Source organism: Larus michahellis, chromosome 5, assembly GCF_964199755.1.
Source record: "Larus michahellis chromosome 5, bLarMic1.1, whole genome shotgun sequence".
NCBI classification, from domain to species: Eukaryota; Metazoa; Chordata; class Aves; order Charadriiformes; family Laridae; genus Larus; species Larus michahellis.
In genome coordinates this window covers 30,778,626-30,838,431 of record NC_133900.1, presented here as the reverse complement: position 1 = coordinate 30,838,431, position 59,806 = coordinate 30,778,626, and the positions used below count along the sequence as shown (strand labels likewise).

The following is a 59,806-nucleotide window of genomic DNA, read 5'->3' as shown; positions in this document are numbered from 1 at the left end:
TTTGCCTCGCTCGGCCCCTCTCGGCAGGAGCTGGGGGCTCGTTCCCCTTACCTGCTGCACCGGCTGTACCGTGGGGCCGGGCCCTGCCAGCGGGGGCCCGACCGCGGGTCCCCCGGTGCCCCTCGGCGGGGAGGCGTCGGGCCGGGCCGCGGGCGCCTCTGCCGGGGACGGGCGGCGTTGCGGCTCCCCGCGCAGCGCCTCCTCCGCCCGGCAGCGCGGCGGGCGGAGAGAGAGCAGGGTCTCGCCGCCCGATCTGTGGCAGCGCAGCCGGTGTCGGCGGCAGCCGGACCCCTCTGCCCCGCGGTCCGCCGTGCAACGAGGCGGGCGGGAGCGCCTCTGCTGCCCAGCCTGAGCCGCCTGGGCGGACCACCCTGCCGGCCATGGAGCTCTCGCTGCGGCTGCTCCTGGCGTCCTGCCTCTCCCTGGGGGCGGCCGGGGAGTTTGACAGAAGGTAGGCACCGGCTCCCGCGGGGCCGGCGGGCGGCCGGGCGGGGAAGTTGGTGTTTCCTCGGGCGAGTCGGAGCCGCCGCGGGGAGAGCGGAGGGAGCCGGGGCTCTCCCCCAGGCGGGCGGGGGGCTCCTAACTGCCACCAGACTCCCGGGGCGCGAAATGGCGGCGGGGGGCTCCTTGCCGGCCCCCGGGGCTGCCTCCCGGCGAGGCGGGGACGGCCGGCAGCCCTCGGCGGGACTCCCGCCCCTCAAGGCGAGAAGGGGTGCCCGCAGGCACGGCCGGCCGGCTGAGGGGACCGGCGGGGCGAGAGACCCGTCCCCGCGGGGGGCCGGCGGGGCCCGGGGTTCCCCAGGACGGGCTCGCTCGGCCGCGGACCCCCGCGCCCATGGCCCGGCCAAAGCGAGAGCCGCCCATCGGCCGGCAACCTGAACGCGGGCTAAGGTATAAAAAAGTTTATGGCTCTGGCAGGGTTGCGTCCTGCAAGAATTAAAAACAAAGCACTTCGCGTGCTTTAAAACTAAAATTAGTTTATTGACGCCTCGAGGCACTTGAAACAGCGTACGGTGAAGACTGCAAGTCAAGTTTTGACACGAAGCGAAGGCCCGGGAGCGTGTGGCTGCTGGGCCGGGCCGGGCCCCGTCAGGTGCAGCCGGGGGCCGCGGGGCAGGTGGGAGAGGGACTGGTGGGTGCTGCCAGGAGCTGCTGCCCGGCGCGGCCGTTCTGCCTGCGAATAGATCAGCCCGCACGGTGTCCCCGCCAAAGACTTCTTTTTAGGATTTGTTCAAATCCGGCGTTCGCTTTATTTCAGCTTGTTATTAAAAAAAAATTAATAATTTACGTCAATACTTTGTAATTGCTTGAGACTGTGGTATCCTTTCCTTGGAACAAGGGAAGACTACAGATCTCCTTTTGCATTTAATTTCTGCTTAACAGTTTAGGAAGCTTTTGTTTGGATTTTTTTTTTTTCCTTTCATGTTTCAGTGAGAAAATTTGGCCATATATTGTGAAACAAACCAACGCCGAAACTTTATTCTGTGGTGGTTTATTCCATGTTATAAATTCTGTTTCAGACTTCGGAAATGATTCAATATCAGCCTGGGAGTGGCAGCAGTGAGCACATTGCAAAGCATGACAGTTTTTCAGGCTTTACAAAGTTACCCTGATTATCCTTTCTCCGCTTTGCCTATAGCCATTTACATTTTCTGAACTAAACACAGTATTAACGATAGAAATATCATAGCTTCAGCTTAGAGCAGTTACTGTTTCACAAAAAAGGATATATATCTCCATGCAGGAGAGGCTTTTGATGGTCTTTGTCTTTTTTTAATCTAGAATGATTTTAGCTACTTCCAAAACGTTTCACAAGACTTCTTTGAATTCTCTTGTTCAGGTGGCCCAGACAAATAGTCTCCTCCCCAGGACTGTGTCGGTTTGGAAGTAGAATTGACTGCTGCTGGGGCTGGGCCCGGTTGTCCTGGGGACAATGCCAACGTGAGTATCATTGCTGCTGGGGCTTCTAGTCACTTGTAGAAAAGGCTTGTACACACCTAGTCACATCTTTCACATGTTCACGCATATTCTTACAACGCAGGGCTTAGGCTTTTGCACGTGTGAGTCTGACTTACTTATAAGGATGTTGTCGGGTTAAAATTTTGTCTGTTATTAACAGTACTAAAAATTATTGCAATCAAGTAAGGTAAACTTTAGTTTGGGCAATGAGAATTTGGGAATTTCTGTTTGGCTTCCGCTTCATTTCATGCTCTGGTCTAATAGCCTGACGTAACGCTACAATGTGTCATGTTACAAGCACTGCACCCAAATTATTGACATTTTACTTAGAAAGTCAGTGAAAACATTCCAGTTGGTATTAAGTTCAAACATTTTTTCAGTAACCCCATAGTAAGGGTATAAAAACACCTGACAGCATCCTTTTACTGGGTCACACGTGAAGAAAAATATCTCTGAGATTCTCACATCTATGTAGAATCTTTGATATAATTGCAGAATAACCAGGTAGATAAGTCTTCATCATTAACTACATCTTCAAAAGTTACTCTGTCATGGTAGCTAGCACTGTGTAGAAGTTAAAATTGTTAGGAGTGTCACAGAGACTTTAGCTTGTTAAAATTACAGCTTTTGATACTGGGAACTCTTGCTCATGTGTTTAACAGTGCATACATGAGTGATATCCCCTAAGTTTTTGCAGGGTTGAACCTATAAATACTGGTTCTCTCTCTTTTTTTTTTTTTTTTTTTTTTAAATTTTGATACAAATGTCTGCAAACTACATTATTTTCTGCCAACCCATTTTTCAAGTAAAACAGGTATTAAATACTCTAAGTTGCTTAGTCTGCAGGGCAGTGACTGTAGGTGGCAAATATTAGGCACAAGATAGAAATAGCATTGGCAATGCAGCTATCGACTCTCAGCAAAGGTTTTGTTCAAATCTGTAAACAGCAAGACTGGCTTCTTCCTTCCCAAGTGTGTTAAAAGCCCACAATGTTTAATAGGTATGTAAGATGACTGACGAAAAAGCTATGTAAAGTACTTCTGGAACATAACATCCTTGATACTGTTTTTTGATGTAAAGTTCTCAGGTTGATATCCCTTGGGCCATACCATGAATCATTTTGATTTTTAGGGCTCTAGTTGGTAACAAGTAGTCCTTTCTCTGGGGTGAATGTTTGTAGAGAAAGAAGGATAATGTGGAGTAGGTTGATTGAGGCTACTCCAGAGATGATAAAATATATGTCCATCTTTCATAACACTTTTTTTTTTTTTTTTTTTAAATTATGGAGTGTTTCAATGTTTGAGGCTACAAAGGCTTAACTGGCAAGTAGCAAAAGTTCACATTGTTTAAAAAAAAAAAAAAAAGAAAAAGAACAAACCTGAAAAAATCCAAAACACTAAAAGGGTCTCACTGTGACCCTTTTCTTAGACAAGTTGTCTCCTGTGTTGTGACTGTAAATTGCAGCTCATGTTTAGGTGTAAGTCAACTTCAGTTATATTTGACCTTTAATTTCTCGCTATTACCAAGTCTGATTTGGGGTTGCATATTTATCATCTTGGGAGACAGCAATAGCATAAAGTGATACTAGCAAAAGATTCATAACTGAAATTGGAAATGAGACAAAAGTAATGATACACAGAAAGTATTTTTTATTTTTTACTGTTTGAATTTTGTCAACAAGGTCATTTGTAGTGCCAACTTTTTCAATTACCCTAAGTGCTCCTTTTTTAAGGCTAAAGCTAGGTGAATTCAAACCTCATTTCAGTGCATTTTAGTCCATTATTCACAGATTTGTTCCCCATGCACATTTCCAAGAAGTGCACAGATACATTTTATGTGGTCATCTCCAGTAGTTGGGACCAGACTTTCGAAAGTATAGTTATCACTTAAGTGTCTAAATGCATTTTTTTCCCACACTGGGTACTGATAATTTTTCTATTGCTGCTTCAGAAGAGTCTCAGACATTTGGGTGAAGACCTTGTTAAAAACTTAACAGCTCCTTCTAGTTTTTAAATCGAGCCAAACTCTTAGAAAAATAAAGCAAGAAAATCTGCCCCAGTTGTGGGTGGTGAAAATTCCAGGCATATCACAGAGCGGGAGATTACAGTAAATGAAAGTGAATCTTGCTCGCAGCCAAATAGAAAATCTGTAGTCAACTCTCCACCTTGAGAATGTGGCATTTGGTATGAAGGATTAACCTGGCACAGAAGGCAGCATTCCTGACCTCAAAGGAAAACTTTAGTGTTCTACTATACAAAGGGATATCACTGAAAAATTTCCAAAAGCCAAGTACACAATTATTTCTCCTACTTTCTCTATGGAGAAAGGCAAGCTTCTTAGTCCTGTCTCTGAAATGAGTGGCATAAATACATCTCAGACTTTCTTTACTAGATGCATGTTTTCTTTGCCGTTTCGAGAATAAATTGTATTTGCACAAGGCCAAACAGTCAGGCTTAAAAACTAGTAGTGAGACCCAATTAACAAATGAGTCCAAAAAAGAAGCTGTAAATATTCAGGCAGTAATGCTGAGCTCTTTATTAGTGAGCTTGAACTGCTTTTCTCAAACTCGTTTGAGCCATCCTTGGCATGCCTGCAAGTGCTACAGCACCTTTGGACTCTCACCTGTTTGCTCATGCATAGTTTACTATGTCACTGTCACCTCTGAATTTATCGTTCTGACAACAAATGTCAGGCAAGAGCCATGCTGGAGCCAGAGTGTAGCAAGAATCTAGGCTCTGATACGTGACAGGGTTGTCCCATTTTACGGAGACCTCTGAATCACGATGAGCCATGGGCAAGCGATCACTAACATACCTGGATAAATTTTCTGCTGTCCAGCTGAGCTGCTCCACCAAACACGCGTGGTCATGCCTTCTGCCCATGGCTACTGAGAAAAAAAAGTGTTAGTTTAAACCAACTGTGGGTTTTAAGGCAATGGTTTATTCGTGGCAGAGGTTTAAGCCTGTATATGTCAGCCCTAACAAAGTAGGATAGTGGCACAGCTGACAAGTGGTAACTGATTAAGCCTTGGTAACTCAGTGCTCCTGATCTTCCATCCATAACCCATCCATACAGTTGCAAATGGAAACTGAACTGTGTTAGCTAAACTTGCTTTTGTGAATGTGGAGTAATTCCTTTTATGTCCCTTTGACTGACAAAGGAGTGCACGTAGGACGTAATTGTGCTTACTGCTGCTTAGTAACGCGAGTCAGCATAACTCCGCTGTCTCTTTCACCCTTATAAACATGTAGGAAGAAGTGAAAATCAGGCCCCTCCTTTAATTTACACTCTTCCTTTAAAACATCCTCTTGTCTCCAGTTAATAAATTACACCTGTCAAGACTTGTACATGTAAGGAAGTGCATGCAGGTCTGATCTGTCTGTAAACTTGCTTCCAAAGCCTGTCAGTGTCAGCTGTGACATCTCAGCTAGTAGAAATATTCTGTCTTCAGTGACATGAAATTGCCTTCCCAAATGCCCTTTCCAATTCCAGCAAATGCACTTAGAAAGCGTCTCTCTAACTGAAATAATTAAGCACTTTGAAACAGGTTGGATTTTTTTCTTCTTCCTTGCAGGTTGTGAACACCAAAGTGAGATCTATGTTTAGGCAACTAGGTCCATTTTGAGATTGATACAAATATAGCCAATTTTCAAAGGGTCTGAATGTAACTCAAATAAGTTCATTGGCATTTCTAAGTCCTTGTAAATTGAAAATCCATCCACAGTTATTTAGCAGCCTAATCTAGATTTAGAACAGTGGATATATTCCATCACCAACGTAAGTAAGTAGCCTTTCTGAGGTTTTGATCTGGTATATAAACCAGGTTTATATCATCGGTAGAGCTGACCCTTTACAATGATGGACTCACAGCATCAGTGCTTTAAAGTCAGATGTTAAATATCCTAGTTGAAATTAGTCCAAAATTCCTATGTTGTTGCCCAGCCTGGGGGATTTACCTGCACCTCAATAAGTAGTAGTGGGAGTAATCACACAGAAGCCTACTTCTGTGAAAAACGCTATGTTGATAAAGTACCTGATGAGATGTGTGTAAAAATAGGGCTGTTTTCTTGCATTTTTGTGTGTTATTGTTGTGCACAGAGCAAAACTATAATCCAGAGCAAAAGTGAGGCTAGAAAGAGTTTCTTCAGGATTTCTTCTTTCAGAGTAGGGTGTTTTGACTTCCTGTGACAGAATGTTTTTGGTAAGAGCAGGTATTAACAGTACATTTTTAATTCAGAACTCTTTTTGCATTGTAAGGCAATTCATCTGTGGTATTGTGTGTGTTGTCCTAACCCAGAACCCATTAAACGGGTTTTAAAGTATACAGGGAAAACCAAGTTGGGGCATGCATCATCACACATATCTTGCACAAACGCACTTTTCTGTGTGCCAGAAGAAAAAATTTGCCTTGGGAAGTTGATTCAACTTTTTTTTCTTTTTTTTAAAATGTGTTATTCAGCATTAATTTTCATGGTTTGAAATACTTGGGGGAAGAGAATTTCCAGCAGTGGTAGAGCTGTGGAGCTCAGTTCTTTGAGCTGGATGGGAAATGTGAACTGCAGAATAGAAAACAGTTGTGTCCATTCCTGTATTATAGCTACTGTGGTCTAGGAAACCTGCTCAAGCCTGTTGTCTCATCCCCGTAATAAGATATCTGTGACAGTATTCTGCAGGGATGGCTGTCTTCCTGAGTGTTTCTCAAGGAAAGGATAATCTGGGCCTTGTTGTCCAAGTTTCTCTGCTAGGTCAGAGCAGCAGGGAAGTCATTGGAACCACTGCTGACTGACCCTTGCTCGTAATCCGGTGTACATATATATATGAATATATACTCACATATATATATATACTGAATATATACTGTGAATATATACTCACATACTGAGCTAGGGAACCTGGTTAGCCTATCAGAAAACTAAAATATGGGATAAGAGATGCACACATTTCATGCAGAGACTTACATGAGAAGTAGCGTCATGCTTTTTATTACCCAGAATGAAAGTGGAAGTTCTTTCCTTCAGTTTCCAACAGGCCATGCTAGGGGTTATTTGAAAAATAGTAGTTCCTTGTGGACGTTTTTGCCACTAATCTGTCTTGGTTCCCTGAAAGTTATTCTTAGAACTAATGGTCTATGTGCCTTGCTTTTAGCTGGCTTACAAATATCTCCGTAGTTCTTTCAAAAGCTATAAAAATGGTTTCCACATGCGTGTGTCTTTCATGAACAAAATACACTTGCTTTGTACTTGGCTGCATGTCTGTTTGTAATTGATCTTTATGCTAGTTATATGTAGTCAAGGTACACAAAAGATGTAGGCTGCCTTTTGCTTCAAAATTCCAGCTTCAGTTTAACACCCAAGAACTGTAGAAAGAGCTACTACTTTAACATAGATTTAAAACGTTAAGCAAGATTTTTTTAAGAAAAACAATATAAACCAGCTTGAATTCTTATTCTGGATTACAGTTTGGACAACTCCTTTGCTAGAGGCAATTGCAAAAACGGTTCCTTTTGCTGTGTTCGCATATGTACAAAATAGAAGGTTGGATCTGCAACTTCTAAACGTGGATGCAGATCGACTGTCGCAGGCTCTGTTGGTATGAGTCTGCATGACTGGTGGAGTCAGCAGAGGGTACTCTGAGATTTTGTCTGGTGGACAGAAAGTTTGACCAGCAGTAGATGCTTAACAGGAATAAAATCCCACCAAACATGGATTTTACAAGTAGTGATGTTATTTGATTACTTCACTCTTTTCAATGTTGAATTCTCCTTAAACAATAACAAAGTCTATAAAGTCTGCCTTGAGAAGGGGTTGTGAAGATGAGCATGCTCTTTCAGAGCATCCATCTGTTGTATCTCCATCTGGTTATATCCCTGTGCTGAGATTTCAGTGTTCTACCTAGAGAGCAAAACCAGAATAGGCCAGCAAACTAGTTTCCCACCACCTTATGCTAAACCCATGACAATTGGCTTAGGAGAGAGCAATCAAGAAGGTAGACAGTAAAACAGCCCGTTAGTAAAAGTGTAAGTCAAGCCATCGGTTTACACCCCCTCGTAGTATTGCATCATTAAGAAATGTTAATTGAAGGATGTCAGGTTAGCATTTAGATTTAGTCAAACCTAGTGGAAAACATACTGTTTCAGGAGGTTCTTAAGGGGGACCTGCAAGAGAGATAGGGGAGCTTGTACAAGCTGAGATAGCAGATGCAGACATAACCAAATGCTTTGCTGGGAACTGTGCATGCTGCTGCCCTCTCACAACAGTTGTGAAGAAATTTACACTGTCTGTGCTGCTGCTTCTGTCCTAACGAGCTTAAAGACTGTATCTGTACTGTGCAATCTACTGCCAGAGATGCGAGGGGGGGGAGGAGGCGGCTGTGCTCTCATTGATGTCTGGAAGGAGACTCTGTATAACCAACGATAATGTTGATGGGAGTTTACCCATATAAATCACCTCATACATCAATGGGAGCTGCTTAGGACTTCTGTTTCTTGCACGCAACAATGCTTTCAGTGGAAGTGGCAATTCTGTATAGTCCACGATGCACAAAAATAAAACCATGATTTTGTCAATAACGAGCCATGAAAGTACTGTCTTTCAAGAGGCTGACCTGCTAGCAGAAACCTCCTTAAAGTTGATAGGAGTTTTGTTACTGAATTTTTGGTTGCAAGAATCCAGTCTATATTGATGCATTGTTTTGGCAATGTTTAATTAGTATTAACGTGCAGCGTGTTTGCTTCTTATAAAATGACTAATATTTTTGTGCATCCGTAGTACTTTTCAAAGAAAAGACATTTTATACAGAATTGCAATACTGCTATGCAAGAAAAAATGAGGTTTTGCTATTTTTATTCATTTTTTTTTTCAGTTTGGAAGCTTTATGCTTTTAAAGCAGTTGTGACTTTACTATGTTAAAGATACAGTATCCTTTCCCACTTCCCCACTGCATCCCTCATGTATTTCATACAAAGAATAATAAATTTTCAGTCCAGTTTTTCCCAAGGAAATCTCAACAGTAACATGATTTGACAATTTACAACTGCATTATACTTGTATTTGGAGCTTCTCTCAAAGCCCAGCAACAACTTGGGGAGCCTCCATCCACTATAGCAAATCCTAAGGGACTATATGGTTAAAACTAATTTAAACCAATATAAGTTGCAATCATAGCAAACCCTTAAGTGTTGGTCACAAACTACTTAAAATACAAAGAGCTGCTGTTGCTTAAATCCCAGTCTTTTATAATAAGGCTATGTAGCCTAACAAGCTATGCTGCTAACATTAATTTTATTGGCAAATAAATTGATTTAAAATAAGCCCAAAACATAAATCTGTGTTTCCATCTTAATTTAACTTTCGTAGCATATCTAGTTTCATATGGTAGTAAGAGCTGAAAAAGCCTATAAGCATTAGTTTTAATTTGGATGACATTCAAAATTTAAACATTATAAAAATGAGCAGTAAATTTATATGCCAGCATGTTTATTGCTTGCAGATGTTCAGATTCTTATAAATGGGTGTAATTTTAATTACTCTCAAATTAGCATCCAGATGCTAACCCTTTATGTTTGCTCTGTGGAGATGCAGCATTAAAAATATATACCTATATTTAAATGAAAGGATACTGTCTCTTTAAGAAAAGCATTTATGTTCTGTTGATGGAAACATTGAACCTAAACCATGAAACATGAGAATTTTTACAACTATGTACCATATGAAACATGACAAAGTGTAGCTCCTTAGTTGATTGAATAAGAATAGCATCACGTCATTATATTTAATTATTGTTATGTATCAGAATGTGTTTGTTAAATCTCATAATTAAATACTGATGTAAGGTATTTCCATTTTTAAATGTGTACTAGAATTTTTTTTATTTCAGAAAAGCTCTGAATGTTGAATGTGTGTAAGTCTCCAGGAATGTAACAAGTTGATAAAAACCCCAGCCAAGTCCATCCTCCTTACAGAAAAAAAAAGCTGGAATTTCTTTTTTTGGACATTTGTTTTGCAGCTTTCTACGTCTTAAGGCAGAGAATAGCCAGCCTAAGGTGCCAGCCCAAAGGTTAGCTGAACATATTTCTTGAAATAATTTTGGCAAGGTTATGACTTGGAGTTACAGCCTCTAAGTCAAAAGTTTACAGAAAACTATAATACGTGACAAGAAGATGTAGATGTTTTTTAATTTTTTTCCTTTTTTAAACATTTGATTTGGGGAAGATGAGGGGGGGAGGAAATTAACAGGCCTGTTTTATCCAAGTCACCTATCCAATGAGATACTTACTTTCTAGACTATTGCACTTTTCCCTTTTCACTCTTTTTCTTTATTTTACCCTCAAGCCCCAGGCAATATTTTTTTCTTCCTGCCAATTGTTTATACTCGCAGCATCATACTTACAAGCTGTCAGACTAAGAGGCCTGGTTTGCTTTCGTGGTATTGAATCATGTGCAGTGGGAGGTTAGTTTGGGATGGCTGAAGCACTTATTGCCCCCTGTTGCCTGCGTTGCACCTCCACTACAAGTTGTCATTCCCACAACAGGGAAACTTAACTGCCCCTGCTCCCCAGCAGCATACAGTCTGGCATGTTAGAGCGAAATGAAATCAGCACTAGTTCGCATTAGTACCCAAGTACCAGTCTTTAGAAAGGGGAACAAAGTAATCAGCTGTTCGTCTGATCAGCTTTGTTACTGTGATACAGAAGTTACTCTGCTGAAGCCAGTGGGTGTTATATTCTAATAAATAAAATAGCAATAAGGCCCCGTTTGTTTTCTGCCGCCACACATGGAGACAGTCATATGCTAGCCTGCTTCTGCCTCCTGGAATTCAGTAGATGCACAGAAAGGTTCAGGTAACAGCCATTTGAGATGATAGAGCACCATTCTTTAAGCAATTATCATGAGCCATTTGAAATGCAAACATGAAAAGATTGACAAAGCACGAAATATTTCTTGCTTTTCTAATTTTGCATTGTGTTAGATCAAATTTTCACTGGTATTTAAAAAGACTATTTAAGTGCATGACCATTAGTTTAACTTTCACTGACTTCATTAAATCCTATTGATTTCAGCGTTAACCGTGCTAAAGTTACACGTGCTTTTAAGTGCTGTTCTGAATAGCAAGGCATTAATGAACCAGGGTCTGGATTTGTGTACGCAGTTTAGAAACACATTTGGCAGCGTAGGCAAGCAAAGAATTCAGTGCGATGAATAGCCCTCACTGGTTGCAGTTTGTCATATTAATGTGCTGTTGTTGGGATCATATGTGCAAACTGAGTTACTGATTTACCCAGGCAAATAGTTGTGCATGAAAAATTAGGAGCTGCTTACTTAATGGAACTGTATGTTTTAGATGGAAGCTTAAGCATGCATTTTGACAACATTTGTTATCGTGAATGTTTCAAATAAGTGCAAGTAATTTGTGAAAAAATATTCAGGCATTAGATACTACCATTTTATCTGATGATATTATCAGTCTCTAGTTACAGAATCTGGCCAAGGACATTTATTATCTCTCAAAAAATAGAGTAAGGAATGTTTTGCATATGAAATTATCTGAAAATTAATACCCTAGTTGCCCTAGTCAGGTTTATTAAGCTCTGCAGAGATATATGTTGTGACGGCTAGTACACTTATTTGGGAAGCAAAGTTATTTTTTCAGAAGTAATTCTGTAATGTGAACTATGGGTATGACATGTTTTTACCACCTGATGGTAACTGTGTGGCAGCTTAAGCTTTATGCATTCTCCTGCATTTGTATGTAGTTGAACAAAAAAGAAATATCTAGCTCTGAAAGAGCTGCAGTGATTTATTGTACAAGTTAGCTCATATCTTTGGGATCCTAGACCGAAATTACTGTGAATAAGGCAGATCTGTTTTCCTGAGCGTGTGTTTATGAAATTGCATAATTTGCAAAGAATTGCAAAAAGTAAACAGAAGTAGACAGACGTGAGCTGAAGCTGGCTCTGAGGAAGAGAAGTGTAGAACTTGAGGTTGTGGTCTGTTAGCATCACAGGAAAAAGGGAGCCAGATTCAGGTGGAGGAGGAGGCATAGAGGAAAGCTTGTTTCACCAATATACAAGTCTTGGTATAAAGTCGGCACTGGGGGAATGCAAGTAGCTATCTTAAGATTGGAAGCCTGTTGTGCATTCAGCAGTATAAGAGGATCCAATAAAGGTTTGTGAGGCTGAATAGTATGTAATCATCTCTGGGCTGATGCGCAAATTACTTCCTGTGTTTGAGCAAACTGAATTTTAAGGAGCTGGGATTTAGAGTCAAAATAAACGTTACTTGAGAAGAGAGGGCAGAAGCAAGGCCATTCAGGCAGGTGGTCAGCATAATTTGGTTTAGATGCAGGTATTCTTATGCATATTTTTAGACTTCAGAGAGGTGAAAATAGAAGTTCAAGGACAGTTTGGACATCTGCAGTCTGGCATTTTGAGGCAGATTTGAGTGGAGGGATGCAGAAAAGCATTTAAAGCAATTAAAAGCAATAAAAGAATTTGAGGGCAACTTCTGTCATGAAACCCTCTTAAGGGCATTGTGCAAGAAAGAAAATGCAAGGAATAAGAAATAATTATTAAGGAACAGAAATTAAGAGATAAAGCAGAGAAAAAGAATGTAAGAATTATACACAGAATTATACTCAAGGCTGTTTTGATGAAAAACTTAGCTAGGAGCACTGGAAAACCAAAGAAGGGTTGAATTGGTAGAGATACTCCACTAAGAAAGTTCAGCGATTTCCATTGTTGGCCACAAGTAAAGAGCAGGAGTTAGGCAGGTAGGGATCAAGCAGTGCAACTGACTGGTTATGACTCCACCAAACAGTGTTAGGTAATCAAGAAAATAAATCATTAACGTTAAAATTCTAGATGAGAAGAAATAGAGGGAACAGCATGTGGGAGCCAACCGTTGCCCTTAAAAGATGGGCAGCTTAGTGCAGAGGGACTGACAAAACCTGAGGGGGACTTCCAAAGCAGTTTTGAGGGAGCTGTGTGCAGGGAGAAAATATAGATCAAATTTTAAAACCCCAGCGTTATAGACCCATAATGAATTGATTGAATGTGCTTTTTATTTATTGTATTTATGCAACAATTAAAAAATAATAATTCAGAATGATAGAGTCATGCTCAGACATCACCAGCAGCTAGTCGTGGCTGGGAAGTTTGGTGGTTTCTGGCTTTTACACAAGCATAGCAGCTACTAGCAGCACGTGCATTTCACTAGAAATTCTTTCTCCCTCCCTCCCACACTTGAAAAAAACCACCAACCTTAAACCCAAACCACTCATTCATGTTTCAATTCCTTGTGTTATTTTTACAGGAAGTTTAATTTGGCCTGAAGTTTAAGTGAGACTTAAAATGTGGTATTTATCATCTTATTTTGGAGGAAAAGGTACTTCTTGCCAACCTTTAAAATAGGTACTCTGTTAGATTTATGGCCAAGTAAAAGGCCGCTGTCTACATTTCCTTCTTGCGTAGTAGGAAAATGAGTGTTACGTAGCAGACTGAAGTCCATGGACATGGCTTACTTCGGTCATTGTAAATGTGAAATGATCAGAGGGAAATGATAGTCTGTTGGTTGTTGGGGTCGGTTGTGGGGAAATTTTTTTTTGTCAAGATGCAACAAGTATTAGTTGGGAGATTGTTTTCCCCACTACTTACGAGTCTAATTGTGTTTAAAAAAAAATGGATAAATGCCACGTGTTTGTGTGTGAGCAGAGCAACTGAAATATCCTACCCTATCCTATCCTATCCTATCCTATCCTATCCTAAATTTTGCAAGAAAGTAAGTGGAGTGGAAAATTCAAAGAAAAAAAACAGTTGCATCGGCACACATAGTGTATGCCTAGACTCATACTAAACAGCTGAAATATTCGCCTGCTATTGAAAGAAGTGCTGAAAATCAGGCTCAAGCTTATTTTTATACCTGGATCTCATTGTTGACCGTGTTCAACCCTTTGGGAGTCAGGGAGTGCATCTCTGCTGCCGTGCAGGGGCAGTTCCTCTGTTGGAGAAGGGAGTATTTGCAGGCTGCAGATGGCAGAGCCTGAGCCATCCGGCCTCTCTGGGACTGAGGACTCCAGTAGAGGCCAGTGGGAAGGGCACGTAGATGTTGCCTGTGGAGCCCCAACCCAGTGTGCAGACTTGGCTGAACGCCCTCTGCTTCTTAAGTCCTGAGCACCACGCGAAGCCCCACTCACAGCAGTGGGAGGATATACAAACTGCTTGGTGAGGGTGGCTTGATTCCTGATAGGAAATGCTGTGGGATGTGTATCTGTGGTGTTGGCTGAGCTACAGATGTTGCTAAGCTCACTGCAAAGCGCCTTTCTCTTGTGTATATAAATTCTTCGATTATAACATTGTATTGAATTTCTGCAGCTGTGTATAAATAAGATGCATAATACTGAAGTAGCCAAAGTGCATAGAATGTACCCTAATAAACAGGATTTCTTCAAGTACAGGGTTTGGCAACAAACATAGGTTTCCAAATACCTGTTTAATGTGCAAAAAAAGCATTTTATGATGACTGTGGCTTTATGGATAGTGGTTTGCTAATCATTAGGAAACTTTCCGTGTGGTAATAGAGATTCTTGAGCTGTAGACAGCTGAGGGCCTGAGATCTCCTTTAACTAAGATTTTTAAAAACAGAAGAGAGAGATCTGTCACGAGATTTAAGTGCATTTCTTAATTGTATCTTGAGACTAGGAGGTAGATGTAGACCAGGAGTTACCCACCTGTATGTCATACAAGACATTAAATACTGCATAGCATGGAGCTAAGTTTGTTGACATGTATTGGGCTAGATGATCTCTTGAAGATCCCATAGATCCGATTGCTTGATTTAATAACAAGCCCTATGTTACATGTTTTGTATCTGTAGACAGTTATATATTATTTGTTTTAAACCAATGCTAATACAGAGTTTTTGTTCTAGTACAATGTCTGACCTACTTGGTTAACAGAGTTATGCAAAATATCTGATTCCTAATACAAACATATTTGACCTTCTGAATTAGAGAAACATTTTCATTTCTAAATGAGATTAAAATCTTATTTATTTCATTACTGAATTTTATAAGGCTTTTCATCTTCAAGTAGGAGATCTTTTTTCCTCTGAGCTGCTGCTAATTTACAATCTATGCAATTGAAGGAAGATCCGAGATTTTTAATGAAGTCAGCTAAACTAAAGTTTCCACAGGTTCAGCTACTGAACACTAACACTTCACACCAAGCTGATTCCATGGCGCTTTGTGTTTTTTAAAGAGTAATTATTACCTAATTGTATCCTATTCCACAATAGGGATTTTCACTGAAGTGCAGTTGAAATTTCATGAAAGCTTTCAAAAACATATTTATAGTCATTTCTGTTTCTCTGCTGTAGTTTAGATAGCATCTTTTTCTTTTCCCCAGTGACTTCAAAATCATGAAGTTGATTTTCACAGTCTTCGTTTTGCCACCATCACCTCTAATTAGGCTTGGGTCTATGATGTCAGGAAGATAAGAGCCTCAGTGTCTAAATGGGCTCTTACACAAAGATGGTCTTTTTTTCTGCTTATGACCATAATGATTAAAAAAGCAGTAATTGTTTCCAAGTACAACGTTCTAGAAGTTTGGGCATTCTTTTTGAAACATACCTTTTAGTAGTCTAAGCATCCCCTTTCTCAATGCTTTAATTGAGAGGCATTTCCGAATCTGAATCCTATTTCTTCGTTTCTGGACAGTGTTTATTGCAAAAAAAACCAAACCAAAACAAAACAAAAATCTTGCGTTAACTAGAAACATCCCTCTCTGTAGCTTTTTAAGATATTCCTTATGACAGTTTTTGGAAAGAGACTGCATCATCGTGTCAGGGAGACGCGTCAAGAGTAGTGCTGTAGTTTTAGAATAAGGTTTTAAGTTCTGAGGCAATATCCTGGGCCATATATATAATGTTTAAATGAAAAAATGCCCTGATAATAAAGGGCAAATGCAGTCCTAAAACTGGAGCAAACTCCCTCTAGGCTAACAGTTGCTTCTGTGGATGCATTTGTGGGAATTGCTGATTCTGGATGTTTGGAATCTTATGGAAAAAATTTTAGAACATCAGAGATGTATTTGCATATTTTTTCCACAACCAAAACGAATCTCTTGTTTCTGTTTTAATTTTTTTTTTATTCAACCCCGTTGAACAGCTTGGCTAGAATGCAAGCTATGTTTTTGAGTGCCTTCTGACAGACTTCTGTTAAATTAAATCCTTAATACATCCAGTTTTATGATACAGCATGTTGTCAGATTAATTAATATTACAGCTGGATCTAGTTAGTTACTTTGCAAATTCCAAATGATACTGTTAGTTTAGAAAATGAATTTAAAGCCAAGGTAAATAGTAAATCCTGATTACAGGGTATTCAGTTTGTGCCACCCTTCAATTTCTGTCAAATTTGTGTCCATATTGCTTAAACAGTAAGCTCACCATAATTTTGCATCTGCGTTTTGTCATATAATGATAAACAGCATTTTAAAGTATAGTAAATACTTTAGTTTTCCAGTATGTTGAAAAAGTATGTTTAGTAATAGAAAGACATTTCTAATGAAAAAGACTTTGAAATGTTGTTTAAAATTTTCAGCTGTAAAATTGTTTCCAGAGTTATGCAGGACTCATTGCACTCTGAAAATATTCCTGTTAGCTAATCCTACATCAGTAGAAATACATTTGTGCATGAATTCATATATTTCTTCAAAAGCAACGCTTGTTTTATTATTGAAGTTTTAGAAGTTTGTTTTATGAAATTTTTTTTGTGTTATATTGAGAGAGGTACCAAAAAATGGCTTCCTAATTATTATTTCTTGGGGTCTGGTGTTTATGCTCCATTTGGGGAATTAGAAATTACCTGGCAAATTTGACTCTGGAAGCAGACTAGACCATAACTTCACATTTTGAGACTGTATCTGTACAGCAGGTTGGGTAGTAAATGCTTGAAATGTTCCTAGTCAAAGTGACTTGGATGGGTGCAGTGATAAGGCAGCATATTACAGTGTTGCTTTTGCTTTTACCCACTCCCTTTTTCCTCCAAAAGAAAAAAAATAAAAGTAATTCCCATGCCAGAATCCAAACAGCTGAAAGGGAGAGATTCAGGCAAAACATTGCTTAATAATGGGTGTAAAGAGTGTTTCCTTATGGTTATAGAGGAAAATGGTGAATGCTGGGATCTGTGCTACTGCCTATCGGTGACTGAACTATGGCTTTGTTTGTGTGTCACCTAGGACATCGATGAACGCATTTTCTGCATTGCGGGAGCATGTTCTGGTTTTACCAAAAATAATGGCACGAATCATAGTATATACATAGAGAGAGAGCGAGTGAAGGCACGATGCCTGCTTGCTGATTAGGTATTGAGAGAGTCTAATATCCCAGAAACAGCACAATGTAGTGTTGTACAAAAGCAGACTACTAACGAGTATCTCACTCTTCCCATGTGTATTGGGGTGGTGGTTATTTTTGAAAGTGCACCTGATGTTTGAACAGTGGTATTTGAAGCACATAATGATGCTGAACTGAGGAGCATAAAAGGTACTATTTGTTAGGTCGTTGCCATTTGTTTCAAAGTGAAGTGCTGTCAGCCTTGACTGGGGTGGAAGAATAATGAATATTCCTCTATTTGCAGCTATATGCCAGCCAGGATGCAAACATGGTGAATGCGTTGGGCCAAACAAGTGTAAGTGCCATCCGGGATACACTGGAAAAACCTGCAACCAAGGTAAGAAAGTGAAGTCCAAGGAAGAGAATTTCTTATTGAAATCACAGAAGTATTGTTGATCCCTCTCCCCCAAATGCTGTGTGTGTCGCCTGAAGTTATAGGGTAATGAACTCATATATTAGGTCTGTTGCTGGTGTAGCTATTATGATACTGGGACTGACATGTGTAGAGGGAATGGCATCTGCAGTGGGATAACGCAGGGGAAAACATTGCTCTCATTTAGATGAAATCGATGAGATTAAGGTAAAGTGTGTATTTACATGCTCTCCTGAATCGGAATCAAATTATTTAAATCTTATGGTAGCAATTGTTATTTCATAAAGTCACAATTTTCAGGTTTGGATAGTGAAATAGTATTTGTTTAATTAAAAACAATTTATTCTATACATTCTCATTTTCGTGTTTCTAATTGTGAACTAGCTAGATAGCAATAAACTGTACTGCGTACTTAAGAGTTGGAAAGATGAAGTGTTCTCTTGCTAAATTATCAATATAGTTTCACTGTGTTTTTTTTGCTAAAAGTTGATCTCCAAAACATGTAATGGTATAAAGATCATAGAGTATAAATAGAGTTGTGAGGCATGATTTATTATATTTTGATGCCTAGGTCATGTTCATGTACAAAGATATCTCAATAAGAATTTCCCTTTTCCAGTTGTCTAAGCCTACAGAAAAAGTTCATACATTTTGTGAGAGTGCTGAGGAAGTGTGGTAGAAAAGTGTGACATTTAGAAATATGTTGTTCAAAAATGTACACTGATGTTTGCTAACCTTCTTTTGACATGTTGATTTTAGATTGAATTATTTCCTTTAAAATTAGATAAATACTTATTTCCAGATTTACTAAACCTTCTTGAACAGATATGGACACGAATGTTGTATTTTTCAGTTTTGATTTGTGTCTCCTTTATTCTGTTATCTTTCAAAGTATCCTGTCTTCTTTTTCCCTTTACTCTGGGTTGTTATGATTTTATTATTCTACATTATTATTCTGTTTTGGTCAGTCTGGAACTTTTGTTGAAAACTGTGCAGTGAACTAAGAGTTGTTATATGTATATGTAACAGTTTTTATATACGTGCTAATTACTTTAACAATATCAACAGAATGCTGTGCAAATTGCTGGAGGCTTCAGTCTTGAACTAAACTATTCACTTTCCACTAAATGCTAAGGAAGGGAAAAAATGTGGTGATAAATGACTAAAGGAAGCCTTTTAGGCAGTATTGATCAAATATTCTTGCACAGTATTGGTGACAAAGTTGCCATGGCAGATGTGCATGAGGTTTCTGAGATGCCTGCTGACAGTGGTGTCCCAAATGTACCTTGTTTCAGGGGACTACAGCCTGTATCTATTCTATTCTATGGTGAGAGCTTTGAGCTGTTCCTGGGGTTGGGGTACACGTTCTTGCCGTGTGCTGATTCCCTGTTAGGATGAGACCTGAATGTCCATAGTGGATGCAGAGTCTGCTTTTGCCGTGAGGAAATGCAAATTGCATAGGATAACTGTGACCTATGTTATTATACCTTAATGTAGCACCTGTCCTGCTCAGTCCATGGGCCATCTTTCTTCTTTCTGTTCTAGAATAACAGTTGGTGATAACAGAAAGTAATGGTGTTGGTGTTGTGGTTTGGGCTGGGCTGGCCACTAAAATGAATAACAGACGCTCTCTCTAACTTCTCTCCCGAGAGAGAAGAATAAAAGGGAGAGAGACTTATGGATTGAAAAAGAAAGGCAACTATTTTAATGAAATATTAATAATAAAATAAGAAGAAAAGATAAGAAAATAATGAAATATATACAATATATAAAACCTGTATCAAGCTCCCAGGATGATGATAATGTCACCGCCAGGCACTGGGGAAGTCCAGACTTCCAGCGGCAGATGGGAACCGGATTCTGGATCTGGATTTGGAAACGCACAGATTGAGATCAAAGGCAGACAAACAGACAGAGTCCTCCTCACACACTGGCCATTGAAGAAGGGTCTGACCCCTTTGATCCCTCAACTTTATACTGAGTGTGATGCAGATGGGATGGAATACCCAGTTGGTCAGTTTTGGGTCACCTGTCCTGTCCGCTCCTCCCTGCAGGTGGGACCCCTCTACACTCTTCTGCTTCCAACCTTCCAACGTGGCACACAACAAAGTTAGCTGACCTTGGTTGTTATAGCAGTTAAGTCTAAGCAAGAGCCTCTCTGCATAGCATCCCTTGGCATTAACCATAAACATCAGGCCTTATCACTGTGGTAGCAGACAGTGTCTGCAGAATATGCCATTAATTTCAGAGTTAAAGGAGGCTTAACTGAAAAGTAAAATTACTGAAAAGAAAATTGGTTCTGTATTACCTCAAACCAGGACAGCGGGCAAAAGAAATGTTGGAGTTCCTCTGCAGAGATGGATGTCTTTCCAGTATGTGTGAATGGTGCTGGACTGTAAAATATGCTTAGGTTCTTAGTGGAAGGCATTCTTTGGGTACGAGGGCTGATAAACAGGCTTTACATCTCATACTTGTGGATCAAGCCATATTCCAGGGACTGATCCAAGAGAAGAACTGAGCCTCACAGCAAAACTGTTGAACCTCAACTGTTTGATAATGCCTGGATGCTTGTCTTTTTCCAGCGGCGCTGGCAATGCCAGTGGCAATCCAGTGGCAATCTAGACCACGTTTTAGGTCACTTAGAAGTTAAGATGAGCTGATAACCATCTCTTTTATTATGTTGTGACATTCAGCAACTAAATCGCAGTGACTTTGCAAGAGCTAACCATGTGCTCTCCCCACAGCATTCAAATCTCCTGAGCGGCTTCAGTGTTTGCCTTCTAGCTTTTTGATCCCAGGTTCACAGCTGTAACCAGTTAAGAAAAAAGCTGAGCAACTTGAAAGAAAATACCCTGTGCCAGCTCTCTAATTTATAGTGATAATAACAGAACTAATACTTCTTTCAAAATGTGTTCATCAGAAAGTTGATATTTGCGCTTCAGTAAGATCTATGTTCACAGACAAATATGAATTGTTGAAATGCAGGGTAACTTTGTGTGGCTGCAAAAGGCTGCTTTTAAGCAAAGAACGTAAGGCAGTTTTTCTGTAACTTACTGTCCTCTTATCCTGTTTGTTCCAGGAACATGATGCAAAAGTTTGCTACTTTCTCTTTTTGTAATGCAGTTCTTGTCAGCACTTTATTTATTTATTTATTTTTAATGATGAAGTAATGTATATTACAACAATCTGGTCATTTTTATTATGCCTCCTTCCCATCCTGTGAAGATAAGCAGCTAAATACAAGTCCACCTGGTCAGAGCAGTGAAGCACTTCTATTCCGCCCCCTGGATCATCATGCAAAAAATATAGCATCAAGGGGTGAGATGGTCCTGTATTTCAGATGGCGTGCTCTTTCTAGCTGCACGGCTTGAAACAGTAATACAAGTTCTTGCCAAGGGGTTGGAAGCTAATAGACTGATGGCTGTATGCAAAAGCTGAACCCGCAGTGTCATTAGCATGCGGAGCAAATAACTGATTGTATTTCCTTGATGCTTTGTGCCTGTATTCAGGAAAAAGCTTGACTCTCCACCATATTCATGGTTGTAACTTGTTTTTTTTTTCCTTTCCTCTGCTCTTCTTTCAGGGCCTGCGCTTTTTATTTGTTTCCGAGTTGCTTTGTAAAGTGAGAGTGATGGAAATTGTTTATCAGGTTACGTAAAGACAAAACTGTGATTTACATAAAGCTGGAAGTTGAAGAAAATGAGGATTGCTAACTTCTGCGTTTGGCAGTTGTCGATTAATCAGACTAAGTGATGTGAACAAAACTCTCTTAGGGTGATACAAATCTCTCATACATTTGACATGGTAGTGTGATAGTTGCGGGAAATGAAAACTGATCTACTGTTTATAGTGTGGTGATAACAGTTTGGGTTTTTTACCTGGTTTCTGGTCCCTGTTTTTCTGTTTTCAAAGTCTGAGTAAATTTGGTGTTAAATATTTGACCTTTGTGTTGCCTGATCCAAGTCAGCTAATAGGCAGAAAAAGGCAGGAAGGGTCTGAGTGCTGGAGTCTTCTGCAAAAGCTAATTAAAGAAAATAGCAGTGTATATTGCACCTTCCTAGGAGTAAGTGCCTCATTGTTAGGTGTGCACTGAAGTCGGTCATTATCCAACATCATGTGTGGTGCCACACAGTAATCAAAGAAGTCACATCCGGATTTGTCAGCACTCTTGTCCTTTCCTTGCATTCACATTTTCATTTAATTTCCTTAAAAATAAAATAATTGTGCTCAGCAGCCTGCGCTTATGTTATAGACCTGCTTTCCATACTGCCCCGAACTGTCAGTCTGCTTTTATGTACACTACTGTCTTAACGTTATTTTGAAATTAAGAATGATGGATTTGCATTGACTATACAATTGCAGGCAACTTGGGAATTTAAGTGCCTGAACAATGAATTCTCAAGTGCAGGACGGTGAGTGGACATTCCCACAAGAAATTAAAGGCATTTGTTAAACTTTTTAATAGTGTTGGGCTTTATATTTTAAATTCCAGTGACAGATTATAAGTGACTAAAAGAAATTACAGTATTTTATTAAAAAGAAAAACAATGTGAAAGTGTTATTTTTATTACCCTTCGAGTTTATATATTTTAGCTTTCAGTTTTTTTAGAGGAAACTTATGCTTTTTTCTTATTTCCTCTTTTGATGCATAGACATTTATACTGAGATGTCTTTATAGAAGTTGCTTGAAATACACAGTTTATAAGTAACCAGCATTTGTTCAAGAGGTATGTTCCTACGGCTGATTTTTTGACTGCTAACATTAGCCTGAACCTGTTATTGAAAAAATAGACCTTAATTAATGGACAAGAAACACGCAAACAAATAGAGCATATAAATAGCAGGAATGTTTCGGCGCTCCCCCAGTCCATGTGCAGTACATCCGGACTCCTTAGGGAAGCCCGCTGTTACAGATGATGGGTGCACGGAGGTGGATCAAGAGAGCTGTCAGCATATTCATACAGGCCTTTATGTAGAACCAGCAGGACCTGCCAGTAATCGTACAGTGTGCCTCCTGGGAAACTGAGCGGTGCTTGTCCTGCAGTTTCCGACTGTGCCCATCCGTGCTGGTGAAAAAAAGAAAAGATGTGTTTTGGGGAAAATAAGATGGGCTGAGCAGTATGCTCTAACGCACCTAACCCCTTTGCAGGCTGGCTTCTCTCTTAAGCAGCCCCAGCACTGCCACTACTCGTTTTCCTAAACAGTAGCATTTGTTCTGACTCCGTAAGGTTAAAAACATCTTTCTGGTAGCTAATGTCAAAGGCAAAAGTGAAAACCCGTGACACGTGAGGTTTAGGTTTAAGTGGTGGTGTGCTAACAGCCTATTTCTGCTGCCTTGTGACCTTAGTGTTCTGTTATGTCAGCCAAGGTTAAAAAATTCTGAACTTTTTCAAGGCACAGGCATTTGACTTTCAGCATGTTTTTTAAGATGTGAATCGAAAGCTGATGTTGACAGCATTGGTTGACAGGCAGAAACAGAATGAAATGAAGACAATAGAAATAATGTGGTCAAAATTCCACAAATGAAAATCGTGTGATGTGATATCCTAATACAGTTGATTGCACCTACTTTTTAAGATTGTGTTATTCTCAGAGTATGTTACTAATAGCTATTTGTCAATACCACAGCTTTCATTTCTGTACTAAGAATATTTTGTACCAAATGGCGGTGTAGTATTTGAGTCACATAGAAAGATCCAATTATTTAAGGCTCATCATGTAATCTGTACTTTATGCAAGATGGTAAAGTGAGAATGGTCAGAAATTCTTATCATTTTCAACTTTGGATCTGTGGTTGTAGCCCTGGAAATAAATGTGAGACAGTTCTTAAGGGTAAAGTCTTCAGGAGTATCTGAATTTAAGAGCTGAAGTGCAGTGGGATGTAAGCAGTAGAAGTTAACTGAGGCACTGTTAAAATCCTGCCCTGTCAGCTTGGTTTCAGCATTACCTTTCCTCGTTCTCTCCCTGCTTCTAGTTAAGTATTTTATACTTAGCTCTGTTGTGCATTTATTTTGTAAAGTGATGCTTTTTGTACAAAAGAGGAAGAACGCAGATATTTTAGACTTACAGAACTTCTCTTTCTCTTACTGCAAAATGACTGTTGTCCATGAATCTCAGAACAGTCAATAGTGTGGGCTCTCTGGGGATACTTTTAGTAATTGAAGTCAAACTCTGACAGAGTTTTTGAATTTAACAATGACTTTAACAACAGACATGTTGCATGTCTAATAAATACGTTAACGCAGCTAAAATGCCTGTCAGGAGCTGCCTAATTGTACTAAGTTTTACAGAAGAAAGAAAAAAGCAGCTTTTTATGCTGCCCAGAGAAGTTTGTGTCCCAAAATAATGAGCTTTCGTCTGTTTATTATTGAGCAGTTTTATGTGAACGTTCTCACAGTGAAAGATTTTCACAATGAAAACTCGCCCTTCCTCTCTGACATAATCATCTGCTGCTTTTCTGTTTGACCTGTGCGCTTACTCTATCAATAGTCACAAATCTTAGCTGAAGATCCCACTTTCACAGTAGAAAATGTACATCTCTTCTACAGCTGTTTCTCTTAAATGCAGCAGGCATGCTCTTGTGATTGTGGCGTTGGTGCCTGCTGGGAGAAGTATGTTTCAAATGTTTTCAAATTCCCAAAGAGTGAGAGTTGCAAAGGGATGCTCTTTCTGCAACGCATGATCCCCAGGAAGACTGTGGCGATGGTCATCGCTCCTTGTTTGTCAGGAACAGGTCCAGCCCTTATTTTGACAACTCACTGAAGTCCTGCCTGTGCCCACCTGGTCTTCCTCACCACTCTAGGAGCAAATGTTTCCCTTCAGGCTTCCGAGAAACATCTGTTCAGCCTTCTGCAGGAAGAACGGGAAAATTATGTCCCTAACCACTACCCTCTCGCAGCAGGAGGGAGCAGGAAGTGTTCTTATCCCTAAACATGGCTGCTCTTCCCAAGGCCTTGGAAAAGGAAGTAAAAACGGTCATATCCATCAGTCAGGGGAAGTGTTGTGGGAAGGCACAAATACCTCTCTGCGTGACACTCACTTTTCCTTGACCCCATGAAGATGGAAAAAAAAAAGTAGGTCAGAAGGGAACAGATTTAATGATACACATAAACACTGTTAAGAATTACTGACTTAATTCTAACCAGAGGTATATTTGTCTTTCTATTTTAACGTCTTAATTCTAAGCCTTCATATCTAGTCCATAGAATGCATGCGTCTCCTTCTCAGCTGGCATTTTTTAAAGTGGCGACTGTGTTTGTGTGTCTACCACACGGTAGGAGCCCCAAAGCTTACCTTTCTGCTACGTGAATTAGGGAGTGACTTTTGATGAGAATGTGCTTAATAGTGGAAATGGCTCTTTGAAAAGTTCCTGGAAATAACAGTGACTCTCTTACTGTAACTGAGCTCCAGACAGCATTGTGCAATATTAGAGATGAAGGTCGGTAACTCAGTTGTTTAAGTACTTGCTGGCTGGATTTGTGAATAGATTTATTATTTTCACCTGTATTGTTGTCTTTACTCATCAGTACACAAATAACTAAGTAACAGGTTAATCTCGTTTACCCAGATAAAACCAACATATATTCTTGGGAGAGAATTCTGAAGGAAATGCTCGCTCAATCTTTACTTCTTGTTAGAAGCCATGTCTACTAATGTGAAAATTGTAGGCTGAATATTTTCAGTTTAAGTCATTAATTCTGTATTAAATTGTAAATCTGAAATAGGAGCCTTCACGGATAGTCCTTGACAAATATCACTGATGTTAGGTACTTTTGTTTCAGTATTTTCTAGATGGTAAGGAATAAATTTTCTCAAAGTAGGTTAGCATCAGCTTTCCTACCTTCCTTTGCGACTAATTCTGAAGCATGATAGTGAATCACTGAATCGCTATCGGAATCGCTGATAGTGATTGGAGCAGTGACATTTGCTTTCTCCCTCCTCCTCCTCCAGTGTTCTGGCTGGTCCTGGACATGGCATCGACATGAACAGTGGCGAGATGTGGGCAGCCTGAGCTTGGGCATTTCCTAGTGAAACTTCTGTTGGCACTTAATCTAATGCTAATACTGTCATTTCTGAAAGGATATTTGTGAAACAGAAGAAAATATGCCACTTGGCAGGAGGGACGAACCTTTGTGCAGGATATTCTGGACACTTGCTGTCAGCTAGGCTGCATATAAAAAGCTAATTGCCATATTTGTCCTTCTTTCTCCAGGAACTTGAGCTAGTAGTTTTTTTCACGCATAGCTTGTATGTTTTCTTTTCCCACCCCCTTCCCTTGTACCCTTCATTTCAGATCTAAATGAGTGTGGACTAAAGCCACGGCCATGCAAACACCGGTGTATGAATACCTACGGCAGCTACAAGTGCTACTGCCTGAACGGCTACATGCTTATGCCAGATGGAACGTGCTCAAGTACGGCAAGGCTTGTTGCTTGCTTTTTTCACGGTCTTCAAGATCCCTGCTTGGCTTTCTCTGGGAAACTTTTATGAAATGAAGATGAATCCCAAAATAAAAGATGAATCTTGTTGGAAATCAGGCAGTTGCAAAAGATGAGCTTCTTTTTTTCTAATGAAATTAGGCTGAACAAAACAAGAGCAAATATTTTATTAGTTTTATTACAGGTTTCCCCAGAAACATTCTCAGTGCTGTAAATCACTGTTAATTGGCCTTCAAGGACAAGTGCTTGCAGTTTTCATTGCGGCAAGACACCTGCAGTTCTGCAGTATGTCCTTATGAATGTAAAATCGTTAAAGCTGCAGATGTTGGTTGTTTGACTGGTATAAAATTGTATTGTCATCTCTTTGGAGATCAGGTTCCTACTTGCTCCCATAAAAGTGGATACTTTGAGTGTCTGGACAGAGAGAAGGGAAGAGAAATTACCTTTAATTAAAGATACTCCTGTTTTAAAATGGCAGTACTGTCCAGGAAGGTTTATACTACATACTGGGCTTTATATTCCTCATGGGGGCTGCATTCCATGACACAATTCGCTTCAATTGTCGTGGCTTTCTTTTTTTATTTTCTTAGAGATGCAGTTTGTGGAAAGAAAAAATTTACTGCATATGTATTTGCTCTTTAAAGCCTGAATGGATACCTGTCAAATTCAACAAGCATTTTCACACTTCTATATAATTATACAACGCCTTAATTCTCCAAAGTTTCTACCCATTTTCCGGTACTGATCAGAGTCCTTATCTGAATATGTTCAATTATTTTTTCCTAGATGCCCTTTCTTGCTCGATGGCAAACTGTCAGTATGGCTGTGATGTACTGAAAGGGGAAGTACGCTGCCGATGTCCTTCTCCAGGACTGCAGCTGGGGCCTGATGGCAGGACTTGTGTAGGTAGGTGATCAAATGTGGATTTAATGTTTTTTTTCTCCAAAATGTTTTTATCCTTACACTGAACACAGTTCAGGAGAGTTTATCAGATGTATTTAGCATGCATCATACATGCAGTTTAAAGATGTTACTAATGAGCATTGGGATAGGCATGTTGCTCAGGTGCTCTCAAGTGGTCTGTGTCAGAGATCACCAATGTTTTCCTCCAGTCCTGCAAGTTTCATTGACTGCTTAAAACTTGCACGGGCTGCTTGGCATACAAGCCTTCAACCTGTACCACTCCTGTTACTGGATCATTGTAACCTATTGCTAACAGAAACTCCAAAATACCTGCCTGCGTAATAAAAAAAAAAAAAAAAAGGAATGGGGAGGTCAGCTCTCCCTCATACCCAACAAGGTGGTGCCTAGGCTCAGGGAGTAGAGGGATAATTTGTGCAAATCATTGAGATTGTACTGGGACAAAGCGAAGGTCTGTGCACACTCCTAATATTAATGGGTTTGAAGCTGCTGTCTTTCTTCCATGCTGTGAAAACTCCAGGTTAAAATAAACTCAGGAATTCAGACTGTGTAAAAGTGAAATGTTTTGTTCCCACTGTTGTGAACATGGAAACAGTGCCTATGGTTAATCAGACTTTATTGTGCCACCAGCCTACTATGGTCTGAAGAACAGTGTGACATGTGATTTTGTTAGTCATTAACTATACATCCTGAGTGGATATGATGCTCCAGTGATTTTATTATTTATATTCTATGCAGTGCTACAGTTCCATAATCAGTGACAACGCTTGCACTGAAGGAATGTAAGAGAATGTGGATGCCCTAATTATCCATTTGGGTATCATGGCTATCCACAGGGAAGGTGGTTCTTCAAGTGGCTGACCCATGCTGACCAAAAATTTGTTGGCAGAGCAAGTGACAGGTTCTAGATTTCCTGATGTAGGGAGCAGGCTCAGCTCTAAGTTGGAGGCTTTCTGAAGTCTCAATGACTTTCTTGCCTCAGTCTTCACCAGCGAGTGTTCTAGCCACACCACCCAAGTTGCAGAAGGCAAAGGTAAGGACTGGGAGAATGAAGAACCGCACACTGTGGGAGAAGATCAGGTTCAAGACCATCTAAGGAACCTGAAGGTGCACAAGTCCATGGAACCTGATGAGGTACATCCGCAGGTCCTGAGGGAACTGGCGGATGAAGTCGCTAAGCCACTATCCATCATATTTGGGAAGTCTTGGCAGTCTGGTGAAGTTGCTGCTGACAGAAGGGGAAACATAAACCGCTATTTTTAGAAAGGGAAGAAAGGGAGACCTGGGGAGCTACAGGCCAGTCAGTCTCGCCTCTGTGCCCAGCAAGATCATGGAGCAAATCCTCCTGGAAACTCTGCTAAGTCACGTGGAAAATAAAGAGGTGATAGGTGACAGACAACATGGCTTCACTAAGGGCAAATCGTGTCTGACAAATTTGGTGGCCTTCTGTGATGGGGTTACAGCGTTGGTGGATAAGGGAAGAGCAACTGACGTCATCTACCAGGACTTGTGCAAAGCATTTAACACCGTCCTGCATGACATGCTTGTCCCTAAATTGGAGAGACACAGATCTGACAGATGGACCACCCCATGGATAACGAATTGGCTAGATGGTCACACTCAAAGAGTTGCAAACAGGTGAAGAACTCTACCCAGGTTTCAGTTGAGTGTGCATCATTCAGGTTGATTTCATAACCTATTTTTAAAATTTTCCACAAAGAATTCAGAGCAGTCTTGTATAATACACAGAAAGTAGTCACAGCAAGAGCTGTCTGCCCTTCATGGGTCATAACATGATCTACCCCCCTTTTTAGGTAAGAAGTGATTGTGACTGCACCCTTTTTGTGTTATTTCTCTGTTAAGTTTGAATTGTACTAAAACCGGTAAATACCTCCAAGAACTGAAGCTTTTTGGGGCTAAGACTGTGCCTTTTCCTCATGTATGTACAAGCGCATCACTGTTGGGGAGGTTGTCAGCTCCAGCAAGGGTCTGGGTATTGCTGCATACAAATAGCAAGTGCAGATGATGTTAAAAAAATTGAAACGCGCATTGGCTGCAGCTCATGAAATCCTTGTTTGAGGAGAGTTTGCAAGACAGCTGGGAATGTAATGCTTATTTTTAGCACAGGTGGAAATTCCTCTAGGCATTATTCTGTTCTTAGTTTAACCCATGCTGATCATTCTTCTGTTAAAATGTTCCTTCCAGACAATCGGTAAAGAGCCACCAAACAATTTGGCTATGAAGGTAAATCATATAAAGTAACTAACAATGAATTGAAAAAGAATTCAGCAAAGTATTCAGTGAAAATACAGATTGACTAATTAATTGATTAAGGACTCGAATCAATAAATCAATCAGTATCGCCAGCTTTTTGGATTGAGATTTTCATTTAATGAAATTAGCAGTATGCACATTTTTCAGGTTCAGAAGGTCTGAAATTATTTGAGGACTGAAAATTATTTTCACTGTAAACTAAATTCTTTCTAGTTGTTTTGGTTGTGTATAGAAACCTGAAAATATGGCCTTGTAAACTTAAAAATCATATTATTTTTAAATCAGTCTCATAGTTGTTTAGCACTTGAGTTGGCAATATGGTCATGCTAACAGCGGTAGAGAAGGAAGAATTTGTAATTCTGCTTCTCTTGAACACTGACCATCAGAGACATGAGGTGCTGTCTGTATTATGTGCCTTTGGAGCAGCTCCCTGGCGCTGAGTCTGGGCGCGCAGCTCCAGGGCAGACCAGGCTGAGATCAGAAGCAAATCGCCCCTTCACGCCCTGGTTTTCATAGGAAGCAGCCACGGGCCGCGGCATGTTGCAGCAGGTGAAGGGAAACAGCCTTACACCGTTTGGGCCCAGGTGTGAATTGGCATGGGTCCGTGGACTTGAAAGAAGCCACAGTCACCATACTATGTGAAAACTGTAGGAAACTAATTGTAAGCACTGCGTACCATCTTCTAGCTAATGATCGAAAAGTGGTTTTCCTACCAGTAACGAGCATCCACCCACCTCTCATATTAAGTGCAAGCAGTGGACAGTTACTTTTTTCCATTATTTTTTGCATCAGTTTTCAGCATTGTACTGATTACAGTTCAGTCCTATATCTTTACGATGTATAACTGCCTAGAAAAGTAAACAATACCACTACAGTGCTGTCATCATCTAACATACTTTTTGCCTTATGGGAATTTGCAAAAACGTGAATATATGCAGAGAGAAAGGCAGGACAAGGTACCTTAGGTTTTAAAGAACATAATCCATGCCATGATGATGTATATTCAGTTGCTAATCTTTTTCTTACTGAATTCTTTTTTGAAGTTGCGATTTAAAGCTAAGAAAAAAACAAAACAAACCAAAACCTAATAGTAATCAAGAGTCTGAAATTTGCAGCCTTGAAATAATATTTTAATAATGAGTAGAAAATTGTGGCTTGTAAATTAAGTGACTGTAAGGAACGTGGTAGAAGTTGTAAAACTGTTAATAATGTACTCAAAGCCTAAAATATTAATAATGGATTCAAATCAAGAGGCAGATTTATAGGGGGATGCAGGCATGTGGAGAGGTGCCCAGTATTGGCCTCGTTTTCTTTCTCATTCAGGCCTCTACCGCAGCGTTGTAGAAGCGCTCCCATCTGAGCGTAACGGAGAGCTGTTATTTTGGAGCGGTCTGATGGGCCAGGAGTGTGGGAGCTGAGGGGCCGAATCCTTGCTGTCCTCAGTAATTCCTTATGCAGAGTGGGACAGTGCCAGCAGGAGCTACTGGGAGAGCCCATCCCGCCAGTAATTCATGGCTTTAGATCACTTCCTTTGGCTGCGAGAAACACAGCTTGGAGGATTTGAAGCTGCATCTCCCCTACTAACCGGCAGTTTTGTGGTAACATTTTTATTGCGCTGTGCAAGAGGCTCAGGGTTCTCTCTGCCTTGTTCTGGCCTCTTTCACAAGCAGCAGGGCATCAATCACTCAGCTTTGTTTTGCACTCTTGACACCTGTGGCTGAAGTGCTCCTTTTGGGAAAAGAATTGTGTGGAGAGCAAAATCTTGCTTTCCCATAGATCAAGAGCCTGATAGAGCTGCAGAGCAAAGGCTTGAACCGTGCCCTGTAGATAACCAGCAAACATCGGGAGCGGTGTGCGTCAGAGGCAGCCGTGCATGGCAGGTGAAAAATTAGGGTTCAAGCACTCAGCAGGCTTCAGCCTGGTGTCCAAGGGCTACGAAGTGAGTGGTAGCGCACGCAGCTTTTGTGTGTCAGCCTGACCTCTCCTGAGAGTTTCCCAGGCAGCGAAAGCAGCAGTGGGTGAGCATTGGCTGCTTCCTGGGCCTCTGCCTGGCTTGTTAGTGTGAAGAACAGCAGCTTCTGGGAGATGAGAGGCATCAGACATTTACTGAGCATCACCCGTGTCTTCCCACTCCTCTGTCCTTGCCTGGACCTCAGAGATGTTTAGGTCCAACTTCTCTGTGAAAGAGGGGTCGGCTACAGCACCGGCACCGTGCAGCGGAAGAGATTGCAAAGAGCAGGTACTCAAAGAGCATTTGGCCTATGGTAATTAACTGGTAGGAGACCCAGAAATACTCCACCTCTGGCATTAGCTTGAACTCTGTTTAGAGCAAGTCCTGAACAGATGAAGATTCCCTGATAGGCTCAACGGGCAGGTCATGGATTAGGGACACCTGAGGTTTTAACAAAACAAACCGCTTCCTACTGCAGGGTGATGTACTTTGAATATGCACGTATGACCTGTGCTAGTGGAACAATATTTTAGGCGTATTTCAGAAAAATAATTACCGGAGTAGTTTTTATTATTATTCCTTGCCTGTAAATCCAGGTGCTGTCTTTATAACCAGGCAGGGCTTAGTGGGACAAAAGAAAGTTGCACAAACAACACGAAACAGCTTTTCTTCAGACAAGTACCGTTACAGTTTTAAGGATGAGTGTTATGTGGCCTTGAAGAAGAAGCTGTTGTGGGATCTGTGGGGACTTAGAGAACATCTCTCCAAGGGGATGGGTACCAGGATGGCAAGAGCATAGAGCAAGCCTTCCAAATTCAGTAGCAATGCTCATTATGCCAGTGCATCTCTTGTCACTCATATTTGTAACGGCTTCTGGCACAGGAGGTGTAGAAATGTGGGGGTGTGACCAAGAGCTGAAGTGACATGTCACAGCCAGAAGAAGTGCTCAGGTATTACTGCTGGCTGACCACCTTGTAGTCAAAAGGACCTTATCAAAAATTCTTTGGCTATTCTTTACGTTTTCATTATGTGAAACCAGTTTAATTTAGATAGTATAGATTGTATTTTAACTGCTATTAAGGATAATACAGTTCCTTTGTTTCCTCAGATATTGATGAATGTGCTACTGGGAGAGTTATCTGTCCACGATTTAGACAGTGTGTCAATACGTTCGGAAGCTACATTTGCAGGTGTCACAAAGGCTTTGATCTAATGTACATCGGAGGCAAATACCAATGCCATGGTAATAACAACTTTTTCTTATGTGCACGTAATAGAGCTGCATATTCTAAACTGAAATTAATGGTTTAAAGAGGAATGTTTACTGAAATGTTATGGCTGAAATGTTAAAGCAGGTTGGTTTAGGTTGTGCTGTATTTTAGAAAAGGGTGGATTATAGAAATAGGCTGTGAAAAAGAAAGCATATATTTGGCCCTTATTCTTGTAACTGGTTCTCCCATGGAAGCTAGTGGGAGAGCAAAGCTGATGACCCCAGGAATTCCTCTCCAAAGCCTTTGTCCTCACGGGTTTCACTGTGGCACAGGCAGTGGGAGGTTTGGAGCAGCGTATGAGCTTAGGCTGGGTCTGAGCTGTAACGCAGGTGTGCTCCGCAGCATGCCCCAAGATCCAAGATAAGACAAGGTGGCTAGAGCACACCCCAGCCCCTTCCAACCCAGGCTGCCCAGCTTTCCTTCCCCTAAAGACAGGTGGGGAAAAGGCAGGCATTGGGAAATAACCTGTCTTTGTCTGGACACGAGACTGGAATGCAGCTGGTGTATGCCCTTCAACAAAGATGTTCCCAGGTTCCACTGTCTTAGTTTCCCAGGGCTGCATCTGGTTATGATTCTTTCACTGAAAAATGAATCATGTGGAGATACTGAGGCACTGCTTTATGTTTGTTTAAGTATATTTTTTGGAGAGCACTGGAATTTGGAGATTTTTGCTTACATAACAAACATGGAAATGCCATATAAGATGTTTCAAGCAGTTTCTACTTGATGTAGAAGCAACTATACAGATGTATAATAGGGGAATCATTTTATGAAAAGACAGTTTGATACCTGTGTGATTAACATGCATATTCCTACACTCAGCTTTTCTTTTCTTATCATGTCACCTTTAAGAAGTGGTTATTAAAATTGTGATCTTCATGATCTCAACTGCAGTCTACCCACAGCACATCATTGAAGCTGATGCTAAGGTATAAGCTGAGCAATACCAGAGCTGCACAGTAGTCCCTTTTACCCTAACGTTTGTATCACCGCGTTGATTGTGACTGTCTATCTTCTTTTTCCCCCTGGCAATTCAGTTTTATTAAATTTTTCAAAATTAATATTTTCCTAATGACCATACTACTGTTTGTGTTTTTGCAGGCATAAGTGGAAAGTCGAGTTTCTGTAATGTAAATGGTTTTTTATGTAACTTTCTGTTGCAGATATAGATGAATGTTCCCTTGGCCGCCATCAGTGCGGTAGTTTTTCACGATGTTACAATACACCAGGATCCTACAAATGCAAGTGTAAAGAAGGGTACAGAGACAATGGAACAAACTGCATACGTATGTAATGCTCCTTTTAAAAAAGGAATTCTAAAAGTAAATGTGTCCCATGTTGTAAATTTTGAGATACAGCACCATCAGGCTCAGTTTCTCTTAACTATTTTTAATACTTAATAAGAGGCCAGGGAATGTAGTCAGAGTTTTCTGAGTCTTAGCGTGCCTTGGTAAAAATACCTTTCCCTGAGACATTTTCATAATTAGGAAGAAATTCACCTCTCCCTATTCACAGCTTCATGCTAGAGATTGCTTCAGGATGAGTACAACTGAGTAAGCAGGGTAGGTCTGGTCAAGCAGTACGTATTACTCATACCCTGTTGTTATGTACACTCTGCGACTGGCCCATGTCAGCAGCTCACCCCATCCACTCCCCACTGCTCCCTAGATGCGAGCAGAGCCAAGAGGGAGGATTTCTCTGGGGGAATTCCCTTCCTCACCTTTCTCTTGGGAGAAGCAGCTGTGCCCCTTGGTACAGAACAGGCCATTGGATCTTCTCCACATTTGACATCCTTCAGGACTGTGCAGCTCTATAACATCTGCTGAATCTTTTTGAGGACCCTGTGTTCATACATGGATTCTGGTCTTTGGTGACTCACTGATCTCTTTAAAGAGCAGTACTATTGTGGACTTGTTTCCTTTGGCTGTAGCTGCCACGGTAGTGTGATCTGGCTGAGGTATCTTTCACATCCTGAGTGCTTGCAGTTATATGTGAACACGCTTCACAGGTGTTACTGGAACATAGTCCTAAGGTGCATCTTATATTTTAATATACCATAATGTAAAAAGCACAGGGTATTCTGTGATTCTGTATTCAAAAGAATAAACACGTGGTCTGAGAGAAAAACTTTTTACCTGCTATCATCAAACAATTCACTGTTTAACAAACAGTAGTTCTTCATTTTAACTGTGTGTTATACTTGAAACACTTGTACACAAAACATGTGACTGGAGTTCTTCTTGGGGCTTTTAAGATCTCCAGTGAGATATAAAAGGCTTATTAACAAATAGAAAATTATAAATAACAAAACAGATGTTCTTGCATTTCATGTCTGCAGAAACTCCCCTTATGAAACCAAGTTAAAATTTGCCATCCTTTCTTTATGGACTACTGGGGGGGGATGGTGCTTTAGGCACTGTCACTGTGGCGTAAGCGGTGCTGAGTTCACCTTTTGTTTTTTATGGAGGCTGAAAACATGCCATTGACTTAGTTTAATGTTGGGGGTTTTTTAGCAAAGGTAAAGATCTAATTGAAGGCTAGACTATTGGCTTAGGTTCAATCTCTGTAAAATAATTAATGCTTATTGGCAAGGAGAAAAGTTTACAAGTGGAGAGGTCTGAAAGATAACTTTCTTAAGCAAAAGTATCTGCCCATCTGTGACCAAAATGGTTGTAACATTGGAGTCTCACTAAACTTGCCTCCGCTCCTGAGTACACACTTGTGTACTTTAGAGGGCTGCTTAACACACATCTTCCTGACCATGCTTTTTTACCAACAATGCTTTTGGGTAAGTTTTACCGTCTCTGAAACAAAGTTGATGCTTGGGAGGAGGTGGGGATGGAAGTCTCTTGGCCCTCAGTCATTCTAAATCATCTCTAAACTGCTGTAGTGAGAAGTACTATCTAAAGGAATGTGATCACTCAGCAATACTGATGCTAAAGTATGTTTCTAATTAGTGCAAACATTCAGAAGATAAATGATTTCAGCAAAGACTGTCCATGTCATAATGAAACTGTTAAGTTTCTGGAGCAAGAGACTCAGATGTCGGTTTTGGTCCCATTTTGATTCTCTTTGCAGTTATTCCTAATGTTATGATTGAACCACCTGGCCCATATCATATATTCAAGGGCAACAGCACGCTCCCTAAGGGAGGTAGTGGTATAAGTAATAGGATTCCTAATGGAGGCACAAAACCACCCCTCAGACCACCGTATGTTCCTGCTATTGTTACAGAAAGGCCAGTGACCAGGCCGACGACTCGACCTACACCCGTGCCGACGACTCGACCTACACCCGTGCCGACGACTCGACTGACACCAAAGCCAACCATTAGGTATGTGCCGATGACAACAAGGCCAGTAACGAAGCCAGTGACAAGGCCTCCACTTCCAACAGCACCTCAGTCTACGACGTTAAGACCTACACTACCACCACAAAGAACTCCTCAGATAACAACTGAAGAGCCTTCACATGTTCCCTTTGAAACTACACCTTCCCAAGGAATTACAGATGACAACAGGATCCAGAGAGATCCTCAGAAACCCCGAGGAGATGTGTTCAGTAAGTAATTTTACATATCCTTTCATTTATCAGAATTGTAGATGCAGTGAGGTGAAAGCATGCACTGTACTGTTTGGGTTTTTTGGGAATACTTCATGGATGAGAACAAAGACATAAGATTGAAAACGGTCGTATGGTAAAGCTGCACAAATAATTGATTTTATTCCCCAACAAAAAAGTTCTGAATCAATTCAACCAAAAATTTCAGTTTTTTTCTTCCTGAAATTATTTGTGAGTATATTGTCCTGTGTAAGTGCTTAAGCTAACTACACTTTCAGACAAAAGTTTTGGAGAAAGAAATTTTTTTGAAAAGTATTGAAATGCAGCATAACTCATAAACGGTCAATGGATTCAAATTCAGGGGGTAGAGAGTCACTCTTAGAAAGCTAATTTCCTTAGCTTTAAGAATGGTGAGAAGCAGGAGCGTGTCTGATTACCTAAAGACTGTTATGTCACCTATATTATATGATTCAAACAGTCTTGGATGTTTATGACTAAGCAACGGGAAAATTGCATAAAAATAACGTAGAGGCTAATTTTATGGACTGCATCTTTGAAAATGGATACATGAAAAGCTGAAATAGTAAAGATTCTCGTAGCATGAACACATGTCGTTTTAAGAGCTTCTCTGAAATCTACAGCACCATTTCTACACCAGCTTTAGTGCATACCACAGGAGACATTACTGGCACATGCAGAGTTACACGTATCTGCCAAGAAATACTCAACACTCGATTTCATCTTTAGTTCTGCCGCTAATTTTAGAGACAGGGAGGGTGTGCTGGATCAGCCCTTCTCCTTCAGCTTGATGTACAATAAAGCTGCTGAAGCAACGTAGTAGGAGGAAGAGTTTGCTGTCTCAGAGCAGGTGTACAGGCAACGTGGGAGGTTTTTTCCGGTTGCTTAGGCATCTGTGTGGTAATTTCTTGGGCCGTGTTCTCTTAGGTCCCTGTTGGCATTTTATCTGTTGTAGACAGTTTGATAAATACAAAATGGAGACAAAAGCTGACTTAGAACTTGGGAAGATAAATCCTGGTACTAGCCAGAGAAGTGTGCGTTTGGCTTTTTCAAGGTTATTTTAAAAAAAATAATCTATATTCAGTTAAAAACATAAAAACCTTTTTTTGGTAAAATTTTTAAAAGAAATCTACTAAAGGCTCCCAAAACTTAATATGGGGAACCAATACTTAAAAATACAGAGTTCTGTGGAAATTACTCTAGACTCTAGAGTCGCACTTCCCAGGTGTCTCGCATTGCAAGTGTTCTCTGGAATTCTAAGGCAGGGGCATAGTTTTCAGCTATTCTCGTGAAGTCATAACAATCATCTGTATAAAGCTTATTATTTACAATTAGTCTTTCTGTATTCTCCCGAGAGGCCAGATTTTGAAGCTAGTGCTTTCAATACATGTGCTTCAGATATAAGGGTTTGAAAAGTAGGAAAGTAAAAGTGTTTTGTTTTCTGTCTGTAAGCTTACATTATGGTACATATAACCAACACAGGGGAAAAAAAGATCTTTGCAAAGTGTTTATCAACTATTTATTGAGGTCAGCTGCCACCCTTTGAGGTTTGTGACATACATACAGAGCTTAAAGGCTTCAGTGCATGATACAGCAGGATCCCAACGGGTCAAGCAGGAGCAGCTGTTACTGGCCTCAGTAGTAGAGGGACAGAGAGCTCTGCAGATCAAGTCAGTCGATATACGTCTTTATTATTTCTTTTATCCTCTGCCAAAGATATACTTGATATACCTATGTGTGTGACATAACTGTGTGACCGAAGGTGTATTCCACCTGTGCTCTGGATGGTAGGAAATTATATGGTCCTAGTAGCGTGACGATGCTGGTGTCTTTTCACCTCTCTCGATTATTGCCCTTCCTGTCCTTTACACTCTTTTTTTCTCTCTTTTATCTTCTGGCCACTTTGAAAGTATCATGTAGGTAGTGTCCCCTCACCAGTGTCCCCTCCCACCTTCTCTCTGGTCCAGAGGCATTTATGTAGTGAATGCACAAAAGCATTTGTTTAGGTTTTGAAACCTATAGTCGGGTGCAAAACAGTTCTGTTCCGTAAGAATGTGCTACCTTGTCAAGGAAAGCATTGCTTGTAGAGCAAGGTGTTACCTCACCCCTTCAATCCTATTACTGTAGGAATTTGCAGGAAAGGGGAGAAGTTACATTTCCTCACGTGGGACATCTAGAAAAGCAGGTAGAAAAGTTAGAGCCACATCCGTTACTACGATGGGATGTGCAGGGCATGACTCAGCCTGTCCTCGCCTGCTGAGTGCTGCATTTCTAAGGACAATGCAGAGATGCTCGTACCTCCCAAATGTCGTCACACCAGGGGTTCAGCAGCGTGGGAGCGTTACTGCCAGGTGCCGAGTTCCTGGGCATTAGCTGGCCTGCAGACCAGGCGCTTGGGCTGCGGCAAATGCGAGGGGAAGTGCATTAGCTCAAACGCCTTTCGTGTTAGCTTACCGCTGGCGTTTGCTGTGTGAGTTCAGCTTCAGGCCCCTGTCGGCGCGCTGCGGGCCGGTGGGGGAGCAGTGCCTGGCTCTGCCAGGATGCAGCTGTGCTGCGTGAGGCACCGCGAGCGCAGGACGGCAGCGCTTCCACCAAACGTAAACCAGGGCCACTCGAAAAGCCTTCCTTGCAGCCAAACACAATGTTAACAACCACCACGTTAAGACAATACAGAATTCTAAACTGAAATAACTCGTAGCATTTAGCTAACCTCTGATGTGCTTCTTATCTGCCATGTGGATGCGCCAAACCCTCCCCACCTCCAAAAATGTTTGTGGATTTTTCACTCACCTCTGCATTTCCTCAGGGAAGGGGCTTTTTCAGCTACTTCCTTCAGCTTCGCTAAAACCGTTGCTGTTTTAATCTCACCTGCATCAGACATCTTTGTAGTGTTCCTGGGTGGTGGATATGATCTAATTCTGTTTGGCTTATACTGAGCCTCTTTAGGTTCATTTTCCTGCATCATCTGCCTCTCCAGTTGAGGCAGCAAAGAAACCAGTTCTCAAAAAATTAATTTGCACTGGGGGCCCCATATGCCTGCCTGAAAAGAAAAGAGAAAGGAAGCTCTTGCTGCCTTTATTTCTTTCCCACAGGAGAATGCAGGCAGCAATTCAGTCATCTTATATTATTCATTGTCTTGGAAAACAGAGGAGGATATTGATGTTAGATCCACTCAGATCATGAAGTAGGACTTAACTTCAGTATTGTAAAGTCTTCAGAAGACTTATGACATCTTCTTAGATGGCTGCTTCCTCATGTGTCGCCAAGGGCTGTTGCATCCCCAAGAGTCACAAAAGGTAGTGTTTTACCACATAAGGATGGGCAAAACCCAGCACAGAGAGCACTATAGCCAGCAGCCACCGGCAATTCTGATCTTCCAGCCCTTAGCGTCTGCTGAAGACCTCAATCTTTAAAGTTGTGTTTTTAAATTAGGTTGTCTTGTAATGCACGGGCTTCTTCCTTCCTTCTCCCCCACCCTCTGAAGCCTTAGCCAGACTTTGACAAAGCAGCATGACAGTAAACGCTGCTTTGCTTAGCCATCTGAATAGGTGGTACTTCAGTTAGGCAGTCCCTGGCGAAGGGGTAGGTGGTGTGCTGTGCACTAGCCCAGATCCTGCAAACATACTGGTCTAGGATTGGTTCACATCAGGAGAAGAAGTGTGCCTCGGCAAGTGTGTTTGTTTTCTGCAAGCCTCTCTCAAATTTTAATTTTTCATTATTTAGCCTTTTCCTGAGCTTACCCTTGGTGACTCGTTGCTCTCGTTTGTAGTTACTTGACCTGCCGTCCCACAATCTGAGTAAACTTGTCCTAAGCGTTCAGTTCAGAGCACTCTTCAGTGTGCTGCTCCAGTTGAAATCAGCTGAGGACCAGTGAAATTGGTCTGTTCCATGGTGACAAAGAGCACAAATGATAATAATGCTGATAATGTTCTTTAAATGCCTTTGCAATTTCAAAATACCTTTGAAAGGTATTGGGTTGTTGCGTTTCTTAAGGTGCTTTACCCCTTTTCTAAAAATGCCTGCAGTGACTCTGGGGAGCTGCTTTTTCAGAGAGAAAAAAAAAAAAGAGTATTTTTTAAAATGGAATTCCTACACTTGGCCTTTGAACCACTTAGTCAGATGCAGACAGTGGAATCTGGCACCAAGGATAATCTTCTCCTGATATGGATATGGGGGGAATGGCAATGAGGGAGGAATGCGGTGATGGCTTAATATTTAACTATTTCAGCACTGTAGAAACTACAGTGAGGTACAGAGGAATCTTTTCTGGTTACTCAGATGGATAGTCTCTAACAAATAGAAAGCAGTTCTCAGTAAGACTATGAATTTCTGCTACCATCGGGATCTGGGTGATAAGCATTAAAGGCATAAGCTTAGAGACAAAGCATAGTACTAGATATCAGCAGAGCAAGAACAAAACCCCATATCTATATTAAAAGATAGTTCAGCAATTTTCCTTCTTAGCCCTTAGTGGAGCTGAAAAGATTGGGATCAGGAGACTTTTCTCATAACGGCTATTAAAAAAATTTAAAGATTGGATTAAAACTTGATTTTTTTTCTGCCCCCTCCTTTCAATGACTGAAAAGTCCTTAGTGTGGTAAATGCAGTTATATGATCCTTGAAGCTTTGAAAAAAGTGAAATGCTAAAAGCAAAGAGTGCAGGTTTTGTTATTGCCTGATATCATTAGAGTAGCATCGTTTTACAGTAGCATTTCATTCGTCTTCACTGTTCTGGCACCTATTAAAATGTGTTTGTCTTAATTTGTTCCTGTTTGTACTCTGGAGCTAAATCATGAGATCTAGGAGTCTTACAAACCTGACCCTCCGTCAGTCTTACAGCTAGTTTTATCCCCAGATCTGATAGCAAGCTTCTGCAGCCTGCTTATTTTAGCTGTCTTTCCCTGAAACTCAGTCGGCACTCTGTACCCCCTGCTCACAGCCAAGCAGGCAGGTTATTTTTCAGAAAATCTTCTGGAAAGATCCATAATAAGGTGTTTGATTTAGGTCAAAGTTAATGAGCCTTACAACTGCCTGAGAAATGCAAGCTTGGACTTCGGAGTGGTTGCACGCGAGCACCATCTCTCCCCTCTTTTGCAAACGGTCCTGTAGAAACAGGTGGGGGAGTCCGTGAAAGCCCTTCCTGAAATAATTCTCACTGCGAAATTTGAGTCTGCAGAGTTTTAGGCAACATATCCCGGACATTGCGGGTAGCCAGAGAAAAGGGTGAAGCGTGCCTCTCTGTTGCCCCTTCTTTTTAGCCCAGCGTATGTCAGAGTCTTCACTGGAGGAAAACAGAATGGACTCTTGTTTACTAAGTCTGACTGACCTCTGGACTACCCCTCCTTTTAGCTATTTTATACTAGTTCTGCGTGAGGTCTCATCACTCACAGGGTTTTTTGGAAGTGGAATTTAACAACTTTCAATCGTAACTATTCAGTCAAAAAAATCTTTGCCCTTTTTTGTTGCTATTGTTGTTCTTAACAAATGGGCAGCTTCATCATGGTGATTGTGTGGAATGGAATTGCATAAGAACGCGGTGTTTGTCGTGAGGCAGAACACTGCATTATTAATAGTAATAACAATTACTAATAACATGAAGCTGCACTCCATGTTTTGTTTTGGTTTTGCAACACCAAAACAGTAATTATTGTGTAATTACAAATAACGTGACGTATGTACACACTGTCTCTTATACTCCTAAACTCAGCAATTAGCAAGTAAATGAAAAAAAGTCCGACTGTTTTCCTAAAGGATTAAAAAGCTGAAAAGAAATCAGTCTTATGGAGTTATTAAATGTTCCCCCCCGCGTTCATGCATCTATGAAGAACTTGGCTCATGAACTTTGAGAATATGGTATTGTTGATGTATTGGCTCACGCAGGGCTTATAAAATTCTCCAAGAAAAAGAAGCCAAGTTTATCTTTAACAAGCTTTATCAAACCATTGAAGTTAAGTGAAAAGCACACTGATACACTATATAAAGTACACATAAAGGGCTTGGAAAGCTTGCAGAAAATAATTGTGCCAAATACTTTCTCCCACGATCGCCACTCAACATATTAGTCGTCGTAGCAAAAAGAAGTGTACACATGGATTGTATTTACAGTCCTGCATCTCTTGTGGTAACTCTTGTTTCGTATCAAGTGCACATTCCTCTAATTAGATCTGAGCACTGGAGTGACTGGTTTAGGGCTCTGCAACATGTTCTTCTAGAAGTTCATAACAACAGCGTTTGGAAAGGACTTTAGGGAAAAGTTTTGAAGAAATAGTTTTTTGTAGAGCTTTAATTATAGGCAAATAGATTAACTTTAATTTGGAGAATGCCTGTATCTTTCCACAGATGTAACTCCGATTTGCATAAAATAAGCGTGCATTAGAAATGAAACTGAAGTAGTTTGGAAAACAAATTCCTAATATTTCCTGTGGTATTTTCCATAAACAAGAGCTGGGGGGGACTGGGAAGGGGATCCACAGGGCAAGCACCAAGTTACCTCAATATTGTGACCCCTGAGTATCCTACAAATCTTAAGAGCATGGCAGTGGGTTTCCTCAATGCTCTCTGCCATTCAGAGCCCTGGAACTATCTGTGAGTCTGTGGTCTGAGCCTTTGGTCCCTAAGAAAAAATTAATTTAAGGCACAGGGGAAGAACAGGAAGATACTGAGGTGCAGAGCGTTGAGTTCAATGTTAACCTAGATGAGAAGAGGACATGGGCATCCTGTCGCAGGTGGGTCCATGAGGGCCTGAGGGCAATGGCACTGCGAGGTTCCTCACAGGCTGGAGTCTTCCTGCGGCGCTTTTCTGTCTGCTCTGGTGGGCTGACATCTTTCCGTCCCTGTGCAGTCTGGATGTGGCAGATGTAAAGAGGCTGCGGGTCCATCCCAGACTAGCAGCTGTAGTACAAACATACACTGCGCTCAGCAGTTTTTGAAGTGAATTGCTGAGTTACTGCCCGTAGCGTAGGAAATGAACAGTGTCTCTTTTTCCTTAGCACAGCTGGAGAAGAGGAAAGGCAAGGTGATAGTCCCTGGGCATGCAGCATAGATGTGTCTCAGGCGTGGGGACCGATGCATTCCAAGGGGCACAGCAGCCGGCAGTGTGGTTGTAACACAAGGCAAAACTCCGCTGTGAGGGCGTACCTAGGGTGAAATTGCAGTCAGAGCACTGTCCTGCCAGAAATGACAGTAAGTTACTTACAGGATGCTGTTAGTTTAGCAGAATTTTTAAGTAAATACTCCTGCAAAATTTGCTGTCCCGGCCGGCTGGCCATAGTAAGCCCAAGAAATTAAATTATAGGTTTTGAGCATCCCTGAGCAAACCCCCTTCAGCTGAATTTATGTGGTGCCGCCAGCTGCTGTATGTGCTGCAGTGGCGGTGGTCTGGGCACACACGGACACTTCGCACACATCTGCTCCGTCAGGTATGACTCGTGGCTGGCCATGGACTGTCATGCAGGTAGAGCAGTGCAAGAGCCTGTGTGCTGTTATGTGCCGGAACAGCTTCTGCCATCATAAGCTCCTCTGTGCAGGTGTGACGGTAAGTGTACGACGCTTGTCCCGTCTACATGTCAGATGGAGCTCTTAGGAAAGACAGGATAATACTGCAGGGAGGGATTATGGGCGAGTCATGGTTTAGAGCATTCTCGTTTCAATTTTTTGCTGCATGAGGTAAACAGTTGGTTTTTTTTCTTTATATATTTGACATAGTATTTGTGCATAAATGTACTGAAGGGTGATTATTCACCTAGGTGATGTGGGCTGTGCACCTTTGTAAGGTTTCTTTATGTTAAATCTCAAAATTCTAATGGCATAAGCATAAAAACAGATTAAACAAAGCAGCAAAATTATAATTACAAACAATGTATCCTTAAAAATTATCAGTCCTTTACTACCCAAGGAAACCAAAAGTCCTTGAGGCTGTTTGGGCATTAATATCCTAGACTGCAAATAGTCATAATTTTAAAAAAAAAAAAAAAGAAACATAACGATTCCAAAAATGGCTATAATATTAAGGAGTTGATCAGTTTCCTACAGACTTCAAGCATTTTATTTATTTATTTTTATTATACAAAATTTCCATCTGAGATCTGTAGCCTGTAATATTACTTTTAAGATACATTAGCATGTGGTCAGCCTTTTATCAGGCTGCTTATTTTGTCCTAATTCCAAAAAGCAGGAACCTACTTCATTCTTCCTTTCCATTTTGTTCAGTCTTCTGGCTTTAGAGGAGCTCTCGCAGCAGAGCTATTTCTGTGTTGTCCTTGTGCAAAAGAAGTTCCTTCTTACCTTTAATTTGATTTCCTGAAAATAACAGTCTTTTATTTCAGTTTAGAATTGTAAATCATCTCTGTGCTCCTTGTTCTCACTTGCCTAAGAAGCCTATGGAGACATTAAGATACTTATTTTAGCGCTGCAAATGGAAAACATGTCAAGTTTTTAATAGATAAGGCCCTCACAAATAACCATAGGTGTCAGAGGTGTCTATAACATCTAGGGACATGTCTGAAACACATGACTACTGTTATTAATTATGCGCTAGACCCGCCTCTAAAAGAGGAATTTCCAAGAGAGCTCTATCCAGTGCAATCTATTTTAGTTGACAGCTGTCCATCAGGCACGACATGGGCGTGTTGTTTCAGGAGACGTATACCGACTGGCACAGCATCTTCAGAAGTCAGTGGAAGCCAGTGGCCACCTGGCTTCGGCAGCCATCATTCCCACAAAGACCTCTTAAATTTCAGGTTGTCCCGGCTGCTGAACGTCTAATAACCTCTGGGCCCCTTAATCACCGAGAGTGTTCCTTCTCCTTGCAGCTGAGAACAGCAGCTGAAGGACAGAGTGTCGGAAAACAAAAAATAGAAGTACAGTTTGAATTCCAGTAGAGCTCCTCCTCCTCAGCTCTCAGCACGATCCTGATAATTGTGTCGGGAGCTCTAATCCTTTGCAGAGAGATGGAGGTACCTGCAGCTGTGCCTGGAAGTTTAGGTGCATGTGGGGCCTCTTCCGAGTACCCCTGCCTCCTGTTGAGATTCTCCTGTAAACATCTGTGGAAGGTGAGGGGATTGGAAAGTTTGAGCAAGGTCTTTAATGTGGCTTTATTTTATTGAGAAGCCGCTATCTTTAAAAGTGCATTTGGAGGGGAAGGGAATAGTGTGCTTCAAGGTTAAAGCTTTTTTCTTTCTTTTCTTTTTTTTTTTTTTTTTTTTTTTCTGGTTAAAAAGGAGCTTTTATGTGAAGAGCCTTTAGCAGATTTGGAATCACCTTGTAGAGTGTGCAGATAAATGTTACAACATAAATCATAAATCACATAGGCATAAAGTTTATGAATCTTCATGTCAAATATAATTAAATATATTGAATTCTCCAAGAAAAGCACAATGCCCAGAGCTGCTCTGCTGTTTTTTATTAAAGGTAAGGAAGTAGGTCACTAACTACCTTTATCTCATTCATTTCTGAAAAACTTTTTCTCACAGTTCCGCGCCAGCCTGGAGTGAGCAATAATCTCCTTGAAATACTTGAAATTGAAAGAGGGATTACCGCCGATGAATTTGAAGCAAACGATGACCCAGGTAAAGATCACGTTCCCTGTTCAAGGTCTAGGGTATAGGATTTTTTTATATTTCTTGGGGTTTTATACATTTTTACAGGATTCCTACATCTTACGCCTCTTGTTTAAACGATGCTTTGTAAAAAGAAAAAAAAAACCACAAGTGAACCTTTATAGTTTTATTTCCTAACAGATTTAGCACAAAAATAGCGTGAGCTGTTAATAACAAGACTAGCATCCTTGTTGTTGGTTTAGTATTTTTTGTATATTCTTTTTCTAGTGCTCCTGCTGCTGCGCTTAATTTTCATATTTACTTGCTAGCGTCAGCCACAAGGGAAATTGCTGTAGTTCCCCAGCCAAAACAATCCAAATCACTTTTTTTGACCTTCTGCTCCGTTCTGCCTAGGGGTGCTGGTGCACAGCTGTAATTTTGATAGTGGACTGTGCGGATGGATCAAGGACAAAGATGACGACTTGCACTGGGAACCAGTGCGAGATGCGTCAGGTAAGATGGCCGCGTACGAGCGCATCCTGTAGCTGAAGAACCAGCCAGGCTTGAGGTTGATGACAGTTCTCGTGTTATGATGAATTTGCACAGCTTTTATTCCCTTTAGTTCCGGGATATACGTGACACCCACACCTCTTCTGGGTATAAAAATCAAAACTGAGGATTCCCAACATGAAAGAGCAATTGAGAATTTCCACTTTCATCATAGCTGGTACCTTTACAATAGGAATGTCTCTGAAGGAGTAGCAAATGTATTCAGTAAGAGATTATCTGTCTTAAAAGAACCAGAAGGAACAAAAATGTGGACTAGAGAACAACTTTTATTTATGGTAAAACAAAGCTTATTTTTCAAACCACCACGCAAACATAATTATTTCTATATTACTAGCAAAACTATAGAAAGTGCTGGAAATAATCTTTGTTCTGCTGCCAAATATAACGTTCTAGTTTAACCTCTCAGCTTGATTTTATTGAATTCTACTCTAAGCTATAGCAGCCTGTATATAGGAAAACTGATAAGTAAGGGGAAGGAAGACAAGTTAGGTGCTGGTATGCTGAGACTTCTGAAAATGGGTATGTTTGGGATGGTAAAAAGTGACCCTGTGATGAATATCAGAGGGGAGTGCTTCACTGGCCACTTGCAGGACAGGAGGAGACTGGCACCGGCACTGGTGGTCAGCCAAAGCAGCGACCCCTCGCACTCGCACACCTCTGCCGCCGTAGTCCCAGCAGAACCGCACACATCTGCCCTGCTGGAGGTTAGTCCTGTTCTGTCCCCTGTTGGTTTCACTGTGTGGCGCTGAGAGGTCGGCCGTCCTTGCCTGCGTACCCTTCCCCCAGCAGCGCCTGCCCCGCAGTGCCGGGGATTAGACACACGTCTCTGGCTCCCCGTAATGATGGGATTACTTCATACCCAGAAGAGCAGCCTTTGAAGTGCACAATGGCTGCATTATGTGAGCGGATGGCAGGCTGCGGAAGGAAACGCGCTCTCAGGCGGTAAAATGTTACAGGTTAAGTTGCGGGAGGGCGAGAGCACTGAGAACCATTTTCCTTAGGCACCACCTCGTTGTAGATGTCTGTCCTTACACTGCCACTCATGAGACGGTCATTTGCCACCGCAGCAGGTGACCCGGCACCTTTTTCAGGCTTTTTATCTGGCTAAAGTGGAAGTGCTGCGGGCCCCATCCACAGGATCGCTCTAGTGTTCCATATGCTCCTTCCGACGCTTAGAAAGTCTCACGAATGACTCGGAGAGCAGAGCTCTTCTTCCGGCAGATGAGGAAACAGGTAGCCGTGTCCTGCCTGCAGCCTGGTGTTTTAACAAAGATCACGCAGAATTCAAACATCTTTTCGAAACAATGGATTTAAAAACACTTTATTTCTTAGAAAGTCAGTCACTTAAAGCGTATTCATTATTTGTATTCAAAAATTGTTGTTAATACATATTACGTTCCATAACTATGATTTTTTAACTGACTTTTTTTTCTCCCCCCGCATTGCTTCCCAGTCAGGGACAATCTCAGCTTTTTGTTTCCCGTGTATGTTCTGCTGCTGTTGACATAACCTGTTAGAACTAGTCCCTTGAAGTCACCCACCCACTCCCTCCTGTCTGGAATACCTTGTTGCAAGGATTTATTTTCACAGCTTGTTCCTGAGTGTTTGCTTTCACCTTTCAAAGTTTGCTATTTATTGGTTTATCAGCATCTGCATTTTGAAAGGTGCCATGGTGAAGCCTTATAAGCTTATCTTGCATGCAGAAAATGCTGATTCGAGGGGACCTTTTCCTGCAGGGGCTTGTCTACAAATACGTTGGCTTTGTGCTTACCTAAATCTGTTTCCTATTGATTGGATTCAGCCACTGTAACTATCTGAAACAGATGCAGTTAATGAGTCAAGTCGGTACTTTTATAGATATATAATTGTATCTACAACAAACGGGTGCAGTTATTTAAACTCTATTATGCCTGTTTTAGCAGTTAGTGACCTTGATGCAAAAACAATGCATTTAAAAAAAACAGCAACAACAACAAAACCCAAAGAAGACAAAAAAACCCCACCAAAGCCCCCCCCCCAAACCCTGAAAAACCTTTAACGGATCCTTGGACAAATGAATCCCACTTCATGCCCAAATGCAAAACTGGGGCCCCAGAGAGCAGCATAATACTTTGCTTTGTTCAGGCTCACTGAGACCAAAGCATTTACAAGCCTACGTAGAAGTAGTGAACGGGAGACAAGGTTGGCTTTCCTTGTAAAGTGTGTGACGAGCCCTGGGACATTGTCATTAAGTCTCATGGCTTTTGAGGGAAATCATTGTGGCTTTCAAAAAAAAGCTTTCAAGAAATAAAGTTCTGGTTGAGTAGTAACCAACTGTTTTAAACGAAAAATAATTTTCTATTCTATAATTAATCAAAGACTGTGTTTGTCAACAATATTTCTATATTGTTGACAACCCCCAATATTTCTACGTCATCAGGTTCAACTAAGAAGCCTAAATGCCACCTTTACCTTAAGTGCATTAAACTTGGATTTTTTAATTAAAAAAATAATTTAAAAATCTGCTCTCCTAACAAAAAGATAGGTTCAGAGTAAGATATAATATTTCTTTTTTAATTTTTATTTTTTAAAAGTGACCCCACCTCCCTTTGGTGATTTCAGATTTTAAGGTTATCATCCACCTTGCAAAAGTTTTAATGAAAAGTACAACGAAAAAAAACTACAGGTGTGGGTTTTCTCCAAGATGTGAAGTCTCATTTATTGTAGTTGTGCGTGCCTGTGTGAAAGGGTGTGTGGGATTTATGGAAGTATATGCCTTTTGTTGTTGTTGTTTTTAGCTTTAATGCATGTTGCCATACCTGAGATCCTCTACTTTTCATGTTCTAGATGTTTTTATGACGGCACCTTTACTTCATACATGATCAGAGATAATAATAGGGTTTTGAATTAAGTATGTATGTTCACTGACAATTTACTGCTGCTAGAGAAGACTTCAGGGGCTGTATGAAGCCAACAGCCATTTGGAAATCATTACTGGTTCTAGCTTTCTGTATCTAATCCATATTAAGAGTTTAAATTACAGTTAAATAAAAAGGCTGTCCATGTTTGCAAGTGGGTACCCTTTGAGACTTAACCTGTTAACACAGTTCCCAAAGAAAAGGAGACAGAACCGTAGCTCAGGTACATGACAGCTTTTACGCTGGCCTTGTCATTCAGCTAGCCAATAGCAAAAAGCTGCAGCACACAAGGCGCTTAAATGTACAGCGTAGCTTCAATGGCATTGTGGGTTTAAAATCATGTAGTCACCATTTGTTAGAAGTGAAGGAATACATGACATTTCCATTTTCAAAAGAGGTATCATTTGCTTTGTAAAAAAGAAATTAGACGGGCAAGACCTAAGCTGGTACTAATGTAAAGAGAAGTGCAGCAGTACAAATCCTACCTGCAGGAGGCAGGTGCGTCAGTTCCGATTCACGTTCCAGCGACTATATGCCTTATTTAAGACTCACTGGACCTTGTGTAGCCCTTTTTTATTTTTTGATTTGTAACAGCTCCTGGGCATTTGGTCCTGCAACATACTAGAATTAAAAAAACCCTAAACCTAACTGCGTTTTTTTTTGCAGGGGGACAGTATCTTACCATCCCTGACCCCAAAGGCAAAGAAGGAAGAGTAGCGCATCTCATCCTGCCCTTGGGTCACACGCCTCAGGCCGGTGACTTGTGCCTCTCGTTTAGGCATAAGGTGCCCGGCGGGCATTCTGGTGCCCTCCAGGTCTTTGTAAGGAAAAACGGCGCTCACGGACCAGCTGTTTGGGGAAGAAAGGGTGGCCATGGCTGGAGACAGACACACATAACTTTACGAGGACAAGGCATCAAGAGTGTAAGTACCGATGCATGTCTGCCTTTTGGTTTGTGGCGGGTTGTTTTGCGTGAGGAGCTGAAGACACTTAGATGGTGTAGCACTGGACTGTTTGTCTTCTAGGCCAAATTTCAGCCTGTGTTTTACTACTTTGATCCCTGCAAAATGGAATCACGTTAAGGATAGGACAGTCATTGTGCATTTTTTCAAATTAGGTTTATCCACAAAACAATCCCACCTACAGCACTAGACACACAGGGAACAATAAAATAGCCCGTATTGAGCTACCTCCTAACAGCATGTTTTAAGGGAATCACCATGTGATTAAGAAAGAGCAGTCTAATGGACAATGGCATACTGTGCATGGATTTCCAAACAAGCCTGTATCAAGATTCCTCCTGAACAATGCTCTAAATAATACAGTGCCATGGAATAGAAAGAATCAGCCCCTGTGGATTAATAACTGACCAAACCAGGGCAAAGATATTGAAAATAAGTCATTTTTTTTATAATGCAGGGAGGTTACACATGCAATCTCACATGGTTTTACGCTCTTCAGCATACCTGCAGCTCATCTGGCCAAGGAGGTAAATGATGACCCGACTATGCCAATGACACAAATGTCAATCGAAAGAAGGAGTGTGAAGTGACACGGAGAAATCTTTTAATACCTGGAAATCTTAGAAACATTGGGTGATAAACTGATAGCAAAAGCTCAGCATTTTTCTTTAATCTCTGCTTAACTTTGAAGGTAGTTTCTATTTCAGATCTGAAGAAGAGGCTTGCGCGCTTCAGGGCCTGTTTTGCTCTGACTTGTACCTCAGGCGGTCTAAAAAACTCACACATCATAACGTTCATGGTGGGGCAGCCTACAACGCACACACAGTATATAATTCTAAAATTAATATTAAGCTGTAATTACCACAGATAATGTTCTGAAAACTTTGCCTCAGCAATAGTAACAAAGACGCCTGACCTTCTGTTAGCTGTAAATGAATGGCAGACTCAAAATATGTAAAGTTATAACAAGTGAACAATATATTTGCCACATTCTTACCCTTTTTCCACTAAGTTTAGCACTTCCGGCAATCCTCAGCTCCGTCTCACCTGACAGAGCAGTTCATTAAATAAGCGTGTATCACTAATACATTGTCTGGCAGAAAAACAGATGAGTTTTAGAGACCCGAAACAAGACCAGCAGTTCCCCTTTGCACCATCCTCTGCCTCTCTTGACCACCTCAGCAGCAGCTGCCAGCGTGGCTTGCCAACTGTACCTGGTTGCCAGCCCACAGACCAGAGCTGCCTCACAGCACCTGACGGAACAGTCACGTTTGGGATCTTTTCCAGCCAGCCTGGGCAGCCCGGGCTGCTGACCTCAACCATTGGGACACTTATTCCAAGGAATAGGGACTGAGAGAAAGCTCTAGGTAAGCAGGGAAGGCCTCTGCCACAGAGAAATCAGGAGGAAATATGGATGCTTTTTTTTCTACCGAATTAAAAGCCAAAACCAACTCAACACTAGTGATTTTAGGGGAAGCTACTGGAAACCCAAGGATAATGTGAATGGAGACCAGAATCCTTCATCACACTTTCTAATGAATTAGCTCTGTGTAAATTATTGCTGAAGTACACCCAAAATCACTCATTTCTAAAAAAATAATTCAGTATGTTCAACATAGAGTTTCTCTGACCTCCTCTGTTCCTACTCCGTATTTAAAAGTGTGCTTTCAGCAAGAATCCAAATTATTTTTAACTACACAGCTGAATTTCTGATCTATGAATCTGTACTAACGCTTTCCAGCTCAGTGACAACAGCAGAACTCTTACAAAGTATTGCTGTAGACTTTGAATAATTTTTAAGCCATGGTCAAAACCACTGCCCGTATTAAACAGTTCAGGCTTCTGAATCTCCAGCCGTAGCGCAGGTGAGCGACACTGATTTATGGGAAGTGTTCCCTAAACCCAGCTGGCCATTCTGTATATCGTCTCTGATTTATGCCCCACTCTGTATGGTCAGGCTTTATATTTGTTGAATTTCTCCTACTCAGGCTAAATCTGGACTGCTAATGATTTGTGTAAATCCATGCCCAAACTTCCGCCACCATTTTGTGAGGAGCCAGGTCACTATGAGTCTGCAGGAGCCAGAACTCGTTAAGTTAAAGATGGATGTTTCTAATTCCCACAACTAAGGCAGCTGCAAGGTGCTTTAGCAACGGAAAGCTCCTCTATTAGAAAACATTTTTGAGAATACAGAGGATTTCATGTCTTTGCCATGAGGGACAATGAAAACAGTGTAGAGACGATGTGTAGCAAATGCCCAGATTCTCTTATGTGGAAGTTCATCTCACCTCAGCAGATGGGGCAGCTGGATCAACTCTGTCCTGAACTGCTGGTTCTTCACAAAGATCCTGCCAAAGTGAAGGGAGAGGATCAGAAATAGAAAAGCCAGCCATAATTCTGAGCAGAATAAATAGGCTTTTGTGAGTCAGTTGCAATTGCCTGAGCTTTCTTGTGCTTTTGCTTTCTTACTGTTGAGACCTTCCTCAACTAAAGCTTCCTTCATTTTACACTTCACATTTTACACGTTTTTTGCACTCAAATTTCTTCTATTTCTCTTCCCAGGTTATTTTCAAAGGGGAGAAAGGGACAGGAAGAACTGGGGACATTGGACTAGATGATGTGATCTTGAGGAGGGGACGCTGCTCTGAAGAGCATTAGCAAAGACAATGGACCAGCACAGTCATCTCCTCTAGGCCTTCTTGTGCTGTTCCTACCAAGCTTTGAAGCAGAACCGCACAAAAAAGAAGAAAATGGTCTGCTAAGTGCAATCTCACTGAAACGTCACTTAAAACCATGGAGAGACCATCCCAGGATTCAGGAACACCAACCCCATATGCTGGCTGTTTCTATTAATCCTTACCCCTACATCATATTCTGTATGTCATAACTTTGTCCCCTGTTAAGCTGGTGAGTGCTCGCACAACGAGCACTTGTGAAAAAGGGAGAATTAATTACAAATGGCGGCAAAAGAAAGCTCCAGCTTAGAAAGGTTTAGTAGTAACAGACAGTCAAGAGTAGCTAGTGCTACTCTTTCATTGATTAGATTCGATAGACAGTGGGATTGATCTAGCTTCCGAGTCACCTCAGATTAGCGTAAGCCCGGACCTGACCTTTGGCTTACTGCCATCGACCTTTGAAGAAGGGTTTGCTTCATATTAAATAGCATTTATTTTGGCGTTGCATCTGTAGTAACAAAAAGCAGTTATATCGAGTAGGCGCTGCATCCTGTAATATTGCTACTGCTGTGTTTTGTGTATATGTGTATGGTTATTAACATATTTATGGTTTTAATATTTACAGACTCTAGTTGAGTTGCAAGGTAATTGGCAGCCGCGCTTTCTTATTGTACAAGACGGCATATTCTTTGATCCCGCTGGTCGTGCTGATAGATACGTTACCAAAGTCAGTTAATGGTGCTCACTGAAAAATGCTGGTGCAGTTTTTCATGTTGTAATATGCTGAAGGCAAAAGACCAAACCCTTACCTGATATAAACTGGCATCCCATAATGCTGGACACGTTTGCGTGTAGCTCAGGAGCCAGCCCTAAAGGGCCCTCAATCCTGCAAGAAACTCCTGGTTCAGCTGAAGACGGAGCAGCCTGGAGAAGACAACTGGCATCCTGTAAGACTGAGCCCGTTGACGCTACCGGGAACGTTCCCTTGCTGCAGGTGGGACAAGCCTACGCGGAAGCAAACAGGGCAGTCGCCGTAATGCTGTATGAACAACTCCGACTGTGAAATGCCTTGAGCGACCTTTGTCAAACGTCCATATTCCATCCAACTCCTCTGTATATAATAAACATTTTATCCTTTAGAACTAGAACAACTATTAGCTCTACCTGGAACTAAATATTTATCAGAACTTTGGACTAATTTCTTAGTTATGTATCATGCATGTGCAGTTTCCCAGGGAATTCTTCTGTTTGGTTTGTGGTTTTTTAAATAAGGAACGTTATCATCATCGTCGCTGCGAACAAGTCTAGATTTGACAAAGTAATTGTAACGTTTAAGAAAATGACAAGAGGTTGATAAAATGTTGTTAGTTAAATACGATCTAGAATAAATGTCAGCTTCATACCATGTTACAAAACTATCATTGAAAAAAAAAAATAATTCATGTCAAGTCTTGCACAAAGTCCACAGAGACAAAATTGCGAGACCATTAGAGGTCACATTCCAATCTCCTGTTTCTGACAAACTACTGTTGTGAAAATATTTTTGAGTTTGTCCCCTAGGAGAAAGCACAGTACCTATGGCAGAAGGAAGTTTGACCAAACAGATAGTCTCCTGCAAAACTGTACCAACAAACATTTTGAAAAGGAAAAAACAATGCATTTGTAAACATTTTTAAACTATTTTGCTTCAAATACGATCTTGGGTTTTTTCCTCTAACATTACTTTGTAATATGTCAGAAATATTTGTGAATAATTGAAATACCTTGTTGTTATTTTAAAGTAATCAGTAAAGGAGGCTGTTACTTGCTACGAATTGGAAGTCTTGTTTTCATTGCTGGATCAGAAGTCTGGTTTCTGTTGCAGTGAAATGAACCAAAAGATGACGATTCAACCAAAGTGAAGTAGCTCTTCTTACCAGATTTACAAATAAAACGACATTTCACTATAATGTGACAAGAGCATCATATGTATTATTCAAAAGGAAGAATGACAATATTAAACCTAGCTTTTTTCAAGAACAGTGTCACAGGTAATTTAAGAGCTTCTGCAATATAAAATGTCCATTTTACAAGCAGAAGCAGCAGCTCCCGTAGTCCACACACTACGGAACCTGCACAAACTGTTACATTCTTTGGCATCTAACAAGATTAACACATTTTGGTCTGGTTCATCTACAGTGGATGAAGATGGTCTTTACACATATAATTACAACTTCTTGGGATTCAGGCTCCCTGGTTAAAGTAGAAATCTGTCTCCTGTCTAGGCAAGACAAAAGAGGTTTTTTGCTCCTTTACAAATGGTCTTTAGAACCCAGAATTTGAATGACTTCAGAAGGTAAACTGAAACAAGTGCTCAGGTGAGAGGAGGAGGGTTTGGGGGTCTCTGTATTTCACGAACGCATTTCATCCTTACAATCAAACAAGTAACTACCAAAGTCTCAGCTAAGAGTGGACACTGAGGTAGTCTTTGAGAGGCTGGCTCTGGAGGAGCTGCTCTGGCTGTCAGTCGCTCACCTCTGCAGCTGGGTTGTGCCCTCACGCTGTGTGTGCGTCACCTTCTCCCGGAGGTTCTGAAGAGCCAAGGCGAGGTCGGTCAGTGGTTCTGTCCTCACCATCCTTCTCCAGCTCTCACTGCGCCCGCTCTTTCAGGCGGCTCCCAACAGCCACAGGCCTCAGCCAGGAGGGAGCAGATAGTGCCATTTTCGTATGAGCCTCAAGAAAGAGATAAGAATAGGGTCTGAGGTCTGCCTAGGAAGGCGGTTCTAACTGCCCTTCCTGCTTAGGGTTTAATAAATAACTGTCCCAAAAGAAATTCCTGCTTAAATACGTAGGCAAGCAGAAGAACTTGCATTAAATTAACACAAAAACATTTATCAAATGTACATTATAACCTCTTGACAGATGATAATTTAATGTTTTTAAAAGACATTAAACTTTTTTCCCAAAAAAAGATTGAAAATAAAGATTCTTCATCAGTTACATGTACCATGACCAGTGGTAGCGTGCGTTTGCTGACATCAAAGTTAAGTACGATGGAAGGGACTGATACAAGATTTTGTTTCCAGCTTCCATTCTAGCCGGTCGCCTCACCTCATCAGAGCCATGGCATTATGTCAGTATGTGAGTGCTTTCAATAAACCCCATCCATTCTGGAGAAAAGCTTCCCCAGGTTTTAATATAGTGGGAGATTATAATAACCACCCTAGTAAGAGTTAAATTAGTCATAAACAGACAGCCCTCAGCAGAATAATGCTTGTGACAGCAGCCTTCATCATCCTACTCTGTCCTCCTGGAGAAAAGACGCAGCAGTAGCACCTGCCTCCAATCCAAGTACCAGGTCTCTGTATCCAGGCTGTTCCCCCCTGCGAACGAGGCGCGGTAACCATCTCAAAGGCTGCTAAAATCACAGACTGGGGATCTGTGTATGCATTCTCAGAGTCACCCTGAAACCTCTTCACTCTGCATTTAAAGATACACAACAAGAGAAACTATAGCTGTTTGTCTTTAAAATTTTAACTGTGAATGTTAGAAAGACGGAGTCATTAATTGTCAACTGAGGCCCAGTTAAATCCTATGCAATTTTTACTTACGTAGATCTATATCACAATCACCAAATTATCAAAGTTTTCCCGGTAGTTAAAACACTTTACCTGCCATCTTATCCTCACGTCCTGTAGTCACACAAGGTTTTATGACTTCAGATTTTTCCATGCCAAAAAGAAAAATTGAGATGAACGATGCATTAGTATAAACTTGCAACTTTAGAAAGAAAGAAGAGACATTTTAGTGGTAAGTTCCAAGTAAGTAGTGGTTTGAAAGAACACAGAAACCTCATCAAGCTTTGAAAATTAATGCATTCCAAGAACACACCTACTGCATCAAACTGACCTGGCGATACGGGAGGAAATGCATTTGGAATGTCCATAATGCTTCATGTGGTTGAGAGGAAGATGCCAATGGACTAAAGACCTTGAGGGACCACAAAGACAACTTCAACACTACAGACTGACGCACCTACAGGGTTCAGACACCAGCTCTGTGCAGGTTTTCAGCATTCTAAATCCAAAATGAATCAAATCACATTCTAGCTGCTCTGCTCTTACCAATTCTCCTCATGCACTTTTATGACCTCTTCCAAGGTCATAAAGCCCTGTTCCTTTGCTTTGAAAAAAATTTTCGTCTAGACAGTGCTCTTGTTGGTTGCTTTGGGCTGAAAGAGCCTATTTGTTGAAAAACAAATGATTGATTTTTTTATGTCTCTTTTTAAACTTGACAAACAGCCTGGGTACGTTCCTGAGATGAGGATAGTTGTTGATGCAATTACTGGATGGGAGTGCTCATTGGACTCTTCATGTTAGGTGGCCGTTTTTCACCTAAGAAATTTCTAATTTAACTCTAGAGAGCCAGGTGGGATATCATGCTCACACGTGCTTGATACATGTCAAAAGTATAGATCTATCCCTCATTTTCTTAATAAAATGTCAAACAAGAAAGCAAAACGGACCCGAATGTTGTGGACAAAGAAACAATTCCCTGCTCTACAGATCAGGCACTCCATCATTATTTTTCCTCAGGTTGTTTTCCCAATAGCTGTTAAGAATCAACCAATTCTTTCTTTTAGTAATATTTAACCTCATTCATGGGTTACATGGGCAGATTTTTGCTGCTTTTCTGTTTTCCTGTACTCCAGCTATCAAAGGACTCCCCAAGACCGAGGAACAAGGCTCCACTGCCATCAAACCACTCCTACAGGTATCACAGACACCACATCCCTAGAGCAAAAGGGGCATCTCTACAGCATCTCTGTACTCTGTGCCAGGCAACATTACGTATCATCGCATACACTGTGCGCGTGTGTGTGCCCACACGGGTATCGTGCCCAATAGGCTGAGGCCAGAGTTTGAGCAAGGAAGCCAAGTATTTATCTAGCACACAGAATAAGAACGCTCCTCTCTCTGTGATACAGCCAAATCCTACAGCACTTTTCCAGTAATTTTTGTTAACTTTATGACTTTTTACCTTCTTTCAGGCCAGGAATAGTTCTCTTTCACACTCTTCTTCCAGGTCTTTCCTCGTCGTGTGTTTCAACAGCCCATGTTCTCATTTCAGACTCTCATCCAGAATCCTTTTGATATTCATTTTGAGTTTGGCAAATGCCTGGAAAGACAAGGTACAGTATACTCAGAGAATGATTTTACTGCATTGGCATGCAACAGCAGTGCTAAAGTCTGGGGTTGCCACTTACACGGGATTTCAGGGAGACACCATCATTGCTCTGATACCACTGGTGCCTCAGCAGAAGGGGGGACCATGTCACCTCTTCCCTTGCCTTTTGCCCCTGCCCCTGCTTTAGGTCAAAAACTCAAAGAAAGGGACTCACCAGGTTTCTTCCCCTGTCAGGATGGTCCAAGACAGAATTCTTCTATGTATGAAGCAGGACTGCTGCAGCACGCATACGCTCTGGTTCAGTACCGCTGTCTTCTTACTGCGAACAACAACAACAAAAAAAAGCCTTTCAAAGAAAATTGGCTTTGAAACAGGAAAAGGACTGGATGTGTATCTTAGTGAGCGTCCATCTTTCTCGTCTGCAAGGAAGCTGGTAATGTTAAGCTTCCATAGACAACGCAAAACCTCTTGGGTCTGGTGGCATAGTCACGTAATATTCCACTTTGTTTAAGAGAGATTGTTCGTTCAAAATGGCTCAGTTTGTAATTATGTCAACTTCACAGAAATTAGGTCTCCATGAACTCCAGAGAGGCCACCGCTTTATCAGTGAAACATTCCTGGGACTGTCCTCTGGCCCTGAGGTTAGATAGCACATAATACCTGTATCCGTACTATTGAATCTGTATCCATGCATCCATACTATTAAATCCCTGTATCCCCAAGGGGGTGTCGATGTGCACTCTGCCTGTGGACAGCTGGCCCCAGGGTAAGCTGTGCCAGCCGTGCCAGCAGCTGTTTGCATCAGAGCTGGCTGGTGAGGGCTGACGCCATGCCAGCATCTGCTGGGAGAGCTGGAGCCCGCGGGGCTCAGTGTCGCTGCCCATCCTGACTGCCCAGAATGGCACCCACGGAAACAGCCCCGAATCTTGCAAATCCCGATTTAAGCCATGAAGGGTGTGCCCTGTGCGCTGTAAGCAGGAGAAGAGCGTGCTTTCTGAGGACGCAGCAGTGTGATGTGAATAGTAAAACACATCCTTTCCTTCAGAAATGCCCCGCCAACCCCCTCACGCAAAACCACACGCAGTTTGCCTCTCAGTTTGTGCAACTGGCCTGCTCTTAGCATGGCTGCTTTGCAAAAAGTACTTTGCAAATGTATGTATACAAGAGAGCCAGCAAACAAGAAACCCGACATAAAAGGCCAGAGCTAGGGCAGGTGGCATCAAAGCAAGTGGAGTGGGCAGAGGGGAGGGGAAGAGGCTGCTGTCCCACCCCCCGCCCTACCTCTTTCTACACAGACACCACAGGTGCTGAGATGCAGCTGTGAGACAGTCTCCCAAAAATCCCTATGACTGAAATCTCAAGGATGCTTGAGATTTCAGCATCTCCACTCCCCCCCCCCCACACACACACCAAGGTCCGGTCCCTAGCAAGGGTCATGACTGGTGTCTTCAAACGTGATCATACCTTCTTGTACCCTGGGAAAAAACACCGACCATGGCTACAAGCCTCAGGTGCAGCAAGCTACTGAAATCAATGGGGGGACAGAGAGCTGTGCTTCTTGGCTGTACTGCTAAGGTGCTCTCGGGCCCACGCAGCAGTCTGACATGGAAGGAGAAGGAAGAGTTGCCCTCAGTCCCCCTCCTGCTGCAGCGCTCAAACAGGGCTTTGTTGGTCTTCCACCTTACGGCACATTCCCCATCCAGAGAAGCAGCACAACGGGAAACCCCACAGACACTGCCATGGGAAAAGCTGCACAGCCCACTCCTACCACGCATTTCCCTCAGATCCTGCATCTCAGGGTGTCATACAGCTGCTCCACAGAGGTTCTGCCAAAAAAGGAACCAC

At 41.4% G+C, this 59,806-nt stretch overlaps 1 protein-coding gene and 2 long non-coding RNA genes across 4 annotated transcripts; 1 reads left to right on the top strand and 2 right to left on the bottom strand.

Moving 5' to 3' along the window:
* Positions 1–202: 202 nt before the first annotated feature.
* NPNT (nephronectin) lies at positions 203–54,605 on the top strand. 2 transcript variants are annotated; one of them, XM_074589420.1, is made up of 13 exons: positions 203–451; positions 1,841–1,941; positions 9,964–10,014; positions 17,593–17,685; positions 26,015–26,134; positions 26,946–27,065; positions 32,414–32,548; positions 33,740–33,862; positions 35,811–36,137; positions 45,626–45,721; positions 46,106–46,204; positions 49,825–50,081; positions 52,683–54,605. In XM_074589420.1, the coding sequence occupies exons 1-13, from the start codon at positions 381–383 to the stop codon at positions 52,776–52,778; spliced, it is 1,689 nt and encodes a 562-aa protein (XP_074445521.1). In that variant the 5' UTR covers positions 203–380; the 3' UTR covers positions 52,779–54,605. The 2 variants fall into 2 exon arrangements, with proteins under 2 accessions (XP_074445521.1, XP_074445522.1); XM_074589421.1 differs by lacking the exon at positions 9,964–10,014.
* LOC141744109 (uncharacterized) lies at positions 46,511–49,826 on the bottom strand. The gene is made up of 3 exons (XR_012587336.1): positions 49,644–49,826; positions 48,033–48,075; positions 46,511–47,516 (listed from the first exon to the last, which is right to left on the bottom strand). It is a non-coding gene; the product is annotated as an uncharacterized LOC141744109 (long non-coding RNA).
* A 378-nt stretch (positions 54,606–54,983) lies between the features above and the next one.
* On the bottom strand, positions 54,984–58,281 carry LOC141744108 (uncharacterized). The gene is made up of 4 exons (XR_012587335.1): positions 58,176–58,281; positions 57,815–57,952; positions 56,446–56,554; positions 54,984–55,507 (listed from the first exon to the last, which is right to left on the bottom strand). It is a non-coding gene; the product is annotated as an uncharacterized LOC141744108 (long non-coding RNA).
* Positions 58,282–59,806: the final 1,525 nt, after the last annotated feature.

Coding starts and splice junctions, on each gene's coding strand:
- NPNT (XM_074589420.1), top strand. CDS start 381: ATGGAGCTCTCGCTGCGGCTGCTCCTGGCGTCCTGCCTCTCCCTGGGG. Junction 452..1,840: donor GCCGGGGAGTTTGACAGAAG/GTAGGCACCGGC, acceptor TCTCTTGTTCAG/GTGGCCCAGACAAATAGTCT. Junction 27,066..32,413: donor TGATGGCAGGACTTGTGTAG/GTAGGTGATCAA, acceptor TTGTTTCCTCAG/ATATTGATGAATGTGCTACT.